The sequence below is a fragment of the Euphorbia lathyris genome, chromosome 5 (genome assembly GCF_963576675.1).
Source record: "Euphorbia lathyris chromosome 5, ddEupLath1.1, whole genome shotgun sequence".
In the NCBI taxonomy this organism is placed as follows: Eukaryota; Viridiplantae; Streptophyta; class Magnoliopsida; order Malpighiales; family Euphorbiaceae; genus Euphorbia; species Euphorbia lathyris.
Genome location: NC_088914.1, coordinates 25472004 through 25544092, shown reverse-complemented (window position 1 = coordinate 25544092; position 72089 = coordinate 25472004). Strand labels below are relative to the sequence as shown.

The window sequence follows — 72089 nt, the reverse complement described above, 5'->3', positions numbered from 1 at the left end:
TTTTGAACTAAAGAACACTTTAGATGACTACAAATCAATCTAGCATTTACACAGAGAATAGAAAAGTTGGTGTAAGATCTTTTTGTATTTGAGTGCTTTCAAGACTTTCTCTCTTTGTATTTTTCTCTTGATGCTTCAGTGATATCCAAGTTTATCGATTGTCCTTTTATAGAAGGAAATCTGTAGATTTGATCGTTTTGAAATGTCTTAGCCGTTAACACCAAAACGGCTCTTTTAGGGGACAGATTCTGGACAGCTTCAGACTGTTCCGCCATTCCCTTTCTCTGTTTTCTTCAGGCGTCAGGTTTGTCTTCTTGCGTCTGACTTGTCTTTTTGTGCCAGTTGTCTTTTACCAATAATCCAATGACCCATGTCTCTTGGAATTAGTCTTTTGTGTATCTTCGAGGTTCCAATTATTGGTGCAGAAGGTTGGCAGACTTTGTCGTTTAGTGAACGGATCCTTCATGCTGTCCTGACTGTCACTCAGCTTCGTTTGTTCTCTTCGAATGTTCAACGTTCATGTTGAGTTCCTTCTAGGTCAGCTCCGTTCTGTTTAACCGCTTCTGAAGAAATCTTCAATTTTAGTCAGCTTCGTTTTGTTTCTGAATCCTACTCCACTCAGCTTTTATTCTGTCATGCTGAGTTCCGTTCTACTCAGCTTTGCTTGTGCTGACTTTTGTCCTGTCTTTACTTTATATATATTTTTGCACTCAATATTGAACAAACATATTAGTACAATTAAATCAAAGCATCTAAATTTAATTGCCTCTTAATCATGGATGATTTTGTCAAATCAAAATCTTGTGGAAAGGTGTTTCAACAAACTCCCCCATTTTGATGTTGGCAAAATACATAATTACGGAACTCAGTTATAAGTTGCCCCATGATTGTATTATTTTTTTTAAAATTACTCCCCCGTAAGGGTTGCACATATTGTCTTAACTTAATTCTAAACCTTCCAAGATCTAATTGAATTAGACTTAAGACATTTGTGTATACTGACTCAGTTTTAGTTTTGAGCTTGTTTGGATTTAAGTCAGTTTTGGAAGTATGTTGTCTCTCAGTTTATTGCATAAGTTGTTTTTATGTTAATGCATACTGAGTGTGTTTAATCTTTTTGATTTGTTTGTTCAAATTTTATTAGTCAGATCAGGAAGAAAACTGATACTTGTTATATATTGACCTAAACAAAAAAAAACATACATTCAAAGATAGGATATAAAGCTAAGTCTTAGACATTGACTAAGCTAGTTCTACTTCTTCTTTTTCTGAGCCGAGTGATCAGCTTGAGCAATTCCTTTGCCTTTCTATTTCTCTTTGCTTCCAGAAGCATTACCTGCAGGCTTAGGCTGAGTTCCTCCTTGACTTGTCTCCCCCGTTTTGCCATCATCGGGTTTGTAGAGGAAGGTTTCATTTCGTGCTGTAGAGGAGAGATAATGGGAGTAGCGCTGAAGCCTTTTGGTGCTTTCACCCAAGCCATTAATGACTGGTACACTGTCGTCCTGGATATGCCTAGGAACCCGAAAGGAGCTGCTGGTCATGCTGAGGAGGCATTCATGGGATTTGCTTAGGCAGGTGAGTGAGCTTGTGATCTGACCAAAAGATTGATGGTACAGTTTTAGTAGAGCAGAATCATAAAACATGCGCTGGGCATTATTGATGCGCATTGCCTTCATGATAGCTTGTGAAAAGCTCATGAGTTCACTGTTGGAGACTGGATCAACATCCATTTGGGCTCTGTCGATGTTGAGTAGTCTGACTGCTTCACTTAATTGGTCAATAGTACACTGAGAAGAGGAGGATACTAAGTCACGTGTACTGGTCAGCTCAGTATGAAGCTTGGTGAAGCATTATTGAAGTTCGGCAGAGGTGGCAAACTCAGCATTGCCGGGTGGACTTGATTTGGTCAGCTCAGCATTCAGCTTGGTAAAGCAATCATGCAACTCAGCAGAGGTAGCATACCCAGTATGGGTAGTGGCACTGGATTTGGTCAGTTCCGCATTTAACTTAACAAAATATTCGTGCAGTTCAGTTGAAGTTGCATACCCTGGATTGACTGCCGACAATTTTTGAACTTGCCCTTCAAGTGAATTCATATGGGTTGCCATTGTAAGCACCAGTTCGGTCAGTTTTGCTATTTGCCCTTGATTCGGTTGCTGAGTTTGAACCACAGTAATAATACTGACCAGATCCTTAAGGCCTCGGAGTTCACTGAGAAGCTGAGTAATACCTGATAGGTGGGAGGACTCAGCTTGAGTAGATTGGTGACCATCAGCTTGAGTAGTATTGAAATCTTAAAGCAAAGACTGAGCAGAAGCAATGACACCTCGGCCAGACTCAGTAGCATTCAAGTATGCAAATCTAGCAGTGTTGGACTCAGAGGCTGGTACTGAGTTTGATGGTGGTGGAGGAGTTGGCTCTCTGCCAGATTGTGTACCTTGATTAGTACCTGGACTTTGATTGATTGGATGAGCTGAGTCATTAACATGTTGAGTTGAAGGTGGAGTTGAGGCAGGAGTTGGCTCAACTTGAGCAGTTTGGATTGGATCTGCAGGGTTTTTGGCTTGTTCCTCATCCTGAGTAACAGAGGCTTGTTTTTCTATAGGATTTTCTGGTGGTGACTCAGTCTCATTAGAGAAGTACTGGAACTGGATTGTAGAGAGGTCAGTTTCAAGCTCATCAATAGGAAAGTCGTCCATGAGATCAATTTGCTTTTGCGCTTTCTTTTTGAGTCTTCGCCGTGTCTCAGCTCGTGGCGGTGAATGGTCCGATCGAATACCTTCACAGGACTCAGTCGCAACTGTCTCTTCTATAAGTTGCTCAACATGACCCTCACCAGCATTACTTTCTCTTTCTCCCTGCTCAGCATCATCCTGAGATTTCTCAACATTGGGATGTTCTTCCTGCTCAGTATTAGCTTCTTGGTGCTCAACATGTAGCTCTGTTTCTTCTACAGCTTCCTTTTCTTGGTCAGTTCCATGACCTTCAGGTTGACTACAGTCTAGTGGGACAGCTTCCACTATCTTTAAGGAGTTACCCTTTTTCTTTTTCTTTAAAGGGGATTCTGGAGTTTCTTCTTCCTCATCCTCAGGCTCTTCTTGCCTTTTTCTTTTCTCAGCTATCTCAGCTTGCTCCTTAGCCTTGTCAGCTTTAGCTTTTTCTTTTGATAATAACCTTACTTTCTTTGGGACTGCATGAATGTCTTTTGAGCAGGTTTCTATAGCCTTCCTCTTCTTCTTCCTCTCAGGCTGAGCTGTCTTAGGAGACTCAGCATGAACCTCCACTTCTTTTTCAGGTTCATGTTCAAGCTCAATTTCTGGTTGCTCAGCTTCTTCATCTTCCTCAGCATCTCAAGCTCCTTCATATCCCTTTAAGGGTTGATTGTACAACAGTCCATCCAGTAGAACTGCAGTGATTTCACTCCCCAACGTACTTGTTTCATTCACCGTCTCTATTTGCTTGTCCTTAATAATTTTTGTAATGAGAGAGCCCAAGCGGAGTTTCTTACCACTTCTTTGAAAAGCTCCAACTAGAAAGACGGGAAGATTGAACGGAGTGTAGGTCAACATGTGCCATATGAAGCACTGTTCGAAGTTTGATGCGGATGAAGCTGAGCTGAGTTTGGGGAAGATAAAGTTGGTCAGCATGTAGTGGACCATATTTTGTTCTTTACCCATACAGGTGCTGGGTATTTCACCCTTATGATCCTTGGGTTTACAGAACCCCTTAAGCTTCTCAGTTGTGTCTTTTGGCACTTTCTCCTTTGTCGTTCTAAACTGAATTCCTGCGTCTGGTAAATCTAGTAAGGTGGCTAGATAGGCAGGGGTTACGATGATTTTCTGACCTTTAACTGTGGTCTCCAAATAGTCAGAGTCATCTGCATCAACATGTAGATTCGAGTAGAATTCTCATACTAACCTAGGATAGGTCGTTCCTGAAAGGGAGAAGAGACCTTTCCACTTGTTCTTTTCGATCCATTCACAGAATGGTTTCTCAGACGAGACAAAGCTTGGAGAAAACCATCGGCATTTCAGAACCTCCAGATTATTGACCTTTTTGTGAACTTTGATCATGGTTCTTTTCACTGGTTGTGAGGAGCCGGCGAGGTCAGCTTGATTGGGTGTGCCAGAGGTTTGTGTGGGGTTAGGGATTTGTTTCTTTTCGGAAGCCATTGTTACAGATGAAGGTTTGAGGTTTTTAGGGAGAGAGAAGGATTTGATTTCAGAGAATCGTAGGCGTAAGGATTCTTCCACTTTTTATACCTATTTTCGGCGGCTCTATTCAATTAACTAGCCGTTTTGCCTAGGGACGTTCAACCGACAAGTATTCTGTTATTTATGACATCTTCGGCGCATGGGATTTGTCATAAATGTGCGTCTTTCCAAGGTGCCAGAATTTACACGTGTAGGCATTTATTTTATGCGAGTGGGTTTTTACTTGGTTTTGCTAGAATTCGAAACATTCACGATATTGAGTGCCTAACTTTTGTGAAGATAATTTTTCTCTCTCTAATTAACTCAACATACGTTACTCACTCAGCATGTATATTTACTCAGCATAGAGTGATTACTCAATACGTTTATCTACTCAGCATAGGATGTTTACTCAGCTTTTATGCCTACTCAGTATCATCACTCAATATATATGTCAATTCAGCATAGGGTGGCTTTTCCATTTTCAAACTTAGTAAGGAGTAGATATTTTACTCAACATGGCATTTGCACAATCATTCAAATTTCCACTCACATGGCAATTATTCAATACAGATTTAGTTAGAGTGGATTTGACATACCAATTACTTCCCTTAGTGTGTTGAATGGTTCTCGTGCCAAGGGCTTTGTGAAGATATCTGCAAGCTGATCATTTGTTGGCACATAGGTCAGCTTGATCTCATCTTTTAGTACATGATCTCTGATGAAGTGATGCCTTGTGCTAACATGCTTCATCCTGTTGTGTTGGACTGGGTTCTTTGATAGATCAATGGCACTTTTGTTGTCACGTTTGATCTCTATTGTCTTTGTTTTGACTCCATAATCCTCAAGCTGTTGCTTTATCCATAGGACTTGTGCAACACAGCTTCCAGCAGCCACGTACTCAGCTTCAGTTATAGACAGAGCTACGGATGATTGCTTTTTACTGAACCAAGATACTAGACAGCTTCCGAGAAAATGACATCCTCCCAAAGTACTCTTCCGTTCTAGTTTATCTCATCCATAGTCAGCATCAGTGTATCCAATGCGTGTGAAGTCATTTGAAGTTGGATACCATAGACCTGCATCAACTGAGCTTTGCAAGTATCTAAAAATTCTTTTTACAGCAGTTAGATGAGATTCCTTGGGGTCAGCTTGATATCTAGCACAATAGCATACTGAGTACTGAATATCAGGTCTACTAGCAGTGAGATAGAGTAAAGAACCTATCATACCTCGATAGAGTTTACTATCAACTGACTTACTCTTCTCATCCTTGCATAGGACAGTATCAATACCCATGGGGGTTGATATTGGCTTACAATCTACCATGTTGAATTTCTTTAACATTTCCCTGGTATACTTAGACTGACTTATAAAGATGCCATTCTTACCTTGTCTGATTTGAAGTCCAAGGAAAAAGTTGAGTTCACCCATCATGGACATTTCGAACTCAGTTTGCATCTGTTGGCTAAATTCTTTGCACAAAGATTCGTCAGTAGCACCAAATATTATATCATCTACATATATCTGTGCAAGTAGGGTATGTTTACCCTTTTTCTTAATAAACAAGGTTGTGTCAGCTTTTCCCCTGACATAGTTCCTGGTCAGCAGGAAGTTGGTCAACCTCTCATACCAAGCTCTTGGAGCTTGCTTTAGGCCGTACAGGGCCTTTTTGAGTTTATAAACGTGGTTTGGAAACTTTGGATCTTCAAACCCAGGAGGTTGATTAACATATACCTCTTCGTTTATAAAGCCATTAAGAAACGCACTTTTTACATCCATTTGGTATAGTTTAAAATTCATGTAACTGGCATAGGCACACAATATACGTATAGCTTCTAATCTAGCAATAGGAGCAAATGTTTCTCCATAGTCTATACCCTCTTGCTGACTATAGCCTTGGGCTACAAGTCGAGCTTTGTTTCTAATCACATTTCCATGCTCATCTAGCTTATTTCTAAAGACCCACTTGGTTCCTATCGGCTTTTGATTCCTAGGTTTAGGTACTAAATCCCATACCTCATTTCTAGTGAATTGGTCAAGTTCCTCTTGCATAGCATTGATCCAATACTCGTCTTGCTCAGCATCGGCAAAGTTCTTTGGCTCATATATTGAGACAAATGCAACATTGCTGAGGTATTTTCTAAGCTGATCTCCGATCATTAATTTATTGTTGGTGGCATCAAGAATGGCATGTTCTGTATGTCCTCTTGGGATCTTTATTTCCTTTGGCAGTGTTGAGTCGTTTGGAAGAGGTGTTTCTACAATCTCTACAGGAATAGATTGGTCAGCAAATGATATTTCAATTTCTTGCTTACCTTGGGTCAGCTCCTGTATAGATGACACAGAGGCTTCTGGTTGATCAGCGGAAGCTGAGCTTGGTTCATCTTCTTCAGGCTGAGCTGACTTACCTGTAGGGTCAGTTTCATCGAACTCAACATGTACAGACTCTTCTACAACCTGAGTTCTTTTGTTAAATACTCTATATGCTTTGCTGTTTGTTGAGTACCCTAAAAAGATCGTCTCATCAGCTTTAGCATCAAATTTAGCAAGGTTGTATTTTGTGTTGAGTATGAAGCATTTACACCCAAAGGCATGAAAGTATCCAATGTTGGGCTTTCGTCCTTTCCAAGGTTCATATGGGGTTTTCTTAAGTATAGGTCTAACTAGATCCCTATTCAATATATAGCAAGAAGTACTTTGGAAGCCTATTTTCACTCAACATAGTCCTAGCTATTTCGATAATAGTTCTATTTTTCCTTTCAACAACCCCATTTTGTTGAGGTGTTCTAGGAGCGGAGAAGTTGTGGTCAATACCACTGATTTCACAAAATTCATCAAATTGTTGATTTTTGAATTCTCCACCATTGTCGCTTCTAATGTGAGCTACTCTTAGGTCTTTACCATTTTCAAGCTTTTTGATCAATGTGGTAAACATCTCAAAGGTTTCATCCTTGCTACTCAGCAAGATGATCCAAGTGTACCGAGAGAAATCATCTACAATAACCAAGGAAAATTTCTTACCTCCCAAGCTGAGTGGCTGGATAGGTCCGAAAAGATCCAAGTGTAGTAATTCCAATGGCCTTTTGGTTGAGACGATATTTTTGCTATGAAATGACTTTTTAGTTTGTTTGCCTTGCTGACAGGCTTTACATAGTTGATCTTTTTCAAACTTTAATTTGGGTAATCCCTCAACTAATTGCTTTCTAGCTAATTTGGCAAGAATGTCCATGCTGACATGCCCAAGTCTTCTATGCCATAGCCAGGAGTTGTCTTCTTTAGACACTAAGCATATGTTTTTAGAAAACTGTTTTTCTAAGTTTAACATATATACATTTTCTACACGAGGGGCAGTTAAAATCAATTCATTTGTATTTCCCTCGAGTATTTGACACTTAGTATCATCAAATACAACCTTTCTGCCGCTTTTGCAAAGCTGGGCTACACTCAGCAGATTATATTTGAGACCTTTAACTAAGGAGACTGACTCAATAGTTGGGTTACCTCCGATAGTACCTGAGCCGACTATCTTACCCTTCTTGTTGTCTCCAAAGCTTACACTTCCACCTCGTTTAAGCTCTAGTATGATGAACTGAGTTTCATCACCTGTCATATGCCTTGAGCATGCGCTGTCTATATACCATAGTTTTGACTTCTCCACACATGTCAAGCTGACCTGCAGTTTAAACTATTCATTTTAGGTACCCAATTCCTTTTGGGTCCTTTCTTGTTAGTATAAACAGGTGCAAAATCATAGCTTGTGACGGCATACTTTTATAGTGTGACCTGGCTTACCACAGAAATCACAAGAAGGTACCCTTTTTGGGTTGAACTGAGTATGGTCAGCATTATTGTGTTGGGCATGCCAACATACTTTTGTGGTATGCCATTTTCTTTCGCAGAAGTCACATTGGACAATCCGCTTGTTATGCCAACACACATCCTTTGTGTGCCCCCTTTTTTTTACAACACTCATATTGAGTGAATTGCTTATGCTGACTAGTATTTGCGTACTCAGCATGGGGTTTATTTCTGTTTGAGCCCTTCCCTTGACTCTGTAACGTTGTGATATCCTTTCTAAGTTTCTTTGACTCGGATTGGGCCTCCGTGACAAACTTATGTAAAATTTGCATGTTGGTATGCAAGTCAGAGTTGTCCTGGAGAAGATATCGGAGGTCACTCAGCTTGACCTCTTCAATCTCATCACAGCGCCTGCTGAGTGCCTTAATCTTTTTGTTACACTTTTTGGTTAGTGTATATAAGTCACTCAGGGCATTTACCATTTCGTTTCTAAGTAAGAGTAAGGATGTTACCTCATTGCTGTGATCCTCCTGGTCAGTTTCATCAGAAAGGTCAACTTGCTCAGATTGGGATCGGTCAGCTCCATCATCTGCCATAAAGGATATGTTGGCTATTTTATTTTGCTCAGCTTCAGATGATGTTGATTCATCACTGTCACTCCATGTGGCTACCATAGCCTTTTTGCTTCCCTTCTTCTCTCTCTTGAGGTTGGGACAGCTTGACTTGATGTGCCCAGTTTGATGACACTCAAAACACGTGACAGACTTCGAGCTGTCCTTCTTGTACTTGTCACTTGACTCAGCTTTATACTTAACATTTCTTCTAAATGGCGTTTTGCCGTTTCTATCATTTCTCCTGAACAGCTTTTTCATCTTTCTGGTGAACATGGCCAATTTCTCATCATCAGTTAACTCCGCTTCAGTTGAGTCAGCTTTCATGACAAGTGACTTTTGTTTCTTATCTTCTGATTTTTCTTTCTCTTTGTCTTTAAAGTTTTTCATAGAGATTTCATGGGTCAGCAGGGATCCGATCAACTCATCATATTTGTAGGTAGTTAAGTCTTGGGCTTCTTCTACAGCTGTTTTCTTTGCTTGCCAGCTCTTGGGCAGACATCTCAGAATTTTCTTCACCTGTTCTTCTTCAGTGAAGTTCTTTCCAAGCCTTTTTAGCTCATTTATAATGTTTGTGAACCTTGCGTTCATTTCTGAGATGTCTTCATTCTCTTTCATTTCAAACAGCTCATAGAGTCTCATATGTTGATTGACTTTAGACTCATTAACCTTGCTTGTGCCTTCATAGGTTACTTCAAGCTTCTTCCAAATCTCCTGTGCTGACTCACAACCTGAAATCTTATTGTATTCTGCAGCATCTAACGCACAGTGAAGCATGTTTATAGCCGAAGCATTATTTTGTAGTTTTCTAAGATCATCCTCTGTCCACTCAGCCTCACTTTTAACAATTTTCTCATTGTTAACAGTTTTGTATGGCACATGTGGACCTTGAACAATTGCAAGCCATGCACTCATGTTTGTGGCTTGTATAAAGTTCTTCATCCTATTCTTCCAAAAGGTATAGTTTGACCCAAAGAATAGGGGAGGTCTAGTGATTGATAATCCCTTAGGGAGTATCTGTGTTTTTTGGTTTCCTGGAAGGAAACGAGTGCTATTCTCATCCATTTTTAGGGATCAGCTCAAGATTGTTAGATCTTTGAGTAGTGAGCTTAGGCTCTGGTTAGGAACTAATATAACTTTTTCGCGTTTAATTAAGCTTACTGAAGGTTGTTTTGAGAGTTTATTAACTTAGCCTTTGGTCAGCTTGGTGAGATATGTTTCAGGACAGCTTTAGTCAGATGTTGACCAAAGTTGTTTTCTTGTGAGTTAAGAATTGACACTCTTGGAGGTCAGCTTCTAACTCAGCACCACTTACTTACTCAAGATAATCTTAGGCAATTTATATGCTGAGTAAATAAAGCAAACAACACATGCAATTATAAGAGAGAGTTTAGAGATTACTCAGTATTACTTATCCTGGTTCGGCCTCTCTGCCTACGTCCAGTCCCCAGAGTCCTCCGGGCTTTTTGAATCCAATATTGAGCTCTTTAAAGGTAGAGCACAAACCGATTATAAGGCAGTTGAATATGCAAGAGTACCTTCCTCTATTCGTCTACTCAACTCCTACTAAGTGCTACAACCCAGCACCTAGATTTCTCTACAACTGAAATGATTACAACCAAGCACTCAGCTTAACACTCTCAATATCCCTATTGATCACAAACTTATTCTTTTTGAACTAAAGAACACTTTAGATGACTACAAATCAATCTAGCATTTACACAGAGAATAGAAAAGTTGGTGTAAGATCTTTTTGTATTTGAGTGCTTTCAAGACTTTCTCTCTTTGTATTTTTCTCTTGATGCTTCAGTGATATCCAAGTTTATCGATTGTCCTTTTATAGAAGGAAATCTGTAGATTTGATCGTTTTGAAATGTCTTAGCCGTTAACACCAAAACGGCTCTTTTAGGGGACAGATTCTGGACAGCTTCAGACTGTTCCGCCATTCCCTTTCTCTGTTTTCTTCAGGCGTCAGGTTTGTCTTCTTGCGTCTGACTTGTCTTTTTGTGCCAGTTGTCTTTTACCAATAATCCAATGACCCATGTCTCTTGGAATTAGTCTTTTGTGTATCTTCGAGGTTCCAATTATTGGTGCAGAAGGTTGACAGACTTTGTCCTTTAGTGAACGGATCCTTCATGATGTCCTGACTGTCACTCAGCTTCGTTTGTTCTCTTCGAATGTTCAACGTTCATGCTGAGTTCCTTCTAGGTCAGCTCCGTTCTGTTTAACCGCTTCTGAAGAAATCTTCAATTTTAGTCAGCTTCGTTTTGTTTCTGAATCCTACTCCACTCAGCTTTTATTCTGTCATGCTGAGTTCCGTTCTACTCAGCTTTGCTTGTGCTGACTTTTGTCCTGTCTTTACTTTATATATATTTTTGCACTCAATATTGAACAAACATATTAGTACAATTAAATCAAAGCATCTAAATTTAATTGCCTCTTAATCATGGATGATTTTGTCAAATCAAAATCTTGTGGAAAGGTGTTTCAACACCATGGTCCAAAGGAAAAGTCTGATCCTCTCCGTGACCTTGCTTTCCCAAATAATCTTCCATTCTGCAGCAGACCAGCCCGTTCCAGCAGAATCAGTTTGGTTCGATTGGAGCTCATACGCTGTCTTCGTCGTGAATTCTCCTGTTCTACTCGGTTCCCAGATCCATCCATCCCTATTATCAACATTGTTAAACAACACAATAGCCACCATCTGATCTAATTCATCTTGAGGCAGAACCAGACGGAGTCTATCCCAATCCCATCCCTGGCCTTCAATCCAATAATCTGCGACTTTCATAGTCTTTTCCTCCTCAGTCAAGGGAGCGAGGGCCTTCTCACTTAGATTACCTGCCTGTAGCCAACTATCCAGCCAAAAGCTAGTCTCCATCTCATTTTTAACTAGGCGGCTGATGCCTTTTTTCAAAATATCCACCCCTAGGATGATACTCTTCCAAACTACGCTCTGCGGATTTCTTTTTCTAAACAGGTCCAAGCCATTCCTGTTGCCTCCATAGATACCCTTGAGCACGTTAGTCCACACACTATTATGCTCAGTAAGGAGCCGCCGGCCTAGCTTCACAATATTCGCTAAATTGGCTTTCCTTGTCTGACGGATGCCAAGGCCCCCTTGCTCCTTAGCTCTGCACACTGTCTCCCACTTCACCAGATGAGTTTTTCTCCTCCCGCTAGCATTTCCCCAAATGAAGTTTCTATTGATAGTATCCAGCCGTTTGCTAACACTTACCGGAAAAACCGCGGTCTGCATCGAGTAAATGGGGAGGGTTCAAAATTTATACTTTGATCTGTAAAACAAAATTGAATCATAGATTTGGATATTTTGATGTATACAATCAATACGAGTCAATTTTATTAAATTTGGGTTTTTGAATATTGTACCAAAAAAAATCAACTAACTAAAGAAAAAAAGAAAGAGCAAAGAGAATAACCTTAACATGGTAAAAGTTGTTGAATTTTTAGAAAAGAATAGAGAAATAAAGAAGAGTGTATGTCAGACCCGATCTAAATCAGAATCGGATATGACGGTGAGATATTACCACAGAGGTTTACGAGTCGGAAGAAACGTCTCACGATTAAATTTTTAAGTGATTTCCAATTTCTTTTGAACTATAAAAAAAGTTTTAAAACTTATTTTTATATTTCAACAACTGGTTCTCCTTAGAATAGGTCGAAAAAATACTTACAATTTCCAGTTACAATTTTTTTTTTTTTGTTTTTACTAAAAACGAGTTTAAAACATAGAAAATATGTCCAACTCACAAATTAATACCATAAATTCAACATTTCAATAAATTTTGCATACACAGCTTCATTAAATTTCAAGCTTGGCAACTCAAGTGCCTAAATATTCAGTAAGCACAAAAATATGCATATATCTATATGTACAAAATGATATGCAATATCCTAAAAATGACTTGGACAATCGTGGTCGTATCTAATCATCGTCCTAGTATTGAACATCTCCCTCAGTACCTCGTACTTCTTCGACTAAAAATATTAAAACATTTCAAAACATGTGATAGAAATCTCAGTAAGCAACTATCAACTATAGAAACTAATTTTTACTTAAAATAGCTATATGTATACATTTGTAAAATCATTTAATCAAAAGAATACCTTAAAATTATTAACTTGAATATGACATGGTTATTCAATTAACAAACTAACCATATTTATATTCAATATATTCAAATCAACGTAATAAAAACAAATATGTTTTAATCAACTTAATTAAAACATAATGATCTTTATATAAACACTTTACTAAAAACCAAAGTTCAAACCAAATTCAATAGTGTATCCATCACCGAGTATCCCCTCGTATATCAATCCATAACACGTAAACATACTCGAGACGTCTCTTCAACATTGTCTAATCTCATATGGTCTTATCCAAAACACTTTGTTGCCATACCCAATAGGTCCTTAGATTGTGTACACAAGCCAACATGGTCTTCAAATACCGAAACCACCCGTCCAGACTACTCCCAATGGATACTAAATATTTTTCTATTAAAATACCAACTAGATCAAAATTCACCAAACTTCAATTCATATAAACTTTTCCATCAAAATAAAAATGTAACCAAAATTTACTAAAATCCATCAAGAATCAAGACCCAACATCAATTTAACCAAAATAACAATCAAACCAAAATTTCACCGTACTTTCCTTAAGAATTCTCAACTTCAATTTAACCTAAAATAACAATTAAACCAAAAATTCATTACGAATACAAATCAAAGTTGAACATCAAAATAATCTAAAACAAAATTACCCATAATATACTTATTTCCTTCAGGTTCCGATCAGACCCCCTCGGGCACCTAACATCATCTCAGTAAAATAGATTCTCCCACCGTCTTATTGGCTAAAGGTTAATGTTGACGGATCTGCGATGGGCTCCCCAGGGGCTGCTAGCGCCGGTGGAGTATTCTGATCGTCTAGAGGATTTTCCAAAGGGTGTTTTGCATTCCCAATTCCTTCCTCTTATGCTTATATTGCTGAGTTGAAGGCGGTAATTTTTACAGTTGACATAGCTTGGGAGAAGAACTGGCACAGGCTTTGGATTGAATCAAACTCCTTGTTAGTGGTCAATAAATTAAAGTCACATCCTACCAATGTTCCTTGTTCCGTCTATCAAGACTGGTTGAAATGTCTACAACAGTGCTCGCAGATGTCCGTCATGATTACCCACATTTACAGAGAAGGTAATCGGGTTGCTGATGCTTTAGCCCGTTTCAGCGTCTCCTCCTCCTCCGACATTACGTGGTGGCAATCTGCTCCGCACTTCAGCCACTCACTGCTTTTTTATGATATCTGTAATGTTGGTCACTTTAGATTTCGCTGATTTATTTGTTTTTTGTTTTTTGTTTTTTTTTTGGTTATTTTATTTTGTTACTTTGTTTTTCCGTTTTCCCCCTGTGTTACATTATTTTATTTTATTTTTAATAATATCGGGTTTTGAGTGCGTGCTCTTGGGGTGCCAACCTAGTTGGGATTCCTGAATCATTGCTACTGTATCGTCTCAGCTTCTATATAAAAAAAAAAAACTAGTCATAGAAAAATCTCAATCAACCCAAATCATTTCTAAGAAACCCTTAAGAAGCAAATTTTAGGAATTTTAGAGTTCAATATATTTATATATACATGTAACCACAAAAATAGCTGATAGTTACTTATCTTAGCCTAAAATTGCAAAAAGAACGCCTTAAAACCCTAAATCTGCCCCCCAATTTGCCTAGATCATATTCTCTGTACGTAGTTCCAAATCCAAATGAAAAAACAACAAAACATAAGATAAACAACAAAACATGGTACATTTATAACACAAGACCCTTAACACAAGACCCTTCTTCTCATTTTGAATCATCAAAATTACTCGACCTAAATTTCTTACAGACCAATAAGATAAACAATACAAGTAATAAAAACCAACTAATTCGTTGAAAGGAAGCTTTTATTCAATTGGCATAAATCCATTTTGAAATCTCAAAATGTTTCAGATTTTAATAGAATATTATACTATAAAAACTAGCAAAACTTTGCAATTTGAATATATATAAACAAATTACCAGTTATATTAAAAATTAGAATTGACTAGTTTTAATCAAAAGCTCATGTGATGCACATATTATGAAATTATGTAATCAATTTTTTTTAAAATGATAAATAAGTATATAAATTTTATAATTTAATACTTCACATTTATTTTAGTTTTAATCCATAAAATTTTAAACTTTTGAATTCTGCAAAATAGATACTTTTTTAATTTCATATTAATTAGCATAGATAGATAATATATTTAATCAGCATCATTGCATAGTCATGTTTTTATAAAATATAATTATCAATATTATCAAATTTTAATATTTTTTTTTTATTATGGGAGTAAAATTTTCATGACAATTTTTGGGCTTAATACATCATTTCCCATCTGAACTTGTTTAAAAAGCTTGATTGGCCCCTGAACTTTTCAAGTGTTCCGATAGCCCCTTGAACTTGCATAAAATGTTCAATTAGCCCCCTGAACTTGCGTAAAATGTAATCAATTAATCACTCGGTTGTAAAAAAAAGTAAGTTAAATGCGGGAGATATGTTGCATGCATCTTAAAAAAGTAAAACGAAATATCAGGGTATGCAATACTAATATTAGAGAAGAAAATATTTTATAGCTGAACAAGTGAGAACTTCTTTTTAAATATGTTTTAATCTATTTTGTGAATTATGTAATAACATTCTAAGGTACGTGCGACATATCTTCCGCATTCAAGTTACTTTTTTACAACTGAATGATTAATTGATTATGTTTTATGCAAGTTTAGGAAACTATCGGGACACTTTAAAAGCTCAAGGAGCCAATCAAATTTTTTGTACAAGGTCAATGGTCAAATGATGTATTAAGCCCAATTTTTGTAATCTAATTTCAAAACAAAAATATCTTTTAACTTACCATTAATTGCACCTCCTAATGTCTAATGTAAAAACTATCATGTCTAAAACTAAGCTCTCTAAACTCATTTTGTAGTAAATGTTTCTAAACATATAACCATAATTTTAAACAAAGAACACTATAAAAGCCTTCAAAATTGAGAGCCACTTGAATGAACTATAAGGAATTAAGAAGCAACAAAATAACAATGGAATATAAAAGATAAGAAGAGCCCACTTCACTAAGAGCCCGTTTGGTTGACCTGCTGTTTGCTGTTGCTGTTTGCTGTTTGCTGTTTGCTGTTACTGTTTGCTATTTGCTGTTTGCTGTTTGATTATTAGTATTTAGTAAAACTATGATTGGCTGTTGCTGTTAATATATAAAATGACTAATATGGACATGTTTTAAATAATATAAATAACTAAATAAAAATTACAAAAAATAATAATTTATAAATAACTTCATTTTCTCCATAAAGTACTATATATTAAAAATAATATAAATAACTAAATAAAAATTACAAAAATAATACTTTATAAATAACTTCATTTTTTCCATAAAGTACTATATATTAAAAATAATATAATAAATAACTAAATAAAAATTACAAAAACAATAATTTATAAATAACTTCATTTTCTCCGTAAAGTACTATATATTAAAATGTAAATTGCTATAAAAAAATCTATAGAAATTTTTTATTTTAAAGATCAATTTTTATCTCTAAATAGGATTGAAGCAATATGATCTCTCAAAACATTCATTTGAGTTGCTCCAATTTCCTCGTGATTTTCATTTGTATCAACATCATTTAAACTACTCAATAAGTCGTACGGCACAAAATCCGGATATGCATCTAAACGGTTAAAGCCTGGATCTGCTAATGTGTTTCTTCGAATATAATTATGTAGTGCCATTGAAGCAATCACGATATCCCTTTGTGTAGTAAATGCATAGGAAGGCATTGCTCGTAATATTCTCCATCTAGCTTTCCAAACGCCAAAGGTTCGCTCAATACAACATCTAAGAGATGAGTGCCAGCGATTAAAAGTCTCTTTATACCCTTTTGGTCGACCACCACGTTGAAAATCGGGCAAATGATATCTTGTTCCCTTATATGGTGCAAGATACCCTTCAATTTGTGGATATCCAGCATCAACCACGTAATATTTTCCTGCATATATCCTTAAGTACATAAATAAAACAGTATATGATACCTATTCTAAAATATAAAATTACAAATGAAATATAATTACCAGGAGGTGGTTTAGGAAAATTTACTTCTCTTTTATTGATAGCATATTGAAAAAGCAGTGAATCATGAGCAGTACCTTCCCAACCAGCCAGTACAAATGTGAATAACATGTCAAAGCTACAGGCAGCCATAATATTTTGTGTAGGCACTCCTTTTCTACCAATAAATCGAATGATCTCTTTTTCTTTCACACAAGCCAGTACATGAGTTCCATCAATTGCTCCAATACAATCTTAAAATTTCATTATGTATATGTAGTTTATAAAATACGATGATAAAGAAAATTAAAAATATAAACACAATAATAATTACCTTAAAATATGGCATGTATCTCTCATCGTTAGCTATTTCAGAAGGGATTGTGGAAAATGTTTGGTCTTTAGGTTTTATCAAGTCCATTGATAATTGTATCATTACCTTTAGCACTTCATGAAAAATCCTACTAATTGTCTCACCCGAGTGTTGAAAACGTTCTTGCGCAGCTCGATTTGAAGCTCCTTGAGCAAGTACATGTAAAAATATACAAACTTTCTCCAAAATAGACATTCTATTTGATTGAACTAGTCCATAATGAATTTCAAGATCGCAAGAAGGATTTATCAATGTCTTCTTATCCATTCTAAACATATTAATACATCTTGTTTCATTGCCTCTCATTATTTCCAACAACCATACAATTCCTGTTTGGAATGAATCCATGCATGGTTCTTTTTTAATATATTTCAAATAATGTTGACATAGAATCTCAACACTATATATTACTGCTCTCAACATATCATCGTCTTCGTTATCATCATCAAAAATCATTTCACGAACAACATCCATATCTACATAAAGAAAAAAAAACAATTTCATAAAAAAACTTAATTATATAAATATAAAAAGTCATCAATGAATTAAGGAAAGTTTAGACAAATCCAAATTAATAGTAATATAAATAATTATAAAAATAATAATATCAAATCTCTCCTTGCTGCTACTTTTTCGAATTAAATTTATATTGAAGCCATTTAATCTTCAAATCATCATTCTTCAGTGTTTTGTATAGTTCCCTATGTGATTTATCAAGAAACAAATCCCCGCAAAAAAAATGAATATCAGAACCAATTTCTATCTGTGGCAAACTCAACACATAATCCATGATCTCTTCTAGAGAATAATCAGGAGGTCGTTCTCCTAACATTTTACCCCATGCAACAATTTTCTTTTCCGCAGTTGCTTCAATACTATTCTTTAATGCATCAATTCTATCAGTAACTTCTGTAGTACTAGACTTTTTTTTCCCTTTCACATATCTTTTTATTTGTTGCACCGTCTCCAAATGTCACTTTTCTCTTTTGTTTACCCATATTTTGCTGAGTATCAATTCTATCAGTATTTTCAAAGTTAATAGTATCATCACCAAGCTGAATAGGCAAACCTCCTAAAACAGAATCTCGATTCATCATCCTTTCTAACTGATCTTCAAAAACTTCTTCTAAGTCATTGTTTTGCACCAAATTAATCACATTATTATAAATTGGATCCTCCTCGGTATCATTAGGCAAAATTCTAGAAGATGGTGCATATGCATATTCACCAATAGCCACAGTGTCCATAAATAAGATTTCATATTTTTCATAAACATCTCGTCCAATTCCTTTCTCACGTAATGAAGCATAACTTGCATTTTCCTAGACATTAGAAGTGGAAATGAAATTATTCATAAATTAACTAATTAATTTAAAATTTATTATTCAAATAAATGTTATCAAACTCAACTTACTTGTATCTTAGCATTCCACCACTCATCTGAAGCATCTATTGTGCCTTTAATAGGATCCCATCCTAATCCAGTCTCTTTTCCCTTTAGATCTTTCCATAGTTTCCAATGTACTTTCAATGAATACCATTTATGTCTCATCTGATCTTTAGTAAACATGTGACCCGCAATCTTCATTTCATTTTCTACCCATGGCCAACCTTTCAGACCCCATCCCCCACCACTTCTTTTACCAAGAGTAGTGCCTCGGACACAGATATCAAGAAACGCATTAAATTCTACATCATTCCATTTCTTTCTTGGAACAACTTTTTTTTGACTCGTGTTAGCACCTATTAATAAAAAAAATAGATATATATATATGCAATGATCCATTCAAATTGTCACATAAATTCTTTATGCTAGTCTTTAAGAAAAACAAAAAAAAAATCAATTATATAATACCTATATTCGAAGATGATGGTGCTGCCATGAGTAAGAAGAACGTTAAATAAAATTGATCGCACGATAGTCCTGACAGAGAGATAGAGAAAATTAAGAGAAAGAAAAAAAAATCACAAAGAATATTAGCTTAATGTAAAATCAAACCCATTCATTAAGATTTTACATTGTGTATTTAATATAAAATCAAACCCATGATCATCTCCTTATTAGATTGAATTCTTTTCACATAGTTGTCCTCAAAATGATTAGATGCTACTCCAGTAAAAAACAATTGTTTGGTATGGTAGCTCGTAAGCTCATATGGTATTAGTTTAATTGTTTGGTATGGTAGCTCGTAAGCTCATATGGTATTAGTTTAGTGACTCAAATAATATCCATAAATCTGGAAGTTACATTGTGAAATATGGTGTGAAACATTGAATGAATTATTCAATTGATCATAAAAGGAAGGAAGAGTCCATAAATATACATAACTATTTCTTACAATCATAGCCTAAACTCAAAAGAGATCATAAATATTTAGAGGATATATCAGAAAAGGAAATATTCAAGTGTAGATAATCCCTCAATCTTCAACTCTTGTTATTTACCATAAAAAATACATGAAAATTGCAGGAGACATGAAAATAACATTATCCCAACTATTTTCAAGTAAGAAACTAAAATAACAGCAATAGGCAAAGTTTTCCTAAAACCACAACTAAAATAAGAGAATCAAACTCAACTCATAATCATCTAAAGACATAATCTTTAATTATCTACCTTTTTCTTTGTGTTTTGGCCTCAAAAAAAAGTTCTTATCACCATTGGGCTTATCCCGTTGTATTTGATTAGCAGCAATAAGATAAGTTGATTTTGACTCAAAGTTACCATATGCCTACCTATCAGGTTTGTGAAAGGCTAACAAGCAAAGCATATCTTATTCAAAGGCTGCTTTTCCCACTGTTCGTGTAGACTTCCTTGTGGTTCCATCAAACTGAACTGGGCCTAAGGCTATAAACTCTTCAATTCAACGGTTGAACTCAGGGCTCAATTCTCAACATTGACAGTAACATTAAACAACAAAACGTTTACCATCAAACCAAGTAACTGACCCAAAATTGTACCTATGTTTAGCCATTTTATCATTAAACTTAACCTTGAAAGGTAATTTTGATAATTTTTCTTCAAAGAAAAGTTTCTTTGGTAAAACCTTCACAAATAATCCTTTTGGGGCTTTAATTTTGGTAATATAAGTTCAATTTGGAGGTCCAACATTTGTCACTGTTCTTTTTATGGTGAAGGTTTTATCAAGTTTGGCAGTGGAAATTGATGGGTAATTTATGCTCTGTTGTTCTTCTTTGGTTATAAATCAAGGAAACATAGAAATAATATTATTATTTTCAAGCATTCTAGCTAAGCATAACATTAGCAAGCATTGTAACTTAAAAGCAATTATAATCAAATGCATCAGAATGTCTAAACAGACTGGAAATGCTTCTAACTAGAATGAGGATACATCCTACTTCTCTTCTAGTGCAATCAGTAGGGAGCCCATCAACAAACAAAACTTTTGATTCGTTTCTTCTGAATAGTACCGTATTGAATTGAAAAAAAAAATTGAAAACTAACCTGTTGAAAATTGCGGTGAGGGAAGAAAAATCCGCAGAAAAGAAAACCCAGTCCAGCGAGCGATGGAAAAAAACCAGTCCAGCGAGCGATGGAAAAAACCCAGTTCAACGTTCTCGGATTTGATTAGATTTGATTAGATTTGATGGAGGGTATTTAAGAGAGAAAAAATCGAAACGTAGAAGGAGACTAGAAAAGTAGCGGCGTGCTCCTGATGGAAAAGGCAGCGTTTTCCTTATGAAACAGCAATAGGCAGTTGTATTTCATTCCTAACCAAACAATGAGTATTCTCCTGTTTAGGACTTAAACGCAAAAGGAGGTTTAAAAGGACTTTAACAAACACCCACTAAAAGTGGACACAATCACAGACTTCATAATATTCAACTCTATAATTCTCTCTTTAAAATCAAATATGTGTATGGAACAAAATAATTTTAATATATTTATGCACAATAATCATAATAGAAATGTACACTATTTTTCACATGGACCCTGATGACCACGTAAATTTGGTCATTCACCGTTAGATGTAGGCTGATTAAATCTAAGCCTTAGGATGCCTTGAATCTCCACCTTAAGATTTTAATCAGCCAACATCTAACGATAAATGACCAAATTCATCGTGGTCATTAGGGTCCATGTGAACACTACTGTAGAAATGTGATGAAAGAACAAAAATAATTGCCATAAATGAGACCCTATGCTATTTTACCAGCAAGTGCCTTGTTGAATAACTGAAGATCCTTCACCCTAATACCCCCTTCTCGAAAAGGTCGTGTGCATAAATGCCATGGGACAGTGAAAAGCTTCCTCCCTAGAATCGGGGTTATCTAGATGAAGTTAAGAATGCTTCAGTTTAAAAATTTAAGCAAATAAGAAAGCCATTTGTAAACAATAAAAGAGTGAATCAATGAGCTAGGTATAATAGAGTTCAGAGTTAAACAATCCGCCATAGAGAGAGCATGGCCTTTCCATTTTGAAAATCTAGCTATTATTCAAATGATTGATATGAATTTCCTTTACAGTTGCTTCCACTGCGGAACGTTTTTTATAACTGCGAAATATCTTCTTACTGAAATAAGATGATTTCTAACACATTCAATCATGCAAATACATCCCAAATAAGTTTTCAATACATAAACATGCTACTAACATAACTAAACTCTATACCCTAAACATACTTAAACCCATACACCCTAACAAAACTCTATACCCTAAACATGTTGCGGTTTCATGTTATTAGATGCAAGCAGATTAAAATTTACCTTCTTTCAACCTTTCCATTGAATTTGATGCAAATACTAGCCAAAATCACAGGAAAGTTGTTCACGCAAAATATGATAAATGATAATTTACCTTTTTTGGACAACTTTGAAAGTGTCTGGCTTGTAAGATGTGTTATAATGGGCCTAAACATATAAAGGAACGTTTCAATTGGGCCAGTTTTGTAATTTACTTTGTTAGTAAGAATTTTTTTGGTTTACTTTCTTAATTAAATAAGGTTATTTTATTATTTAGTACATTATTTGTCTCATGAACTTGTTTGAAAAGGTTGATTGGTCCCTTGAACTTTCAAAGTGTTTCATAGCTTTCTTGTATAAAATATCCAGATAGCTCTCTCAACTTGCGTAAAATGTAATCAATTAATCACTTAGTTGCAAAAAAAAAAGTAATATACAGAAGATGTGTTGCATTTTTAATATTAGAAAAGATAAGTTTTATAGTTGAGCAAGTAAGAGTTTCCTTTTTAATGTGTATTAATCTATTTTGTAAATTATGTAATAACATTTTAAGACGAGTGCAACATATTATCTGCATGCAACTTACTTTTTTCCAACCAAGTGATTAATTTATTATACTTCAATCAAATTGAGGGGACTATCTGAATATTTCATGCAATTTAATATATTCTGTGAATTATGTAATACCATTTAAAGACGAGTGCAACATACCATCGTGTACATGTTACTTTTTGCAATCGAGTGATTAATTGATTACATTCTAAACAAATTGAGTAGCTATCTAGATATTTTATGCAAGTTGAGGAAGCTGTTGAATCACTTTAAAAGTTCGGAAGTCAATTAGGGGTCGTTTATTTTGAGGGTTTCAGGAAAATATAAGGGAAAGAGAAGCATTCATTCCGTTTGTTGGTGTTTATTTTATCAATTCAATCATTCCCTTTACCCGTTTTCAGTTTTGGGTTTACCCATAACTCCTCTAATCTCATTCATTCCAACCCCCTAAGGTTTTCCATTCTGGTCCTCCTCTCTTACTAACTTGAAAATTTACTCTCCCTATAAAATTCTATTTTAGTGTCTATTTTACTTTTTTATTTTTATTTTAATTGATATATTTATTTCCTTTTACTTCTTTTATCCTTAGGTTAATTTCACTTTTGATCATTTTACTTATATATTTTTAATTTTTTTCCTTAAAAATTATTTTTAACTAAATTTTACTTTTATTTATTTTTATTTTAATTATTATACTTATATTTTTATTTTTATTTTATTTTTAGACTAATTTTACTTTTGATCCTTATACTTATTTATTTTTACTTTTTTACCCTAACAAATAATTTTGACCAATTTTTTTTCATATTATTCGGTTTTAGTATTTATTTTTAATTATTTTAAAATTATTATTTTCTCTTTAAAATATAATGTTTATGCATTTTTACGATTAATTTTATTTTAGTTTCATGGGTTACATCATCTTTTTGATTTTAATAGTTCAAGTAATTGATTTTAATACACATGTATGGAAATCTTTGTTTTTTAACTTTAGTTTATTAACTCATTTGAACCAAACAGCCACAAAAGGAATCAAAAGAATATCATTCTCTTTGTGGAACTGAAACAAGAAAGAGTCATTTCATTCCTTTCTCCTTATTTTTCTTTCTTAATTCCATTCCGTTACCCCTACCTAAACCAAACACCCCCTTAAAGTTTTTGAAGGGGTTAAGGAAAAATAATATACTAAACCTTTTTTCTTGTGTTTAGGTGTATGCTTTTTTAGTCTAGATGAGCTTCACAAGGAAGAATGAAAGTTATAAGGTGTTTGACTTGCATACGCTCAATAGATTCAGGCTTGAGTCAAATTTAATTTTTTCTTTTTAGTTATTAATTTCTGGCTTCCAATTTAAAATGTGTGATTGCAATCTATTCTTGTAATGATTGAATTTTCTGCACATTTTTCAATAGATTGCAATCTATCTAAGCAACGTCCAAAACAATTGGATGATGGCCGGTTTGTAATCTAATTTAACTTTAGCTGCTTTCTGATTTAACGACTCAACCAAATGATATATGAAAGACAATTCCCTCTTTTTATGTCTTGCATTGTAATTTTCACAAAATGCAACAACATACTTTGGTGGTAATGACCAAACTAATTTACTAGCTCGATTTCAATTCAACAAACTACTGAATCAAAGATTTATCATGTGAGAAGGCAACACAAATCCCAATAATTTAATACAAGTAAAATTACCAAAACAATCTAAGTCGACAATTACAAATCAACTAACTCTTTTATCTGACAGGTTTTACTCTGACCTAACATAATGGAAAAACTACCAAAACAACTCACTCTCAAACAATAGCATTGGCAGCACTTGCTATTCTTGGCCACAGATCAGCGCACTCTTTCCCAATGGGTCCAGTAATAGCAGATCCTGCCATCACAATAACTACATATGAGGCCCCAATAAGAAAAAGCAAGGGGGGAAACACATTTATTCATCTCAAAACTAAAACAGGCCCTGTAAACAGTGGCTTCAAAATACATTTTAGCCATTGTATTTACATCTGTTTGATGAACTAGTTAATATAGAAATGCAGATTGACAACAAATATACAGTCGCTAAAAGCTCTTTAAAAATCAAACAGATATATGATACCCGAAATTGGCATATCGAGTAGTGATTGTCACCTAAAAGCTTCGGCATTAGGTCCAAAGCCATTCCATAATTGTAAGAACCGACACTCCGTTAAGGAGAATTTTAAAGAGACGACTTCAAGGAGGATTGCTGAATGGGTGTTAAAATTACGAAATTTGATGTCACCTTGCAAGGCAATCAACCCCTAAGTACTAGCAGACTTTCTGATTGGGATCCCAAATGATGAAGCTACACTCCTAGTCCCTATGGACTTATGGGAAATATATATGGAAGAAAGTTACAATAAAGACGAGGCAGGAAATGGTGTCCCAGCCAATTCACATTAAAGTATGCTTCCTCTCTTGGTTTTCCAGCATCAAAATGCAGAGGAATCGGAGGCACTACTGCAAGGAATCTGAATAAACGGGTTGACAACTAGCTTCCAATCACTTTTGAGGATAGTTTTATGACATTCCATATTCAGATTCCTTGCAATAGTGCCTGCAATTGTGCTGCATTTTTGGATGCTGGAGAACCAAGAGAGGAAGCATATTTAACGTGAATCCACCTTTGATGAAAACACCAATTACTGCTTCGTCTTCATTTGAACTTACTTCCATATGTCCTAGTGACTCAGAGTGCAGCTTCATTATTTAGGATCTCAATCAAGAAGTCTCCTAGTGCTTAGGGTTTGACTGCCTTGCAAGGTTCGAGATGACATGCAATTTCCTTAATTGTAAGGCACATTCTGCAATCCCCCTTGAAGTTTTGTCACTTTAAAATTTTACTTAGCGGAGTGTAGGTTCTCACAATTATGGAATGGCATTGAAAGCTAATGCCGAAGCTTTTAGGTGGCAATCACTACTGCATATGTCAATTTTCCAATCACGAGCATCAAGTTTCTTAGAGCGTGTATTCAATCAAGCAACAACATTGCAAGGTGCATTCCGAACAAAACTAGCAAAATTAACTTGCTTTTGTATTAAAATGCACAAAGTTGTATTCAAATAATATGATCCACAAGATAAATACAATACCTTTCATCTCTCCCTTGGGATTCACAATGACACCAGCATTATCTGCAAAAAAAAAAAAAAAAAAAAAAAATCAGCTACATTTTGGAAACCTCAAAATTTCTTTCCACAAAAATGAGAGAAAAAAAAGCAAATGACTGAGGCGATGTATCTAAAAGAGTATGTCTAGAGTTTCACAGATCAAAAAAAGATAGCTGAAGACTTGAAGAGTGACTTTACACAACTCGTTTGCACTGGCACATAGGCAGAACAAACAAAGTTCAATCTAAACATTTTCAGAAAAACCTTATATATACTACAAAATTAATAAGAATAGCAAATTAAAAATTTACCAGTAGACAGGTAGCACAATTCTATAGAAGCAAATCATGCTGTTTAAAACTGGCATCTAATTAATTTATGCTTCTTGTCAAAAGTGATTCTGACTGGAATATCAGAGAGTCACTGCATTAATGAAGAAGCAACAAATCCGAAAATATAATCACAAATCAAATAAATAGTAGTCAACAACGAATCGCAAGTACAGTTACGCATACCAAAGAGACGTCTAAAATAACACAGAAGCTGACACGAAATTAGTGCAATTAACGAACATTTGACCACAGTAATCAGAAGACTTCATCAAAATAAGAAAAGGAAGTACAATCAGAGTCGCCAAATAAACAATAAGTTGAATGTGAGAGTGAATCAAACCTTCAAAGTACATGAAAACACCATCCTTTCGGCGCCAGGGTTTGCGCTGCCTGACAATTACAGCAGGCATAACCTTCTTCCTAAGATCTGGCTTCCCCTTCTTAACTGTGGCCATCACCATGTCGCCAACGCAAGCGGACGGCAGACGGTTGAGTCGTCCCTTTATTCCTTTGACGGAAATGATGTAAAGATTCTTCGCTCCTGTGTTGTCGGCGCAGTTCACAGTTGCCGCCACTGGGAGACCCAGCGACATCCTGAACTTGTTCCCAGCAGATCCACCCCTCCCTAAATAATTATAACAAGTAAAAAGAAAAAAAAAACAGAAGGATCAGCAATGACAGCATATGATAACTTTCTTGTTTGTATAAGTGAAAATAGAAGAATCAAATTAAAGCTTCAAATCACCTCGCTTCGACATTTTCTACCGCCGCTGTGTGCCTCCTCTGTCTCTTTGGAGAAGAAGAAGAGTCTTCGTATTTATAGGTGTCTGCCTCAATATTTGCAGTAGGGTTTTGAAGTTAAAACGATAACGTATTAGCTTTCCTTCTTATTTTAGTTAAATTTACACTTTTATCCTTTTCCGGATTTCAGTTTAGTGATCAGAACTAACGGACGGAAAACCGACTCTTTGAGGGAAATTAATCGTAGGTAAATGTAAGTAATTGAAAATTAAATATCATGTTAATCTTATTTTGAAGGAGTTTTTAGAGAGAAAACAAATGTTATTTCAAATCTATCTATCTATCTATATCTATACTTAATCTGTAGACAGCTTTCACAGGTGGCAAGTTTATAATCATAGTTTGCTGATGTGTCATAAATGTAGTCATAGATGTAGTCTCTCATACTTTTAAGAACTACATACATTTGTTTTGAAAGACTTACATATGTTTTTTCAAGTTTCTATAACTCAATATGCAATTGTAACTTCTTAAAAAAAGTTTAAATATTTACAGTTGTAACTAATGTTACATTGCATTATAAACTGTTAATTCATCTCCCACGATAATCGCTCTCTCTTAATCCATTCATCTCCCACGATCACCGCCCTCTCTTAATCCATTTTCAAAAATGCTCTGATCTCTCTTCCCTAATTAACGGTCATCTCTCTCAAATCATCTGAAATTGTCGCCTTACTCTCTCTATATCTCTCTATCGTAGTCATTATGCCATTTTTTGTTCTTGCGGGATTGATTTGGAACTCTTAAAGAGATGAAGTATCTATGTCCATTTCATAATGAACCATGTTTCTGATTCCATTTTCTTTTTCGATTATTAACGATACCAAGTTGATATATTTCCTACGTAATATTGTTCACTCATTTGGTTTGCTTTAGATATGGTTTATCTCGGTTTTGATCTCTCTAGATATGGTGGAAGATTCAATTTCAGATGAGATGTGTGTTAGAGGCATATGTCAACTGTAATTTTCATAATCAACATAGCATTATCGTATACTCCGTTTTCTGCTATGTGATTTTCTTGCGTGTGAAATATCTTATACATTTTGCAGGAGTTACTGCATCCTATTATTGAAGGTGGAAACTGGCTTCTTTCTTTGGCATATTGGAAAAATCCTGTGAATTCATTGGTTTTCAATGGGGAGAGAATAGTATTGAAATTCATTTTCATGTATGTCATCAATATTTTTAATTGTTATCTATTTATTGTGTTACTTTTAATTTTTAGCAGATGTTTATGTTGTCACTGATCTATTTGTGGTTCAAATGAGGGTTGAAGCTCTTCTTAACATAAATCTTAATAATACGGACTTCAATTAAAAAATTGATGCAAATAGAATCTATTAATCACCATTTATCTTGTTTGTGTTGTTCCCTAATCCCCAACCTTGCATTCTTTACTTCTAGGTTTCTCATATTTAATCTATTTCTTTTCTTCATGTGTTTGGGATACTCTTCTACTGATGTTAGGTTTCTGTCATACCTGCCCATTTCGATGCAGGTAAGAATACTTGCAATATTTTTTCCTGCTTTCATTTTCTGCTAATCTATTATTTTAATGATTTTTAGATTTCTAATTTTCCTAATTTTTGCATCGATATGATCTACGAATCTTAAAGAGCTAATTTTCCTCTTTTCTCTTTTGATTCTAGCATGGCTGATTCACTTATATTGAGCCTTCGATCTCAGGACACGAGGTTATTCAATGTGTTTAACTAATTTTCTTTTCTAATCAGCCCGAGTTAGATTGACTTTTGAGCTCTATATATCTATACTATTGTATATAACTTTTTTTTTTTTGGTGTTTTTCTTGCCAAGATGGTTAATTTTTTTATTGTGCATTTGATTATACTAATTCATAAAAGGTCATTGATTACTCATCTGCTATTCCTGTCAATAGAAGAAAATATTAGTATAGTACAGTGCAAAGTGATGCATCAGAAAACTAGTTACTCACTAAACCATATATTGAACAATTCTTCTTCAGTGATCTTTCTCGAATAGTTCTTATTCCGCTCTTTCCAGTGACTGCTGGAGCTATCAGATTTCTATGGATGAGAACTCTAAAGCTTATGTATTTCTTAGAATCGTCCGCGCCCTTCTCCTTTCCGTTGTTTAGTTTAATTTCTATGTGTTTTCTAACTTGGCTTGGATTCGGAAAGCATGCAGTTAAGGTTGATTCAAATGCCTTTATTGCCTACAATTGTTAATAGGCAGAAATGGCATTTGATGTAGGTACACTATCACATTCGTCTCCCTAATTTTAGTTATTATACCCTAATATAAGGTTATATCATAATTATTTATTATTTGATGAATTAATTGGGTATTATGAATATAGTTTGGAGGTTAATTTCATGTTTTAAGTGTAAAATTAAAAGTTTAGGGTAAATTTTAAAAGAAGTTAAAGTTTAGAGGGACCAAAGGGATATTTTCCCTCATTGGGAACACAAATCCCACAATTTGAGACCTGCATTTCGTGTTCCATAAGACTTTAATTGGTTCCCCAAAAACAAAACTATATCCATAGCCATTCTTCTCCCATTCTTCTCATTTGTTCTTCCATTAACTCAGATTACCTAGTTTCAATCATACCTTGATATCTAGAGACTGAACCGTCGGATCGAGCTCATTTTTTTACAGTAGGTTCTAGACATCCTAATACACATTGTGACGGTGTGATTTTGATTTGGAGACTTGTAGCTTGAGTTCGTCCTAGGCAGAATCATAGGAAAGATTTGGTATTTTTAGTGATTTTCTCTCAATTAATGCTAAGGTAAGTAATTATCAACTACCCTTTTGAGTTTTTATGTATATATATGTATATATTTTCTATAAAATTGAATTTTTGTGGTGATTTTTGACATGCATTTGATTAATTGGAGTTTCTATGAATTAGTTTTTAACATGAGCTTAAAGTTAAGTTCAAAATAATTATATATGTATTTGCATGTTAATTTTAACCTATAAAATATATTAATGTATACATGATTTGGGTTTTGTTTTGATGAACTTGGTATATTTGATTAATATTTGTGTAAGATTTGATATTTTGAATAGTAGAATTTAAAGAAAAGAGTTTTGAGAAACTTTATTGAAATTGTTTTATGTACAAAAGTATATGTCTATATATTAAATGATTTTCAATAAATTTATTTCTCAAAGTAAATTTTAATTTTAATTAAAGATTATTAAAATAGTAATTTTGATGAATTTATGATTTATTGAAATAAAGTTGATATATGATGATTTATGTGTATTTTTAAGAAATTGAAGTTATTGATAAGTATATTTTTAAATTAATTATTGATGATTTTAGTTCAATAATGATTTATGGTTGAATATTTTGGAAATTGATTAAGAAAGGTACTTATGAAACTTTATGATGTTGATTTATGAGGGATATATATATGATTTTAAATTATATTCTGAAATTATAGTATTTTTAGTATCCATCAAGAGTAATCCGGATAGGTGGCTTTAATTAAAGTCCGTATTTAGTGAGAAATACGGCTTGTGTACACAGTTGAAAGACCTATCGGGTATGGCAAAGAAGTGTTGAGTAAGACCATGCGAGATAGGCAAATTATGAGATATCTCGATTCTCTTATATTGTGGGGATTGATACATACGGGGATTATCTCTCAGATGGATACGAATTATGAATGATTTATTGATATACGATTTGTGAAGTATTTTATTGATATACAGTTGATGAAATATTTATTGAGATACAGTTTATGAGGTATTTATCTAAATACGATTTGTGAAGTATTATTGATATACGGTTTATAAAGTAACTATTGATTTACGGTTGATTTGAGTAAATAGTTAATTACAAACCTATTGATTTTGTTTAGTTGAGATTTTAAACAAATAAATATATATAGCTATTTTGAATACAAGTTTTGTATTAAATATTTTAATACAGTTTTACAATGTGTGATATTTGAGAAATAATGCTTATAACAAGCTTATGATATTTTAAAGTGCATATTTGGTTAAAAGTACTATTTTGAGTATTTTATTATGGTTCAATCCTTAAAGTGTTCATTTTTAAGAATGTGAATTTATATGATGCATTTTGAAAATTAAACTATATATATATATATATATATATAGCTATTTTGAGTATAAGTACTTTATGTAGTTGATAATTGCTTACTGAGATTTTTGTCTCACTTTTTCAAATGTTTTAATGTTTTTAGGTGAAAATACAAGATATAGAGAAGATTACCGACCGATTAGGCGAGGATTGGAAGTTGTTACTTATTGTTAGAATTATCATTAGAACCTTAGTATTTCAATTGTAATGTAATGGAGTTGGTAAATATGTTGAGGTTTTTGAATGACTAATGTAGTAAGGATATTGATTTATTTGAAATATATATCTAAGAGGAATACTTGAAAAGTTTAGAATTTATGATATTTGGATATTTTGGAGATTTTTAGGTGTTGATTGTGATCTTTCTATATCACGTCCGATGTCGATTGAGGTCGTCTAGGGTCGGGTGTGACATACACGTTATCGACTTCGTTATTTCCTATCTAATATTAGGTATTTGACATAGATTTTGAAATCCTGTCTTCACTTGGGATACAAAAAATGAAAATGTACGAAAATTGAGTGTAGGATATGTGATGTATGCTATTTCTATATGCTTTCTTTAGCACTATGTTGTTTGATAAAGACAAATTTTAGTTAAGTAATTATATAAAGATGTTGAATTGGAAATGGTTCTACTATGATTTGTCATCCTCAATTAATTCTTCATATTATTTTCGTGCTTTAATGATAGCTTCACTATCATTTTTAAACACATCTTTAGAGAAATCAATATTTGATTAGATAACTATAGAACACGTAAAAAATGCAGGCAATAAAGATAAAAAAAGTATTATTTGACCCTTCTTTCATTCAATATTTGATTAGATAACTATTGAACATGTAAAAAATGCAGGCAATAAAGAAAAAAAAAAGTATTATTTGACCCTTCTTGCATCTAATCTCTCAATGACAAAATGAATTAAAGTCTACTCCTTTTTCAATGAATTATATTTTCTATTTAGAAAATAATCGAGTGAAATTATATTGTTTATCATAGAGTTAAAATTAGACTATTTAAGTACAATAGAAATGAAATTAAAATTCTTTAAATTTAGGGATTTATCCCTATAATTTAACTATAGTGGCCTGTAATTTATAAATTTGGATTATATTTTTCTGGTCGTTTAACCCCTGATCAAATATATTTAGCAGTTTCAAGAGTTACCATAGAAAAAATGATTGAAAATTTTCACTTATGGAAAAGCATGTAATTGTATTTAAAATACAAATTCTAAAGCATTTTTTAAAACGTCATAAATTAAAAAATCACTACACTAAATTTCATACTTAAACATTCATTAGAGTTTTAATATATAAATTGTCTTTTTTTTTAATTCACAATGATGGTAAAGTCAAAAATCATAAACCGTGCAGAGCACGGATCTAAAACTAGTTTAGGTTTAAAGAAAGTAACAGAAACTTTATTAAAAAATTATTAGAGTAAATTTTTTTTTTTCCATGTTAAACTTTTAACTCTCGATTTATATTGTATAAACTTTCTCAAGTTAATTTTTAATTTTCATTATTGTCTCTTACATTTCATGCCATTAAAGCATCTCTAATAGATGATGTTTAGAAGAGTGTTTAGTGATGTGGAAATGGTTTTCACAACTTTTGAAGAGGATCCTCTATTGGAGTGATATCGAGTGTTTAAAACTTTTCAAATAAAACTAGTTTTTGACCCGTGCAATGCACAGATTCATCTTAATATATAAATATTAACAAAAATATAATCTAATAATTACAATTAATGATCTAAAGGTGCTATATAAATTAAATATTATTATTTTATTTTCACATTTAATTTAAATAATCATTTTATAGATAAATATAATAATATAATTAAAATTAATATATTGTATATTATATTATATTTTTTATCAGTAAAAAATGAGGAAGTGACACCACAACTCCATCGTTACTATTTTATATTTTATATATATATATATATATATATATGCAGAGAATTAGAGAGATTTTATGGATTAATTTAAATTCTGTAGAACTCTTAGATATAGTACGGATAAAATAATGTTTTTATAGATAAATATAATAATATAATTAAAATTAATATATTCTATATTATATTATGTTTTTTATCAGTAAAAAAGGAGGAAGTGATACTTCAGCTCCATCGTTACTGTTTTATATTATATATAGAATATATAGATATGCAGAGAATTAGAGAGATTTTAGGGATTAGTTTAGATTATTTAGAACTTTTAGATATATATATATATATATATATATATATATATATATATATATATATATATATATATATATAGAGAGAGAATTAGAGAGATTTTAGGGATTAATTTAAATTCTGTAGAACTCTTAGATATAGTACGGATAAAATAATCTTTTTTATAGATAAATATTATAATATAATTAAAATCAATATATTATATATTATATTATATATTTTATCAGTAAAAAATGAGGAAGTGACACCTCAGCTCCATCGTTACTATTTTATATTATATAATATAGATAGATATGTAGAGAATTAGAGAGATTTTAAGAATTAATTTAAATTCTGTAGAACTACATAGTTCGGATAAAATAATCTTTTTATAGATAAATATAATAATATAATTAAAATTAATATATTATATTTTATATTATATATTTTATCAGTAAAAAATGAGAAAGTGACACCTCATCTCCATCGTTAATGTTTTATATTATATATATAGATAATATAGATTGGCACTTTTTTTTTTTTTTTGATAATCTTCTAGTAAGAGTGTTTAAAATTTTTTAATATAAAAAATTGATTTAATTATTATTGATATATTTTTATAACAATATTTATAATGAAAATAAATTATATATAAAATAATGGTTAATAAAAATTAAAGGCATAATACTTATTTGGTTCCCTAAACTAACGCTTTAAAGTCAATTAGGATTTCAAAGTATCAAAATCATCAATCAGGTCCCTGAACTAAACAAAAATTATCAATTGAGTTCCTGTTCTAAACAAAAATCATCAATTGAAAACTCATCGAAAACCATTCGGTGGAACAGTTTCAGATCCTTTTCCTCGAACTCATTTTGAACCAACATAGAGATGATTACAGTCTATATCAAATAGTCACAGTTTCTGATTTTATGATAGGATTAGACTCAATTGATGATTTTTACTTAGTTTAAGGAGCTGATTGATGATTAGTTTAGGATCCTAATTGACTTTAACATTTAGTTTGGGATACAAATGGATGTAATGCCAAAATTAAAATAAATATATTTTAATACAATATGTTAATTTTGGATCATATTCGAGAGATGGTCCTAGCTCCTTCAACTCGCACACGAGAGTAGTGAACCATGTACTGCAACTCCCTCCTCGGCTCCCAGTCCTCGATTTTTTCAGCCACCGGTCCTGGCTACCGGATATCCAATAGCAGACGCCGCCACTTTTCTCCGGCGATGTCTCTCAACCAAACCCCACAGACACCGAATACCAAAAACCTCCTAACTACCATCACTAACTTGCTATGGGGTCCATCTCTCCCGCCGGGTCTCCTCATCTCCACCGTCCGGACAGCCTGGAACTCCGCCTGGCTTCTCATGATGTCGCAGCTCGCTCCCTCTGATTCATCCGGCGGTTATTCCAGGCCTGCTTCCAAATTCCGCCTCAACAGCAACAAAAATCTCAATCCCCAATTTTCCTGCCAAAATCAAACGAATCTCCACCTCTACGTGGGGCTACCGTGCCCGTGGGCTCACCGGACACTTATAGTGAGAGCTCTGAAGGGTCTAGAAGATGTCATTCCAGTCTCGGTTGCAGCACCGGGGCAAGACGGTTCCTGGGAATTTCGGAACGCCATAAACGTGGACAAGGATATGAATATCCTAAGCCCGGGTAAGGATAAAGCAAATGATCGGAAGACTTTAAAGGAGGTTTATGGTCTCAGAAGAGGAGGATACAATGGGCGAGCTACGGTACCGATGGTATGGGACACGGAGAAGAAGGAGGTATTGTGCAATGAAAGCTATGATATAATTGAATTCTTCAATTCTGGGTTAAATGATTTGGCACAGAATCCCGATTTGGATCTGTCCCCGAACTCACTCAAGGGAAAGATTGAAGAATGGAATCAAGTGATTTATTCCAATGTAAACAATGGAGTTTATAGGTAATTGTTCTGCCTCCTGTTTTATCCATTCTTCCAATGGCCAAAGGGGAATAAAGGATCATGTTTACAGAAAGTTTTTGCTTGTTAATGCTGGTTTCGTCAGAAAATTAACGAGTTCAAATTGAGCTTCGAGCTAAAATTCTGTTTGAACTTATATGTTAGTGAGTTGCTATGGCCAAAAGGGAAGCTCGTTTATTCGCGAGCAACTCATTAATTGTGTTCATGAACTTTGATCGCGTGTAGTTCATTAATTCTGTTCATGAATTTTGATCGCGATCAACTCATTAATTATGTTCATAAACTTTACTGGCGAGTAGCTCATTGATTGTATTAATGAACTTTGATAGCAAACAACTCATTAATTATGTTTATCAGCAAGCTCACGAGCAAAGCTTTTGAACAAATAAGCAATCTGCTCGTGAATAGTTTGTTTATTATGTTCATGAACTCATCAATGATCTCCAAATTCTAAACTTTGATAAAATTCTAAGTTTGTCCCTCTGTCATCCAAGAAATACTATTATTAAAAAAGTTATTGAACAAAACTTGCTCACGAATCTTTTCGTGAGCATTATAATCCAATTTGTCAGTGAGTTCGTTCACGAACCTGCTCGAGAGCTTTTACAAATCTAGTCTCAAGATTGACTTGTTTATAAGTCGAACCAATACAATTGAGCTTTATCGAATTGAACTCCGAGCCGCTCATGGGCAGCTTGGCTCATCTAAGGTTACAGTCCTAATTATATTACACCTCCAAGGCTTCAATTTGGTTTATAAGTTCAATTTAGGTATAATTTGATCATTTAACTTGGCATTTGCAATCAAATTTACAAGAACATGTCTAAAAGAAGTTCAATTCAAAGTTTGAGGGGTCTTTTATGCCTCGTTATATATCAGCAATTTGCATAGTATTGTCCTGTGTAAAAAGCTGAAAAGAAGTTGAATATTTGTAGGTGTGGATTTGCTCAGAGTCAAGGAGCATATGATAAAGCAGTGAATGATCTGTTCAGTACATTAGACATGGTAGATAATCATTTGGCTACTTCACGTTACTTATGTGGAGATTCAATCACTCTGGCAGACATTTGCTTGTTTACCACTTTAATTCGGTTTGATCCTGTTTATCATGTTCTCTTCAAATGCACCAAGAAAAAGCTGCTTGAGTATCCTAATCTTCATGCCTATATGCGCGACATATATCAGGTCATTTGCACTTAATTTCATTACATATTTGTTCCAATTTGTCGTTGCTAATTTTAGTAATGAATATTTGTTCCTTGAACAGATTCCAAAGGTTGCAGAAACTTGCAATTTTCCAGGCATTATGGATGGCTACTACAAAATACTATTTCCTCTGAATCCAAGCAGCATTTGTCCTGTATTTCCTTCAGGATGTGAACATGAAGCCCTTTCTCGACCTCATAACAGGAAATCATTACCATTTGTAGATAAAACTATGCAAGTGTATGTATAATGAGCTTGGCTTGAGCTGGTTCCTATCAAAACTCTTTTTTTTTTTCAAACAAATGAGGTAATCATGGAACGTCCGCACCACCGCGGGGGTACCTTTAAGCGACGTCCATATATAGATCCACTTTCACCTTACTTATTCATTTTGTGCTATCCAAACTCATTCAGACAACCGAAGCGGCATTGGATCTTCATGGGTGTTCTATAGCTAGAGGGGCTCTAAGTGTTCCTCACTTATTCTTTGCTCATGACAATTTCTTCTTTTTCACTACATCTTTGGTCGAGAGTCGAACTATATCAGATATTCTTCATCGGTATGAGTTGGTGTCTGGTCATGCTATTAACTTTCAGAAATCTGAGATATTTTTTTAGCTCCAACATTCGTTCCGATGTCAGAATGACGATTTGTAATTTGTTGCATGTTCACAATCCTTTGGACACTACTCAGTATCTAGGTCTCTCTTTTTTGTATGAGTATGTTCCTTTTTACAAAATCTATTTGTGATGCTCTCCAGAAAATGATAAACTCCTTTTAGTGGGGTTCGAAGCAACAAGGGCAACGTCGCATTCATTGGTTTGATTGGGCGAGATTGTCACAAAACAAAGCATGGAGATCTCCATGAGTTTAACTTAGCTCTTCTTGGAAAACAAGGATGTAAATTCATCTCTCAACCGCATTCTTTGGTTAGCAAGGTTTATAAAGCAAAATATTTTCCCGTGTTGCAATAATCCTAGTTTTATTTGGCAGAGTGCATGATCGTCGATTTATGTTCTTTCTCGAGGAGTGAGATGACATGTTGCAGATGGGAAGGATATTCTAATTTGGAAGGATTACTGGATCAATAGAGATTCTAGTTTTTATATTTCCTCCCATTATGCTCCAGGAAATGAAAATGTTATTGTTTTGTAGCTTATTGATGTAAGTTTGAGGGTCTAAGACAAAGGTAAGTTGTTCTCTCTTCTTAACCACCATGAAGCTTTGGACGTGCTTAATATGATTATTTTGTTTGACCCTATTCCGGACAAACCTATTTGGCATTTTTACAAAAATGGTATATACTCTTCTAAGTCTGCTTATAGGTTATTAAAGAGCTCTAGAAATAGTTTGAATGTGTCTGTCGGGTGGAAAAAGCTTTGGGACCTCCATCTCCCTTGTAAGATGAATGTTTTTCTGCAGAAGTTTTGTACGCATTACCTCCCAACTAGAATTCGACTTAATGGAATACATGAGCAGGCTCCTATAACTTGTGCTAACTTCCCCTACACAATTTCTTGTTGGCAAAATGCTAGAATTTCTTATGATTGGCTTGCGGCTGAAGAGGTTAGTTGCTTTAACTCTTTTTCACACAACCAACTAGGTTAATGACTGGACAGCTCATCAAGGCAGACCTAAAGTTGGGGTAGCTATTATTAGATCGGGAAATGTTGTTTGGAAGAAGCCTCCAAATTGTACAATTAAGTGCAATGTTGACGATCCATTTTCCAAAATGTTGGGAAGTGTGGCTCTAGTGCTGTTTTGTGTACCAATAGAGGCAAGTTTCGAGCGTGTTTCGATTCCAAGATGCTAGGAAGTGTGGCTCTGGTATTGTTTTGCGTAGGAATGAAGGTAAGTTTCTATGGTGTTTCAATTCCAAGATATTAGAAGGATGGATATGGTGATGTTTTGCGTATCAATAAAGGTAAGTTTCTAACCTGTTTGGAATGGAATGACTCTGAATTCCCTTGTTTGTTTGGTTCAGTTCCACAAAGGGAATATATACATGTGATTCTCTTTGTAGCTATTGTTTCAAATTAGCTAATAAACCAGAATTGTATTTTTAACAACAATTTCTATACATTCATGTGTATGTATAATAAATTAACCATATATAAATATAAGAATTAAAATCAATTACTTCAACCATTTAAATTAAAAGACAATAAAACAGAGTAAATTGAAATAAAATTAATCATAGAAAATATATAACAATCTATTTTAAAAAGAAAATAATAGATGAACTAAAATAAAAAATAAAATAGAGACTAAAATAGAATTTTACAATGAGAGTAAATTTTCAAGTTAGTCGGATCCAATTTGAGTACCTCTATAGGATACCCTTACCTACCCTCAATTACTATGCATCTAAACAATTTCTAAGAAGCTATTAAAACTAAATTAACAATTTCATGTTTTAGAAACTATTTACAACTATGTCAAGTCATAATTTTGGATTATGTCAAACTAGTTAAAATCAGTACTTTTAATATATTTAAGGATTAGAATTTATAAATTAGAAGTCTAGAATATATTTTTATAGGGTTTAGAATTTATGAATTGGAGTCAAGAATTTTTAAATTATGATGTAAAATCATAATATATAAAGAATAATGACGTATTAAGAATTAAGTTTGATGATATGACTTAATTGTAATTTTGTACTTAATTATGATATTCATGTAATTGACCCGCTATTAGAACTAAACTAAGAGGCTATTAGAGATGCTCTAAGAAATTTAGCATTTGATATTTATAATAATTCTATTTCAGGAATCAAATAAGTTCGTTTCACTTCCCTTTAGAAATTAGAGGATGTTCATGTCCTTCAATAAAAGACGTTCACAAGTACAAACATACATCAACACATGAGAGCTTCTACACTACTCTCTTAGTACATATTCACCAAGCCAGTGAGAAATGTAAGCAATACATTTCTGTGTCCATTTCTCATTGTCCAGTGCATATTGTCACAGCCCGCATAATTTCATGTGTTGAGAGACTGTCCGTGACAACATACACTGGTTGTACAGAATTTCTGCCTGATAACAGGCCATGAAAATGTGCATAAGCAGGCTTCAGTAACCAACAATCGCTTCATACATACTTGTTTATAGTTTCTCAACAACAACATCCAAAATTCCTACTCCCTTAACCTGAACATCCAGAAAAGGGGCAAAAAAGAAATAGTCTAGCCACCGAGAAGCTGGATTATCTCAGATTCAGCTTCAAAATCAAAAGCATGGCATTATATACAAATTCAGACAGTTCTGTGGGTAGAGAAAATTAGAGACTGGTGACAGTTCTGTGGGGAGAGAAAATTATAGACTAGTGCATTGCTCTACAAAATTAACTTAATGTACACCGGTTGATAGGCTGTAGAACCAGTACAAGTTCAGCAGAAGCAACTGTATTTCTGCATGATAAGCAAAAAGATCATGACCTCTAAAAAGGTTGACTTCAATGACCATATGTATCCAGTTATCTTGATAGAGACCTGGACCCTGGATAGAGAAAGATGATCATCAGACACAAAGTGAACAGAGGATCCTCAAAGAGAATATACAACACAGCAATATATAGCCTAGAAGTTGAATCCATGCCGACATAGTGAAAAAGGAAGTAGTTGATCAACATATCGATAGTGTCGGGAACATTTTCCACAATAAGGTTTTCCTTTGAGAACTTCCATTGGCAGGTTCCTTAATCAATTACAAGGTAGACAAGTTCAACAATACTCTAATAAGACCAAATAGATTGCCCCCGAACTTATAATCAATAATTGCCGCTGATCAATTAGATATTGCTAAGCTACAATCTATAACTGATAACCTTAATTTTAGGACTTAAACCTAGCAATATTGCAGTATTCATCTCAGGCTTGCAGAAATTAATTGAGCATGCACATAAATTTAATTCAAATTATCATCTCAAAAGAAAGATTAAGTTGCTAGAAGAACCACTAACCCAGTAGATAGGGGAATGACTTACTATTTGAACGTTTCATGTTCCTGCAGAACTTACTTCCACATAAACACCGGAACACCTCAACAGGTTGATCGTTGTCATCAAAGTCTATACCGTAATCCTGAAGATACATCAGACATTAATTAGAAACAAGAACAAATCTTTACAGGCATAAACAGCTTAACCTCTAAATGAAAAGATACCAAGATAGAGCAATTGCATCCATGTATAACAATCAAGCACACATGCACATAGTCCTAATGAATTGAAGTACAGCAGTCAGTCTTAAGAACTGACCGGGCAAAACTGAAGGTATAGAGAGAAACAAGTTACTTATTCGATCATACTCTTTTCATAACATTAATTCATCTATAGAACATTAGCTAACTGTAGAACTTAAATAAAACTTCCTTCCTTCATCTTAGTAAATCCCAATTAGCTAAATACGCATTAACAGAATATGTACATAACAAATCAAGGATTTTTGCCAATTCCATTGCTCTTAGCAACAGTAACCGTCAGGCCTTATTGAAATCACTAGAGCAACTGGACACCTAATATTTTAACATGCTGAACACAGCAAAGCACACTTTGAGTATAGTAGTCTGAAGAAAACAGGCTACATAACAAGAAAATGCATGTATCCATTCAGATTATTACTATAATGCAAAATGCAGTTCATTACAATTTTAAAGCATGATTTCAGGTGAATATTGTCCAATCAGGCTAAAATAATTCGGCTGAAATACTCTTACACATATATTAGAAGATTTAGGTATATGATGTGTCTGATGGATGCAAAGAGGCAAGTAGAGCAAAGTCTTTCAAAATTACATTTGTTGGTACGAGAATGACTTCCAACTTCCAAGCTTCTTGAACAAACTAGAAAGTTGTATGACCTCCTCCAACAAGTTAGCTATGCTCTTGGCATAAACCAAACAAGTGGATTCCAATCTCAACTTCTTAATCATTCTATAACAAATACCATTGACAAAATGGAACACACAAAGGTTACAGCAATTGGGACCTGCTTTTTTTGTTTTAGCTGAGAGAATGATAGCATTTCAAGGCAATATAACATTGCAAAGATGGGTCAAAACTTATTTCATTCATTAACTCATTGAAGAGTGCAATTGGGTGAAGATTGTTGTTATTGCTTACCCAATTTAGCTCTTCCAAGGCATCAACTTCCCTTGTTGTGAAGAAGGCAAGCTGCATAAAATAAATCCACATATTCATTATCATTGACAAAAGAACACAATAATATAACATCAGCAAAATATAGATCCGCAAGATAAATTAAAATGAAATTACTACAGAACACATACATGATAATAATGATCATCTGGAGTCTCTATTTTGACAGGGATCTCAATCAAATTTGCATCAAGGCACCTAGCACAAGGAAAATTATTAGAAGTGCTTGATAACAACAGCAAGAAAAGCTCTCTTCTCAAGATAGTAGTTACAACTCTTCAAATTTTCACTATGAATGTGTCATGCAAAGCAGCAACAAAAAGATTCTAAATATGAGGAAACCAACTTAAAAGTTCATAAAAAGCAAACCAGAACAAGTTCTATCACAAGAAACCAAAGACTTAACAGAATCACCTATGATTGATAAACCTAGCCACATTTCCAAAGAATGTTGCATCCAAACAAAGAGCTTCTTCATCCTTCAGAACTCCTTTGAGGAACCAATATGCATCCAAAACAACAGGATAAGTATGTCGACCATTAGTACTTCTCATTCTTTGCATGTTTCTCTCGTGCAACTCTTTGTTGGTTAGTATTTCTCCAACATACTCACAAATAAATGTTCCTTTTGGCAGCTTTTCTAGGGTTCTAAGTCCCCATCCCTTTCCTTCAGGCGTAAAGAAAACCTGGTGTAAAGACAATCAGTAATTGAATAACCATATAAAAGAGACAAAGCAAACTTGAGTTCATGTTATAGATGACAAAATCATAATTACCATAACAACAAGAAATATGAAAACATTTCTCAAGTATCCACTCAATTGAAACAATGCATATGGGAATATATCCTCACCTGCAACTTGTGCCTGATGCCTCTCTGCACGACCCGATTGACACACTGCTTATGGCAGGAACATTTTCTCCAACATTCTTTAATATATCTCCTTTTCAAGTGACCTTTGCAGGGCTCCAAGATCCCATCATTTTTTGACCTTTCCAATGGGCAAGCTCTACAGTACGACAGGCATTGCTGCTGAGGATCACGAGTCATAGCGATACAGTCATCTAAGAAATCTTCCCGAAGGAGACCATCAGATGCATAAGTATTGCTAGCACAAACACATATTGTGGTTGAGGATAAACAATCACGAACACAAGTAGAACAACAACCTTCAGCCTTAATTTGAGAAAGAGTAAAGTTCACAAAAGCATTTTGAAAAATCAAATTTCCAGGCATGTAGTGGAAAGATGGAGGACACTCATTGTTTATCTCATTTAGCCAGGAAATCTGAACCGTTTCCTCTCCCTTAGTCAAGTCATTAAAGTCATAAAGGGATCTTAGGTCTTCAGAAGTGAGCTGATGCTGTGGAACAACCACCAAACTACGTGATTCTGGTTCACTCAGTTCCATTACTCCGTCAGTTTCAACAGTACCATTCACTACAGGATGCATGTCCTCAACGAAGTACTGCAGTTGCCTTGGAATTTGAAGTGCAGATGCCTCAAGAGAACCGTTTGAAATATTTCCTGGTAAACAATCTTTTCCTCCAATGCCCCCACCACCTAGAGCACTACAAGCAGCTGGTTTCTTCAGTACATCAATCAATGGTGTTACATTCACTAGCCTTTCCTGCGATTCATGAGACGAATCAGTTGCCAATTCCAAGAAGCACTCACACATATCGTTCAGCATTTGCATGATAGAAAAGTTAGGATCAAAATTTTTATATGATCGAAGACATTTCTCCTGCATTGATTTCAGAAGTTCATCTTGACCAGGCATATGAAAATTTGGTCTTCCAAGCAAAGAGTTGCAGCTCAAATAAATCTTCACCTCTCCCAGTGATGAGGAGGCAATCTCCATGTTAGCTGGAGAATCCTCTGGAACAGCTGTAAGTTGAGAGTTGACTCCTGATTTAACAGGAACATTGTCATCTTCATTTTCTTCTGCACCAATATGGGATGCTGGAGGCTCCTGGTCATCTGAATTTCCAAATGGAACACTCCTAACAGAATTGTTTTCTTTACTTGATGAATCTGCAAATATTAAAAAAAAATATAGGAAAAATACAAGAGCATTTTCATAATTCAAGAGTTCTACAGATTGTAACAAGCCGCTGATAAAATTCATTTTTACCTGGCATGATCATTCTAATAGGAGCTTCATAATGAGGCGTGTCATCAGTAAACGGCTCATCCTTTGGTATGATGAATGAAAGAGTATCAGGCAACTTTTTTTTGGGCACTTGAACTACATTGGTATTAACTGCATTTTCTTTTATACGCAGTACATGAGATGGTCTCTCATGCATAGGTCTCTTCTCTCGAGGGGAAACCTGAGGCAGCATAGGTTGTTTTCCCTTATATGCACGTCGATCTTGGGATGACATAGGGCGCGATACATTTTCTTCCACTTTAGGCTTTTTTAATGGCATTCCATCAGTCGTAGGATTGGAGTTATCAGAATATGAAGAATGCTGCCCGTCCTGACTCCTTGAGCGTGACCGTTTCAAAGGTTGCTCAGGTTCATCATGCACCTCAGCTTCTTCAAAATTTTCACCCTGCTGGTACAGTCACATCAGATGACATTGGCAGAAGGTTGGGAACAAAAAAAAAACATAAAATACATATGACTTGCATTAGCATCTTGTTTTTCTACAAAAACCTAATTGATCATATTAACATCAAAGGGAAACAAACAACTTCCAAAATAAGTAGATGGAGAGAGAGAGGAAGGGAGGAAGGGAAAGGAGTCACCTTGGGGTCATCATCCTCAAAAATAGCATCTGCAAGCACTCTATAATTTTCCTCTTCAATGAGTTCCCATTTTTTATCATATAGCTTTAGCAGTCTTTTTAAGACAGGCTTAACTTGAATTTCACTTATTCCAATAGCCTTCATTGCACGAAAAGCCTCCCTAACTCTGGGGTTTGGTGCCATTATTGAGTAGTGACAAGGCCTTCAAGAAGCTCCAACACGTCAAAAACACTTGTCAATTTTTCATCATTTGCAACAGTAGAGAATATTAACAAGAGCATGCCAGAAAAAACATGCAAGTACAAAGCATAAAAGATATAGCTAAATCTCCAATAAAACATGCTAACATACTTCCCGGTGGAAAATATTTTTCTTTAGAAATATTATTTTATTGGTCCACTGCAATAACACTCTTGAAGATCCTTACCTTTTTACATGATTCTACCAAACCATTACCAACAAGGAAATATTAAACTAAAAAAAAACTTGAGATTCTTGAGTCAAAAACTATGTTGCACGGACAATGGAAAACATAATTTCTAAAAAACATAGGAAAGGGAAAAGTGTAAATGTTAAAAATATAGGGACATGCTTATAAATATTTAAAATATAATAATATATTTAAAAAAACAAGGAAGAACAAGACAAAGAAATCCCAAGCACAGCCAATATTCAAGAGAAAGAAATTATAGGAGAAAGAAATGTAAGTTCTTTAAATTGAAGGATACAAGGAAAGATTCTAATTATCCTAATCTTAGATGAATAGGAATTACAAAATAGAAAGTTTAAATTTCCCAGATTTTAGTAGAGCCGTTTCATATATTGGGTAATTAAGTTTGCATTTCCCACATCAGCCCCAAAGGTTGAAAAGCTTTTCGGTGCATCATAGGTCAAAAACAATGCTCGATGTTAGATGTCTTTCTTGCACATTGTAAAGGCCTAAGACAAAGAAAATGCTTTCTGGGAAAATCATTAACCCAAACAAAGGGATCTTAAAATTGAAAATTAACAGCAGAGTTACACCCTAAGAAGCAAAGAAATAAAGAACATTATGATCAAATTACAGCCAGAAAAACATCCGAGTAATTTCTCAATAGACCCAGCCAAAACCAAGCCACTGCTTCACCAAAACTCACGTTTAGTAAAATTAAAAGAAGACTTCGCTTGACTGCCGGCATGCAGGGCCATTTTTAATTTCCTAAAGCCAAAATGGGAAACAAACAAAACCTAAAAAGATCGCCCCAGAAAGACCGAAATGAGCCACCAAACAGAGTGCAGTTGAACATTGAAGAAAAAAGAAAAAAACCCTAAACCCTAAAATAATGAAAAAGAATGCGAATGCATGTAAAGGAACGAGGAGCTTACGAAGGATCAAAGGAGTTGAGAGTAAAATGATCGGAGAGAGGTTTCTGGGAAATACGCTTACCAGCAAACAGAGGGAGAGTGCCTCAGTGAGTGACTGACTACTTGGAGCGTCTGTGCGGAAATGAAAAGACACAACGTATGATAGAGACTTTGAAATGTTTAAATACATCCAAAATCAAAGTAAAAAGGGTTATTACAGATATGCCCCTATATTTATTTGGGATAATTACAACAAACAGATACAAAATTGACTGTTAAAATTCAAAGAAAAAAGAGTTAATTTAATCTTTATATTTATTTATTTTATAAATTAATCTTTCTAATTATCTAATTATCATAAATAAACCCCAAAATCAAAAATAAAAATAAAAAATATCACATTTTCCATCTCTTTTTCATTTTTTTATTCTCCTTCTTCTTTTTCTCTCTTCTCCTCCTCCTCCTCCTCTTCTTCTCCTTCTCCTTCTTCTTCTTCTTTTCTTCTATTTTTTTTTCAAAATTTTGATTTCAAAATTTATGGGAATTTCCAGAAATTCTGAACGTCTGAAATTCAGACGTTCATCACAGCCTCCAATCCCATCTTCTGCCTAAATTCGGAAAATTCCCCTTCCGCCTCCGCTGAAGCAAAATTCAACGACGTTGCCCTCATTCCCTGGCTTAACCATTTCACCACTGTCTTACCAAGATCTCTTCGTCCTAATGGATCTCCGTTCTAATGCAAAGCTTTTACATTTATCTTCTTCTCCTTGTTCTTCGCTTCGTCAATTACAACCTTTCCGCTCTCTGAACTTTCAGTAGTAGTAGTACTAGTAGTAGAAGAATCGGTAGATTTAGTGGTGTTTGTTTTGGCGATGCTAATAGTGTTCTTGCGACGGATTTTTCTCTTCTTGAAAGTGATGGTTCTGGGCTTGGTGGCGCTATTGCTGCTATTCCAAACAGATTGATGATTTTGGCGAGATAAAGAAGGAAAAGAGTATTTGGGATTGATAAAGAGAGAGTGAGATTTATTAATGAAGGAAGAGAAAGATAAGAAATGGGAATTGGGTAGTTGATGGGGAAGCCTAAAGTTGAAGCAGCTTCAAGCCAATAAATAAAAGCCCACTAACCTCCTCTCGATTTTGAATTTTGAACTCGGCTTTGTTTTTCTTTTAGAAAAAACTATGAAAATTTTGAAAAAAAAATCATGAAGCAAATTTCATTAATGAGTCTCAAAATACAAGTAGTTAATAAAACAAATAAAATAAAAAAGCAAAATGGAATTAACAAATATAAATAATTAGAAAAAAAGAGAATACGGGCAAAAGCATGAGTCAATCCAGTGGCAGAAATTGAAATATAATTTGAGGGAACATACAAGTATATATATATATGTAAAGTTCAAATAAAACTCTCGTGGTTTCACTAATTTTCAGATAAAGGACTGTGGTTTACTTTTTGTCAAAACAATGATTGAGGTTTCAAACTTGGATTAATGCTATTAAAACCATATTTAACGACCTGAAAATGAAAATTTTCAAGAATTAAAGTTGTTCAATGTCATATTTTCTATGGAACTACATTTTCGATTTTCGAAAATCATCTTTTTTAGAACTTTCTCTCTCTAAACATTAATTTTCTCTCTCTTTACCAAACATCATCTAAACAATCTCAAAATAAAAAAGTTGAAGAATTAAAGTTGCTTAGAATATTAGTAGTTCTTAAAATATGTCATTTTTTAAGTCGTCAAAGGTGATTTTAATAGTATCAATCGAAAAAGTCCTTATTTTGTTAAAGTTAAAAACCTTAATCCTCGTTTTGACAAAAAGTAAACCACGGTCCTTTATCTGAAAATTAGTGAAACCACAGGGGTTTTATTTGAACTTTACCATATATATATATATATATATATATATATATGGGTTCACTCTTAATGGGTATTACTCATTTATCACCATCCATGGGTATTATTTAATAGCCATTGGATCAAAATCCAATGGTCAAGATTTAAGTTTGTTCATTAATATTAAATTTGACTTTTTCAAATTTATAAATTGGTTACCTAGTGACATGGCAGTCATTTAATAATTTAATTAAATAATTAAAAAACTAAAATTATTTATACCGGCAAACAATGGCATTACTTCATGCGAAAACCAAGCATTAACTCCAACTCCAATTTCGAATTACTATGTATTAAATTTCCAAGGAAATACAAAGAATTAATACCGAAGTACTGGTGCCTTCTATAGTTACTTTGTTTTTTTACAAAGTATCATTACTTGGTGTGTTTTCACCATTGGATGATGAAGCATAAAATTAATCCAATGGTGAAAACACACAAAGTAAGGCTTACTTTGTAAAAAATAAAGTAAGCATAGCCTTTACCCTGAAGTACTTTATTTAAATTTCATAGATAATTAATGTTTCTATAATTTATTTTTTATTCAAATTTTACCTATTATCATTAAATTTAGATATGCTAATAAATATAACCTGACTTATAGGACAACACTGGTACATCTCACCATAGAGATGCAAAATTTAGCTATGAGGCTTAAATGTGTTATTATTTTATTAAAATTACACATAACCCCTGGATTCATTATTTCTTTTAGTGGGTTAAGGTGTAAAAATATCATTAACGTTTATAGCAAGGAGCAATTTTACTCATAATATCTAAAAAATGATGCAATTTTACCCCTAAAGTTGACAGTTCATAGCAAATTTACTCCTAATATTGACAAGTTATGTCCATTTAAGAAATAATTTATCAAATTGTCTTTTCACTTATGAATTTTGTCATCTAAACTTCACATCTACATCATTTTATCACGAATAAGTAACAAATGACAAACACATAATTGAACGTAAAAATAAAATAAAAAAGATATATTATATTTTGTACAAATTATACAAAAAAAAAACATTCAAATATTTCATGGAATTTAAAATTATTAATCTTCAATTCTATTATTAGCTCACAAAAAATATGAAATCTTTTTTAATAACCAACGGATATGCAATTAGTGTAGAATAAGAAACAAAATATTTGTGTTTTATAATGATGTCTGAAATTGACCCAACTTGTTAACATTATGGGTAAAATTGCTCTTTGCTAAAAACGTTAGAGATAAAATTGCACTATTTTAGATGTTACGGGTAAAATTGCTCATAGATGTAAATGTTAGGGGATATTTTTGCATCTTATCCATTTTTTTAGTTAACTCAAAGTTGACATATAAATTTGGGTTAATTTCATATAAATGCCTTGTGGTTTCACTTTTTTGCAGATAGATTCTTGTGCTTTGTTTTTTAGCAAATAAAGGATTGTACTTTTCTCTGTTTGCGGAATTGAGGAAGAGACACAAACGGAGTCAGAATCGATGATGTGTCCAAGATTTTAAAAAATTGGTATATATTAACCTTTCAAATTTATATACCGATTTTTTAAAATGGCAAAATTGCCCTTGGACACGTCATCGATTCTGACTCCGTTTGTGTCTCTTCCTCAATTCCGCAAACGGAGAAAAGTACAATCCTTTATTTGCTCAAAAAACAAAACACAAAAACCTATCTGTAATAAAGTGAAACCACAGGACACTTATATGAAATTAACCCTATAAATTTTTGAGAGCTAAGAAGGCATTTTATAAGTTTAGATGGTCAATCAACTTTTTCAACAAAGCTCAGGAGGCTAATGATGTATTAGGCCATTTTTTAATTTTATGAAATTTACGTAGTTTAGACATAATTTACATGAATTGATACTAAATTTTCGTCAAATTATTACTTTAAAAATTCACAAACTTTGCGAAAAAAATGAATTTTCACGTAAAACTTTTGAATTTTATGAAAATACTCTATTATTAGACATAATTTATGTAAAGTGATATTTCATTTACGTAAAATTGTTATTTTACAAAAAAAAAACTAACTCCGAGAAAATGGAGGTTCACGTAAAACCTTTTAATTTTAAGAAAAGTCTTTATTATTAGGCATAATTTATGTAAAGTAAGACTTAATTTGTGTAAAGTTATTACTTTACATATAAAAAAATCACTAGCTCCGTAAAAAATCGAATTTCATGTAAACTCTTTGAATTTTATGAAAATATTTTTATTATTAGGCATAATTTACGTGAATATATACTTAATTTATGTAAAGTTGTTACTTTACAGAAAAATCACAACTTGTGAATTCACGTAAAATCTTTGAATTTTACTTAAATTCTTTATTTGTAGACATAATTTATGCATTGTGATACTTAATTTAGCTAATGTTATTAGCTTAAAAAACTATTAACTTCACGAAAGACCGAGTTTCATGTAAAAATTAATTTTTATGAAAATTACTTATTGTTAGACATAAATACGTTAAATGAGACTCAATTTACATAAAGTTATTACTTTATAAAAAAACAACTTCGTTAAAAATAGAGTGTCACGTGAGACCTTTGAATTTTACAAAACTCATTTATTGTTAGACATAATTTACATGAATTGATACTTAATTTACATAAAGTTGTTATTTTATAAAAATAATAATAATAAACTTTGCAAAAAAATCGTGTTTCACGTAAAACCTTGAAATTTTACATAAATCCTCTATTGTTAGTAACATAACATAGCGTAATATAATGTAATGAAACTAGCGTAACATAACGTAATGTCATTTCACGTAACGTAAAATAACATCATGTAACGTAACATAACGTCACGTCATCTCATGCTACATAACATAACGTAACGTAACGTGACGTAATGTAACGTGACGTGACGTAACGTAACGTAACGCGACGTGACGTAACGTAACGCGACGTGAGGTAACATAACGTAACGAAACATAATGTAGCTTATTGTAATGTAAAAATAACGTAGTAGAACTAAACATAACATAACTTAACAGAAATTAAGGTAACATAACGGAACTTAGCATAAAGTAATGTAACTTAAAACTAGATCTTTACCTAAATTAAGTCCAATTTTATGTAAAACTCGATTTTTTTTTTTTGCAAAATTAATGATTTTTTTTTTTTTGTAAAATTACAACTTTATCTAAATTAAGTCCAAGATTTACGTAATGTTCAAATGTTTTACGTGACACTCGATTTTTCGTAAAGTTGATAATTGTTTTTTGTAAAAATATAATTTTACGTTAATTAAGTCAAACTTTACGTAATTATATCTAAAAATAGATGATTTACATAAAGTTCAAAGGTTTTACATGAAAGTAACATAGTTTTGCAAAAGTTAGTGATTTTATTTTTATAAAATGACAACTTTATATAAATTAATTCAAAATTTACGTAAATTATGGTTAAAATAGAAGATTTTCGTAAACTTGAATTAGGTATAAAAATTTAATCAATTCAAATTAGGAATATTAAGATGTTTTTTTCTTTAATTACTTATATCTTAAAGGAATGGTAATTAAAATAAACAATTTTTTTATTGATTATTAATTTATGGTTTTATGGTATAATTTATAAAGGAGATTACAAAATTACATAAGTTATATAAGTTGATCAATTTTATTTTATTTTATTGAAAAAAAGAGAGTTGATTAATTAATAAGTACACAATTATTGTATTTTTGTTGTTGTAATAAATTTGTAATTTTTTTGTTGTAATTTTTTGATGTTTATCAAAACTAGCCACAGATGTCAACGAAAAAATCACAAAAAAATAATATGATGACATTTGAGAATATTAGTAGTATGTACTTAGTTTTTCTTTTTGGAACATGTACTAGTTAATAGGAAATGATGAAAAATTAGTAAGTTTGTGAAAAAACGTATACATGTATACATGTATTTATTATAGAAAGATATCATGACTTGTTAACTTGACGTGTGACTTGCTATTATAGGTCATTTAATCATGGGTATTACCCATTGAGAACTCTTCCATATATATATATATATAGGGGTGAGATCCAGGGTGACAAGGGCTTAAGTTGTGACAAAGAGTTTATTGTGTGACATAACAAAACTACGTAGTTTTGATGATAATTAAAAAGGGCAATGTGGCAAATTGGTAAATAAAATGAAAAAGAGGATAGAGAAAATTGTTTTATTTCTTTTTTTAAAAATACATTTTCCCAACATCTCTAACATCGTTTTTCGAAAATTTTTATACTATTAGACTCGTTTAAATTAGACGGTCATTTTAAGATCCCTGAAGCTCAAGTAAAAAAAATTTCGGTGAACGGAATCCAGGTGGGCGTTTTTCGGTGAGAAAAAAGTGCCCAGAAAATGTAAAACATTATTCTAAGAAACTTTAATTATTGGATCGAAATAGGATTTCTTACGGTTTAGTCCCAATAAAACTTTTTCCTTAATTTTATCCATTTTACATGCTTCAATAATTTGTTGGGACTATACCGTAAGAAATCTCGCTTTGACCCAAAAATTAAAGTTTCTTAGAATAATTTTTTACATTTTCTGAAATTTTTTGAGAATTTTCTGAGCACTTTATTTCTCGCCAGAAAACGCCCACCCGGATTCCGTTCACCGGAATTTTTTTTACTTGAGCTTTAGGGATCTTAAAATGACCGTCTAATTTAGACGAGTCTAATAGTATAAAAATTTTCGAAAAACAAGGTTAGAAATGTCAGGAAAATGTATTTTAAAGAAAAGAAATAAAACATTTTTCTGTTAGAACAATACAAGTATTATGTTGGAACAAATGATACACTGATTTGGAACAATGTAAGTAGGACAAAAAATGTACCCATAAAATTATCAAAAAACTCAAAAACATGTAAAACATCATTTTAAGAAACTTTAATTCTTGGTTCAAAGCGAAATTTCTTACAGTTTTGACCCAATAAATTGTTGAAGCATGTAAAATGGATAAAATTAAGGAACAAGTTTTATTGGGACTTAACCGTAAGAAATCCCGCTTCGATCCAAGAATTAAAGTTTCTTAGAATAATGTTTTACATTTTTTGAAATTTTTTTAGAATTTTCTGGACACTTTTTTTCTTGCCAAAAAACGTCCACTCGGATTCCGTTCACCGGAATTTTTTTTACTTGAGCTTCAGGGATCTTAAAATGACTATCTAATTTAGACGAGTCTAATTGTATAAAAAATTTCAAAAAACAAGGTTAGAAATGTCAGAAAAATGTATTTTAAAGAAAAAAAATAAAACAATTTTCTGTTGGAACAATATAAGGGGTCGTTTGGTTCAAAGTTCGGAATCGGAATAGGAATCGGAATCGGAATAGTATGTAATCGGAATAGGAATGACTAGTTATTTCTTTTGTTTGGTTGAATTTGGAATCGGAATCCAATTATTAAAAATGTTTGGTTCAAATTTTGGAATCGGAATCGGAATCGAAAAATAATGAAATAAAGAATTATTAGATAATAACAATATATTATATAATATCTTTATAAAATCATAAAAATTTCTTCAACTTTATATAATATAATTTTAGTTTATATTTTTCAGTGATATACATGTGTACAAAAATATACAGTAATATACCATAGGAAAAATATACAATGCTTTAAATAATTTAAGGATATATTTTGTTAGTGCTTTAAATAATAATAGATAATTATTTTCATTTCTTAAAAGAAAAAACGGACAAGGTAGTGGAAAAGTGGGAGAGAAATGCAGGAGATATGAAGTAGGGAATCAAATTTGATTCCTTGCTATTAAGGAAGGAATGGGTGATTCCCCTGTTATACGGAATCAGCTCCCATTCCCTCTTAAATATTATTTAATCAAACATGAAGAAAGGGAATTGGTTATTCCGATTCCCATTCCATGGCATAATTTTAGTTAACCAAACACTTCCTAAGTATTATGTTGGAACAAATGGTACATTGATTTGGAACAACGTAAGTAGGACAAAAAAAACGTGTCTAGAAAATTATCAAAAAATTCTAAAACATGTACAACATTATTTTAAGAAACTTTAATTCTTGGCTCAAAGCGAGATTCCTTACAGTTTTTACCCAACAAATTGTTGAAGCATGTAAAATGGATAAAAATAAGGAAAATGTTTTATTGGGACTAAACCGTAAGAAATATCGCTTCAACCTAATAATTAAAGTTTCTTAGAATAATGTTTTACATGTTCTGGAATTTTTTGAGAATTTTCTGGACACTTTTGTTCTTACCGGAAAACGCCCACCCGGATTCCGCTCACCGGAATTTTTTTTACTTGAGCTTCATGGATCTTAAAATGACCGTTTAATTAAGACGAGTCCAACGGTATAAATTTTTTTGAAAAACGAGATTGGAAAAGTTGGGAAAATGCATTTTAAAGAAAAAAATAAACAATTTTCTCTTTCCTTTTATTTACAAATTTGCCACTTCCTTTTGGTTAATTACAAAATTGGTCATTGTCACACAATAAGACTTGTCACACCATAAGCAATATGTCACACATGATCTCTCCTATATATATATATATATATATATATATTCTTCAGACACCTTTTAGGTAGATCATGTTTCTAGTAAAAAAAGTTACGATAAGCGATTATCCGAATAAATAAGCAAATTTTACAAAATAATAAAATAATTACAAACTATCCCTAAATATTCATGTATCTTATAAATACTATCCTTAAATATATTCTTTAACTTTCTAAAAAAGGAGATGTGGTATTTATTATATTTCCTTATTATGCAGATTCAAGCCAATAAATAAGAGCCCAATTAACCTCCTCTCGATTTGAATTTTGAACTTGATTTTTCTTTTCCTTTTAAAAAAAACTATGAGAGCTTACTTATGACTAGGGAGGTCATGGGTTCGAATCATATCCGGGTCTGGTGGAGATTTTTCTTTCTTCTTTAATGTAAGCGTATTGTGCGCAATTTTTTTTTTTAAAAATCTCCTCTCGATTTGAATTTTGAACTCGATTTTTCTTTTCCTTTTAAAAAAAACTATGAATTTTTTTTTTAAAAAAAAATATCACGAAACAAATTTCATTAATGAGTCTCAAAATATAAATTTCAATTAAGAAAGAGAAAGACGTATTTATTTATTATATTTCCTTATTATGCAGATTCAGGCCCAATAAATAAAAGTTCAATTAACTTTTTCTCGATTTTGAATTTTGAACTCGACTTCCTTTTTCTTTTAAAAAAACTATGAAAATTTTGACAAAAAAATACCATGAAGCAATTTTTCATTAACGAGTCTCAAAATACAAGTAGTTACTGAAACAAATAAAAATAAAAAGTGAAATAGAATTAACAAATATAGATAATTAGAAAAAAAAGAGAATACAAGGCAAAAGCATGAGTCAATCCAGTGGCAGAATTTGGTATATAACTAGATATGTACTCGCGCATTGCGCGGATTATATATTATAGTAAAATATTTTGGTTATTTTATTTAAAAATTAAGATACCATTACAAAAATAATTTCACATGTATAATCTCATTTTTATAAATTAATTCTTATTTGGACGTACCCTTTAAAAAAAATTCTTATTTGGACATATAAAAGTATTAGGAAAAATATTTCAAAACTTTAATTTCTTTTCTATATATTAAATATCAACCGGTTAAGTTACATGTAAGAGATTCATGAATTCATTCATTAATTAATTAATGAAGATATATCATATAGTTTTATTGAATTTTAATTAATCATATTATTCATTAAGAAAATTTGAAGAGTTATAAAAATTTATAAAATACATAGTTAGTTTTAACAAAAAAAAAAAGACAGTTAATTAAGTTATATATAACTAAACAATTAAAATAGTTAGAACAAATAATTTTTAAAATTAAAATAATAAGAAAATTAATAGTTGAAATGTCTATTTATTTAGTTTATCTCGTTTCTTAATTAATGGAGTTTCAAATTTGATTCATTCATATCTTGGATGTGTGTTTAAAAAAAATATTCTGAATTTATAAATTTAATATCTCTGCATTTAGATAATTGATTAATAAATTAGAACTAAATAGACTCGTTGAACTTACCTTTTTAAACATATTTTTGGTGAAATGACATTTGAAAAAAGTACATAGTTAAAATAAAATCATATGAATGAACATAAAATAACATGACAAAATGTTGTTGTATTCACAAAATGAAACTTGACTTTAAATTGCATAAAAAAAAAAAAAACTTGATTTTAAATTAATTAAGATAGTAGTAATAAAAAAATTAAATAATCACCGGTAACAATTGTTTTTCTAATTTGCAAAGGTAAATCTTTGTTCCATATTTAAAAAAAAATTATATAGAAAAAAATTATGTTTTATTAGTGTGATGAGACAAACAAAACAAAGAAAATACAAAACTCGTAGCATTTGTTAAAAACTTGATGCCTCACTATATAAAAAAAACTTGACTGTAAAATAATATTCCTTTTCTTAAATATATGAAAATAATAATAATAATATTTTACTTTAATTTTTTTTAGCTCTCTCTATCTCTTTTTGGGTAGAAAAAACTAAAAAGTTTCCTTGTGCTCAAATTTACATTTATTGTTTAGTTTTACCATTTGTTGAAAATTACAAATACAGAAAAGTACAAATATACCTTTATCATAAAAAGTAAAATTTTAGGCTTAATGTTTCAAACCAGGAGCAGAATCCATAAATGAAAGTTTTACCTGAGCCCAAAGTTATTTCATGTTAGTATATTTGGACTTGAACCAAAAAGACGTCAGGGTTAAAAATTAAATATTTATATCAGCAGACTTTTACAAAATGACTCCTAAAAAACAACTCGGAAAATATTCATTAGAATTTATACATATCTAGACAAAACATAATATAATTTTAGTAAATTTTTTAAAAAATGAAACAAAATAGTAAAATTGTAGAATTAATTATGCAACATTCTGAATCAATTGGATGCATTCTAAAATGGTACCCTTGTTTAACATAGGCGGCCAAAGCCCGGGTACGAGAGTTGGGCTTTGAGCCTTTTATCCTGGCGCTGCCTCGCGCCAACGGGGTATGCGACCGATTCGGCCTGCGCGCCTTGTGCGAGAGATGGGTGGACTCGACCCATACTTTTCATTTTTCATTCGGGGAGATGACGATCTCGCCCCGCGACTTCTCCTTGTTGACTGGGTTGTGAGGTAGCGGTATCCCGGTCCCCTTCTTCTTTGACATGGTGCGTCCCCGGGTTGATCGCGACGAGTTAGCTGCTCTGATTGGACCAGGAGTCTATACGGGTGTCAAGTCCACTCCGGTGAGGTTTATCACTACCCACGGATTACTGAGTCGCAGGGACTTCTGCGATCGAGACGACACAGATCGGGGCCGTTCGCACCTTTCTTCTATACGCCTTGGACGAGACGATCTTCCGCACCCAGAGTGGGACGGTACACGCGGGTCTTATCCAGGCCTTCCGTGACTTGGATGCAGCATCATCTTATGATTGGACATGAGCCGGCTTAACTTTTCTGTACAAGTTTTTGGATTTGACTTGCCGGAAGCACAAGGATTTTGGTGGTTACACCTTTTCTCTCATGGTACGTCGTTCATCCTTGGCTTGTTTCTTTATTCTTTTCGTGATTTCTGCTTTTAACCTTCGTTCCTACGAGCAGGTTTGGGCCTACGACAGGCGGATTCTTCCGTGCACGCACCGGAGCAGGCCTCGGGTGGTTAGGCTTCCACTTATGGCTCGGTGGGGTGATTTTGATTTAGGCGCCGAGGAGAGGCGGACAGTGGCGCGATTCCTGGCGTGGATTGACTCGCAGACCTTGGGGCAGGTGAACATCTTCTAACTATGCTGGATTTTCGCTTGATCAGACCTGACTTTTCTCTTCTTTTTTTTCAGATTCGATTCAGATGGGACGACCTGGACTTTGGTCCCGATTACGCTTATGTTACCCGCATCCAGGGGCAGCAGTGCGTACTTATAGGCCCCTGCGTGTGGGCATGGTACTTGGGCGATCGGGGCATCACCGGGGTTAGCGCCTCGCATTGGACACCCGGCGAGATCCCAGTGTCCATGTTTGCAGTGAGGACCATGCTTCTATCGGATATTCGTCGCGACTTGACCCACCAATTTGCCCCTCGAGATGTGTGGGACCATGCAGGGGCCGTGCTCGCTATTATCGACGCTGTTGACTCCGGTGGACGCTCCCGAGGTTGCGATGGACGTGGATCCCAGGACGGACGTGTTTTCAGTGGAGGCTGTTGATGCGGTTTTTGGTCGAGAGGAGATCCCGGTGAGTGCTTGACCCCTTTTTATTCTTTATTCACGAGGTGGTTAGGGATGTTTATTGTATCTTTATATGCAGGAGGGTTCCTTGAGGAGCGCTTGGATGTCCGACTTTTTCGACGGTGCTCGGGCCCGGACGCCTGCGAGCGAGCCTTCCTATTATGGGGGTGAGTCCTCAGGCACTGCCCGGCCAGAGCGGCCCCCCTTAGGCATACCTATCCCTGACTTTGGGAGGGATTTCTCGGTAGTTCATTACGACGAGACAGGAGTGGCCTATGCCGGCGTTGAGATAGCTCCTCCCGTTTTCACATCGAGGGTGCCGTTTGATCCCCCGGATGCCCTCCATACTTTGAGGGAGACCTGCACTGATTACGTGAGGTTGTCTGGTTATCTCAGAGAGCGGCTCAGCCTGCGTTGCACCAGCCACCTGGTGAGTATTCTTATTTTATTTCAGTGTAGTGGAATGTATGCACATATGTATGTATGACTTCTGTTGTTGTCTGTTCTTTTTTTTTTTTTTATATATATATTTTTTTACAGAGCGATCTCCATGCAAATGAGCAGAGGCGGAGCGAGTCACAGCGGGATGCCGATGTCAGGGTCGGCCAGGTCTATCGGGAGAGGAATGCCCATTGGTCGGGGATGATGCGAGCAGAGACCGAGGGGCGTCTTGCTGCCGAGGAGAGGACGCGAGTGGAGACCGCGGGGCGCCTTGCCACCGAGGAGGGTCGTCGGGTTGCTGAGGAGGCCTTATCTGTGGAGCGGGCTTCTCGTCTGAGGGACTTTGAGGACTTCTGGGATCTTCCTCCTTATTAGGCTTATTATTTGTAGTTTTCTCATTAGTATTACCCCGATGTATAACTTGTATATAGGGAGAGGGGTGGATAGGATGTAGGCTTTTTACGTGAGAGAGGTAGGAAATGTATAACTCATGATTTATAATACAATGCATTCAGTAGATTGTAATGATTCCAATTATCCTCTTCGAATATATTCGTGCCTTTATTTATTTACAAACAATAGAAATACTTAGCCGCTTATACATTATTCTCATAATTGCTCAAAATATAACTACTGTTACCAGGATCCGCCTTTTTCGGTTTTCAGATCCCAGCGATTTTTCATCTCTCCTTTTACTATCCCGGAATTTTCAAATGAGCGCCCTTTCGGGGTTTCACCCATTGGGATGTCCCTTATTGTTGCATAGGTCGCCCTTTGCGGGTTTTCAACCTATCGGGAATTTTCATTTCTTTTTTTTTTTACGAAAAGTATTTCTTAAGCCTATCCAGATTGGTAGGTTCGGAGAACTCCATGCCGTCCATAGTAGTAAGCTTAACCGCCCCTTTGCTTAGGATTTTCTTCACGAGGAATTGCCCTTCCCAGTTTGGCCTGAACTTGCCCCTAGGGTCGGTGTGCGTCACTCGGATCTGTTTCAGCACCAGGTCCCCTTCTTTGATAGGGCTGGCCTTGACCTTTTTATTGAAGGCTCGGCCATCCTTCTCTGATATAACTTCACATGGTAAAGGGCCTCCATTCTTTTCTCGTCCACCAATGTCAACTGCTCACATCGCTTCTTCACCCATTCCGTCTCAGGAATCTCTGCTTCTACTGCGATTCTCAACGATCGCTTTTCAATCTCAATTGGGAGAACGGCTTCCGCACCATACACTAAGGAGAACGGCGTTGCCCCGGTAGATGTTCTAATGGTGGTGCGATAGGCCCACAAAGCAAGTGGAAGGTGCTCGTGCCAATTCCGATGCGACTCCACTGTCTTTACAAGGATCCTCTTAAGGTTCTTATTTGCCGCTTCTACTGCCCCGTTAGCTTGCGGGCGATATGGAGAAGACCTATGATGCTCAATACCATATTCTTGGAATAGACTTTTCACTTCTCCTTGAAACTGGACCCCATTATCCGTGATCATGTGATGAGGCACTCCGAACCTGGTGATCAAGTGCTTTTCAATGAACTTCCTCATCTGTTTAGACCCCAACTTGCTAAATGATTCTGCCTCTACCCACTTGGTGAAGTAATCAATGGCGGCTGCAATGAATTTGTGTCCGTTTGACGCATTAGGCCTCACCTCCCTGATGATATCAATGCCCCAAGCCGCAAACGGCCAAATGGGCGCTAACACGTGCAATTCCATAGCTGGTAAGTGATTATAATCTCCGTGGATTTGACAATCATGGCATTTCTTCGCATACTCGTGACAATCTCTTTCCATGGTGAGCCAATAGAAGCCTTGCCTTATGATTTTCTTTGCCAATACTGCTCCTCCCATATGAGCCCCACAAATTCCCGAGTGTACTGACTCCATTGCCTCACGGGCTTCTCCCGTATCCAAGCACCTCAGTTGTAAACCATCGGTGTGCCTTTTGTAAAGCAAGTCGTTGTGAATGACGAACTGCTGAGCTAACCTTCTAATCACAGCCTGATCCCTAAGTTCTGATTCTGCCGGGTATGTTCCACTCTTCATGAAGTTTACGATATCGAAATACCAAAGCTTTTCATCTGCCCCCAACAGCATTACATCTTCGTAGCATGGTTTGTGAGACCTCTTCAATACCAAAGGCTTCGAGGCAAGGTTCCGAGGGTTATCCCATACTGATACCAAAGTGGCCAAAGCATCCGCTGCCTGGTTCTACGCTCGAGGAATGTGGTAAAAACGACACTCACTGAATCTCTGCGCCAATCCCTCCAACTGGTCTAGGTATGGACGCAACCTTTCCTCCCTTACTTTCCAGTTTCCCTACGCTTGTTCGATAATCAGTTTTGAGTCGCCCCAAATTTCAACATATGATGCTCCTAGTGCTGCTAATGACTCCAACCCATAGATGCACGCTTCATATTCGGCCATATTATTGGTGAGAGGGAAGGATAACTTCTTTGCCATTGGGACCCTTTCTCCTTCTGGTGAGATAAGTAGCACTCCTACTCCGGTTCCATTTGAGTTAACCGCTCCATCGAAGAACATTTTCCATGGTATAACTTCTATCGCGTTCAAGTGCTCATCGGGGAAATCATAGTTTATCTCTTCCTCTTCCGCATTTAGAGGCTGATTGGCCAGAAATTCTGCTACGGCTCTCCCCTTAATAACCTTCTTCGTTACATATTCGATATCAAATTCGGACAAGAGCAACAACCATCGGGCTAGCTTCCCTGTTAGAGACGGAGTTCGGTATAGATACTTCACGGGATCCATCCGAGAAATAATGATCACTTTGTAAGATTGAAAATAGTGCCATAGTTTCTTTGTTAGCCATACTACTGCCACACATGTCTTTTCGATCATGTTATACTTAAGCTCGTATTCCAGGAATTTCTTACTCAGATAATACACCGCGTGCTCCACCCCGGTGTCCCCTTCTTGGGCCAGCATCGCCCCAATAGATCGCTCCTCGATTGCTACATAGAGGAGAAGCGGTTTTCCAAGTTTAGGCGGTCTTAAAACCGGTGGATTAGACAGATAGTTCCGGACACTTTCCAATGCTTGCTGGCACTTATCATTCATCATTCCAAATCGTTGGTTGATCTTTCCGTAACAGCTTAAAGATCGGCTCGCAGATCGCAGTGAGTCGTGCTATGAACCGACTGATATACTGAACCTGCCCCAGAAATCTTCTCACTTCTTTCTCATTCTTTGGTGCCGGCATTTCCCGTATGGCCTTCACCTTGTTGGGATCCACCTCAATCCCCTTGTTACTGATCACATAGCCTAAGATCTTTCCCGATGAAACGCCAAAGAAGCACTTCTTCGGGTTCAACCTTAGCTTGAATTCTGCAATTCGGGCCAAAAACTTCTCAAGTGCAGCGAAATGCCCCTCTCTCGTGTCTGACTTGACCATCATATCGTCCACATAAACTTCCACCTCTTTGTGTATCATATCATGGAACAGTGCCGTAGCCATCCATTGATAAGTTGCCCCAGTATTTTTCAAACCAAACGGCATTACCCTATAGCAGTACGTTCCCCACTCAGTTGTGAACGAGGTCTTTGCCTTGTGCTTTTCTGCCATCTGAACTTGCATGTAGCCCATGAAGCCATCCACATTTGTGTGCAAGATGCTCGATGCTGCACTGTCGATTAATACGTCGATGTGAGGCAATGCGAATTCATCTTTGGGGCACGCCTTGTTAAGATCTCTATAATCGACGCACATTCTCACTTTGTCGTCATTCTTCGCGATGGGCACTACATTTGCGACCCAAGGGGGATAGTCGATTACTTCGATGAATCCTGCTTCTAACTGTTTCTTCACTTCCTCTCTGATCTTATCTGCCCATTCCGGCCTCATGCGTCGGAGTTTCTGTTTCACGGGCTTAGCATCGGGGTATGTTGGAATACGGTGAGTTACGATTGATTGATCGATTCCTGGCATGTCTTCATATGTCTAAGCAAACACTATTTCGTATTTTTTAATTATTCTCTCAAATTCTTTCCTCTCTTCAGTAGTTAATTCTTGAGCAATTTGTATAAGTTTAGGATTTTCATCTGTGCCAAGATTGAAAGTTGACATTTCTATTATATTGATTTCAAATGTAGGCATGTTATATGAATGAGAATGCATGGAATGATCAGAATCAACATCAAGCAAGTAAGCAAAATCAGAATTCATTTCATTGATAGTGTTGGCGAGTACATCATCGGATTCAAATAAAGCAGTAATACAATTTTCATCATCGGGGTTCTCATAAGGCTCGGAGGTGTTGGGCTCATCCACCGCTCCCACAGTTGCTTCCATTGTGATCACCTGCTCCTCGGCATTGAGATCTAACATCATGATCTCCTCGACGAAGCAGCTCGCCTCTCATTTGCCCCAGCTGGTAACATCATTGAAGATCTCAAAACCTGGCAGGATCTTTCCTTCGGTGCTAGTCCATGACTCGGGAGTCCCCGAATAAACCTTTTCGTGCCCCTCATTCACAAAATACTTCTTTAGGCCCATCTTTCCTTCACCACCTGTGTTGGACGGACCTCCCAGCTCATATCCCAAACCCCTCCGGGTTTTTTGACTCTTGAAGTTCGGAAACTCTGGCAACCCTTGATGGTGTACTCCCAAGCCCATACCAGGGATAAAACCTCCTTTCATCATCTTCACCACATCGGCGGTCATGCTAGACCCGTAGATTCCAGAAACTTGGAATCCTGAGAAAAGCTAAGGCTCAATTCCCAATGCCGCCACTGAACTCAATTTCTCAGCTCTGATCGTCACTATCTCCTCCCCGAAGGGGAATTTAATCATTTGATGGAGCATGGAGGGCACACCTCCCAACTTGTGGAACCATGAACGTCCCAACAACACGGCAAACGTCACCGGTATATCCAGCATAGTGAATTCATCTTCTTCCTCATGCGGCCCTACTTTCAGCTTGGGCTCAAAAACTCCTTCGATGTGCCTACGGCTATCATCATAAGCCCTGATCACGGTTTCCGAGGCCGTCAGATCTCCTCTTTCTACTCCCAATTTGGACAATAGTTTCAGCGGGCAAACATTAATGGCCGATCCATCATCAACCATCACACAGCTAGTCTTCTTCCCGTTAATTTCAGCTCGGATGTATAAGGGCTTGTTGTGAGCCTTACCCTCCTCCGGGAGGTCTTTGTCGGTAAAAGTGATTTCAGTCTTCTTCCGGGCCATAATTGCCCCTACTAACGCTGCCGGCTCAGTGTCGGTAGAAATGACCAAATTTTGCAGCTCCTTCATCAGATTCTCACGGTGGTACCTAGAATGGCATAGGACTTCCCACACCGTAGACTTAGCTTGTGTTTTCTTCAACTGCTCGAGGACTTGGTCATCTGGCTTGGGAGCCGATCCTTCCCCTATTTCTGTCTCAACCATAGGCGCCTTCCCTTCGGCCACTCGACCTGATCTTGTCATAACGACAATTTCCGGCTCATCATCAGATTCATCCCAAATATTGATAGGAATTCTCCGATCAGCATCCTCCTCGTCCGAGGAACTTTCCCAAATGTCCACAACCATTAGGTCCATCACGTGAGGGACGTTTGGATTTAAATACAAGGGATCTGCCGATCCATACATAGCCCATCCTATCAATTCATCATAGTTCCGGAGAAACACATTGTTCATTCTTCTTGCTGCTAACGGAATAGCACCTCTCTGTATGCACATGAGCTGCACCTTATCGCTCATCGTTTCATGACATAACTCGTAGCGGTACCTCCACCTCCTAACATAATCCATGAATGGTTCCTCGGGGAATTGCCTGATCCTATCCAGATCTTCCAGGGATCCCGTCCATGGAACATACATCTCATATCTCGACACAAAAGCATCCCTAAGAGGTACCCAATGACCCATTTCTTCCTCTGATAGGCCTTGGTGCCACAACAAGGCTTCTTCTATGAGAGTTTCCGGGAAAATGTTCATGTAATTCACATTGAGGGAACCCAGCGTCATACATATGGTTGCGGAACAACCTTGCATGTTCAACGGGATCCCGATATCCGCCATATCTGGGCATTGCCAACACCGCTTCAGGTGTTTCATAAGAGGGTGAGTCCGGTGTTTGCTCCGTAAGCATCCATACTGTATATTCCTTAATGAACCTCTTGGTCATCGCGGCCCAATCGCACTTAATACGCATCGGGAGAGACATATACCACATCAGCGACTCCCCCATCAGTGAATTACAAAACAGACTGGTGATCTCTTCCTCCTTAAAACCCAAAGGCCCCATGGCCGATAAGTAGAAGTGAAGGTGCTCCATTGGATCCTTGTTGCCATTATACTTACTGACCATCGACAACGGGCGTTTGATAGGCCCAATCTGCAGCGCGAAGCACTCTGCCATCCTGTTCTTAGTGTTCTTGTACTTTTCAAGGAATAGATTGGACAACTGTTCCTAATCATGCTTGCAAGAGTCGGGTAATGAGTGGAACCACCCCAAAGGCTCGCCTATTAGCGAATGGTGGAACCACTGAGCAATCTCGTCCACCCCGAAGGATTCAACAAACATATCATGCATATACTCGCGTAAGTGCACATCGGGATTTGCTCCTCCACTAAATAGGCTCAATTCTGGCACAATAGTTCGCGACGACCCTTCCCCGGTCTCTTCAGCACTATCTTCATCATACGGTGCTCCACCGTCTAACCCTTCATCCATCGGTTCACCCTCATGCTCCTTGCCAAAGAAGGACACATATAAACCATTTCCCACATTGCTCTTCTCATCGGAGTCCAACAACTCCTCTTTATTTTCCTCGAAGGATTCCATAACCACGCTTTTTTTCAGCCCAAATCCGATCATGCTCACCCTATGATTAGGCAGTGGATTACGCCTAGTGGAAGGGTTCGCTGATGAAGGATCAGCTATCTTCTTCTCCTCGATCAAATCTTGGATCTCGTGCTTCAACCTCTCACAGTTTTCAATAGTATGCCCGTAATTACTGTGGAACTCGCAGTATCCCCTAGCTTGTATCTGCGGAGCTGGCGGCACCTTGTTATAATGAGTGAGGGCTTTCAATAATCCCTTTTTCTGCAATCGTTCGAAAACTTTTACGTAGGTCTGATCAAACTTAGCAAACTGCCTTTTCTCGATAGCATTAAGATCAAGCACTTTCACTGCGGCCGATTCTGTACTCGCGCTTGGCCCTCCGGCACCATATCCAGACTTTGTCCACTTGGTATAAGCTTTCTTCGACTCTCCGTCCCCCTCGACTGTCAAGGCGCAGCTATACATCTAACTGAAATCGGTAAAAGGCATATACCACAGCTCATTCTTAATATACGGCAACGTGTTGCCAATTACCATTCGGATCTGATCCTGCTCGAGCGGCTTTTGCTTCATAACCGCCGCCTTGGCTCTCCACCTCCTCACAAAATCGGAAAAAGACTCACCAGTTTGTTGCTTAGTGCTTTCCAGTTCCTTTAGAGTAACCTCAAGCATAGTGTTGAAACTATACTGAGCGATGAATGATTTTGCCAACTCCTTCCAATCCCTCTTCGTCACCATCGGCAATGCGTGAAACCACACGAGGGCAGCTCCCTCCAGATAGGTATTAAACAGTCCCAGGACTTGATCCTCAGTCAGGATCGTGTGCTTCATTACCGCAACGTACTGATTCATGTGGGCAGTAGGATCCCCAGTTCCATCAAACTTCTTCATGTCAGGAAGCCGAAACCTGAAAGGCAAAGCAGTTGCCGACAAGCAGTTCTTCAAATTATAAAAGTCCTGACTTCCGGAGCTTCCCCCATGCAAATCCTGCACCTCCTGAGTGATGTGATGCTTCCACTCCTCTTCCTTAGCCTTCTCTTTCTCAAGCTGTTTCTGGATATAATACTGATAGTCATCCTCGTTCCCGAAGTGGGGACCAGTGTTTACCTCATTCTCAGCGCGCTTACTACCACTCTTGTTATCCTTCAATGCCAGCTCAGCTAGCTGGGTCAAAATTGCGGCCAACTGATCGTTAATGTTGTTCACAGAGTTTTCCAATTCGGCCACCTTTTCGTCGGTTGCAGACATACTGACAGAAGACTGAGTATACTCGGACGAAGATGATTCAGAAGCCACAACTACCGATTCGGAATTGTCAATTCGTAGCTGATCAAACTGCCTGACTAGCCGGCTACTCTCGTGAAACCACAACCGCTTAATGATGAAGTCTGCGCGAACAGTCATCCATTAGTATGTATGCATGGTTTTATATGCATGATTCATGGTGTGTGCATTTATTTATTTACGGATATATAAGATAAGAAGAACAAACGTCAGTCTAATTACATGTATCACAGCATCTCTCTTCCACCCTTATTCCTCCACACACTCGATGGTCCAAGTCTCTTTCTTAGGATTTTGGTTTGGGGCTCACATTGCGGTCAAGGGGACGCGTGATGCCGATGATTATTGCGGAAAAATTAAATCATCCATCAGACAATACAGTTCGTTTTTGACGTATCAACATCTAGTGACTAAGATATCGACCAAATGGATTGTCCTTTCGAATAACTCGTCTTTTATCATTTCGCGAGATGCATTAGTTCGGGTTTTGATTCCCTTTTGAGCGTATCTCGGATTTAGACGTGGTATGAGTTATTTTTCTGGTTCAATCGTTCGTTATTGATAATGACTCGTTCCCTTTTATTCGCGTGGGTTCGTGTCTCGATTACAACGGGATCTTTTTGGATCTATCGAGAGATGTAACCACGTGTTCATTTAGTGATGAAAGCACTTTTTATTTTAAGGAACGGACTCATCGCGTAACGTGTTTGTTTTTAGCGTTAAGAATCCGTTTGCTCGTTTTGGCTACGTAAAAAGACGGCGAGTCTTATTTGAGCGCACGGTAATCCTTCGACTATTAACAAATTTTTATTCCTTCCAATTTACGGGATATATCATCCTAGCGTGGTTATAGAAAGTCAACGTTTCGTTGAATCGCATGCTTATTCGAAGCAGGGATATTACCGTTCTTTTTCATTTAGGCACGAGTTAAGCAAACACGCAGATCGGGCCATATTTCTTGTAGTTTTGGTAACGGTCGAAATGATCGAGCCATTAGTCAAGCCCACAGTCTCGTCCATATGGCACAATTATGCAGTTTAGCTTAATTCGGCTTTATGATTTTAAACGGCGTATATACCGGCTTGAGGCACGTATTTAACGGCATTGGTTCATTTTCTTTAACTACCCTCGGGATGGATATACATCGTAGATACAGAATGACTTTGGTCGTTTGTTTATTTTCTTTTATTTTCTTTAGTCACTTTTGCGGATACATCCATTTCTCTTAAGAACAACACAAGGCGTAACGTAAGAGTTTGTCTTTTATTCGGAAGGGACGGGCCATGTTTGCAAAACTCTTTACGTTACAACGGGGTCGTTCAAAACAGAAATGTTCTTTGTTTTCGTTTCGTCATAATCTCGTTTTATCCCAACCTATTTAAAGAATGTGAATAACGGCTACTGTTAATATAGTCTTTTGAATCGAGATATAACTATCCTTAATACCAAACCAATTCATACTAATACGTGCTTACGTCATAGCGCATTTCCTGAACATGTGCCTTCTTCGGGACACAGAAAGGGACCAGGCGGGTCGCACAAGTTCATTCATACGAGATGACTAAGTCGTCTTTAGTTCGAATCGTTTCGATGTTTTGGGGTAGTTTGTATATCGGTTTAAGAGTATATATTAACGTATCGTTTCATTTTCTTTACATATTTTAGGATTAGACATGTATCATGGCAATTTGAAAACACGAACTGATTCATTTATCACATCAAAAATGGTAACGGGTAATCCTATGGCAACTTCTAAGGCTACTATATGCTGACACGGCTGATCGCGGGACCTCACAGGACCGCACAAATTCGCCCCTAACGAATGGATGGGGACCCTTTGGCGCCTTACTGTAAGGGGGAACTTACGCTAGCCTCTTTCGAGCGACGAATGGACTCTCGATAGAGGTTTCGCGGAAATTACCCAAAAGGTTTGCAATAATGCTTATGAATGCATACGAAAAGAAATAATACGATCCGTCCCCGTTAAGGGCTTAATACACGCCTTCCGGAATCAAATTTCTCGCTTCCCCAGCAGAGTCGCCACTTGTTAGACAAGGTGCTGAACGGCCTCGCCCGGGCGGACCGGGGGGTGGACACCTCATGGAGACATAAGCGGCGATTGGCGCCGAAAGCAACCAATCGTGGAATCAAGCTGCTCGGCAGGATCGGAGCTCAGAGTATGGAAGAGTCGCCACCCACGAATGGGAAAATGAACACCGATCCCTTATGAGAGACTGGTGAGGGTTCGGGAAACTTAGGTACGAGCCGAAAAGGCTAGATCCTTTCCGAAGAAAGGCTACTAGGCACCCCGACATCGCCCGGTTATGAACTACCGGCCTCCTACTCAGCGTGTTAGGCGATAACGGACTAATTGCATATTTCTTTAAGTTTAAAATTCATTTGAAACCTTTTCTTTCTCGCTTTGAAAACCGTTTTGAGCATGTCATTAAAAGCCACTTTAGTAAAGAATCACCCATTTTGCATAAATTTAAAATACATAGGAGAGAGAGGGGGAGAAGAAAGAATTGATTTATTCACGGTGTGATTTTATGCCTTAGTTTGTACACTAGTTCTAAGCTAATCTCATTCACCAAAACGAGTTTATTTACATGGTTCGTGCCTTAATCGCCGTTGGAACGATTTAGATACGCTTCAAAACCCCGTTAATGACGTTCACTCGAATCGCCGTTGGAACGACTCGAGCGTTTGAAAACGTTGAGCAAACATTTTTAATCTAAAAAAACGTGATTAAGCATACAAGTCAATTTATTTTGTACAAAACCATTTAGTTAGGAAAACAATTCAAAACTTCATTATTTATAATGAAAACGATTTTTAATTACAAGGTTCGCTTAATCCGTCGTTGGAACGAATTAAGGTTTCAACACATGATATTTTAGAAACGATTTAAAAACAACAAGAAAACATTATTTACACTTTGGGAATATCTAGAAAAACTTTTAGTTTAAATAAGCAAATTAAACTCTCTTTTTGTGGTTTGTTTTCCCTTTTTCACTCAATTAACCTCTAATCACAACAATTAAGAAATTTAGTCTAAATCAACCCAAATATATTTATAGAATATATACATACTTTTTTTTTTTTGGTAGAAAAGGAAAAGAAAAACGAATAACAACAAACTACCCAGGAATTAGCCTAGGGAAGCTAACCCCAATCCTATCTTCTAAGAGAAGATGAGAGATGAAACTAGGGGAAACAGGAAGGGTAGTAACGCCTAACGTCCCTTCATGGCCCGCCGCCGCCAAGCGATCAGCAACACGATTCTGCTCTCTAAAAATGTGTCTGAACTCTACGAACTCAAAGGAGGAGCAAAGCCTTATAATAGCTTTGATGAGGTTGCGACTGTTAAGACCCATAGAATGATTCTCAGAAATCATTTTGATTGCTTCCAAATTATCAGACTCCACAGAGAGCCTCTTAACACCCAGCCTTTTAGCAAGATTGATTCCAGTAAGAATAGCCCAGAGCTCCGCAGAAAAGGAAGAACCCAACCCTAAATTCTGGGAGAACCCAGAAAGCTAGACGCCCCCTACATCTCTAAGCACACCTCCAGCCGCAATCTTACCATTACTGAGGCAGGAACCATCAGTATTCAGCTTCACAACCCCCTCTCTTGACCTGCTCCATCCCACGAGATGGACATCACAACACTGAGAGGCTCTGGCAAGGGACTCTCCTTTGAAACTATCGATAATAGAGAAAAGTTTTTTCGAGAAGAAATCAGCTAAGTTTGTCATAAAAACAGTTTTATCTCCAAAAATCTCATCGTTTCTCCATTTCCAAACTTGGTGACAGATAATAGCAAAGAAAATGTCACCATGCTCCATGTATGGAAGCAACTTTCCTCTAACACCATCAGAGAACCAGTCGACCTCAGAATGTGCCATGAAGGAAGAGAAAATATGGTGTGGGAGAATTTTCCTCCAAACCTCTTTACTATTAGAGCAATCTCTAAGAGCATGGCACAAAGTCTCAATATGGCCTCTGCATCTACTGCAAGCTCCAGAATCAGCCAAGTGCCTTCTGTGCCTATCCGAATTAGTAAGAAGCCTGTCCTTAACGCCCAGCCACAGGAAACTCCTAATACGGAAAGGAACTTTAAGGGTCCAAATCGACTTCCACACATCCGAGGGAGGATCAGATCTAAAGAGAGAGAAAGCTTCAAAGGCCGATTTGCAAGAATAAACTCCATTGTTAGTCAGCGCCCAACAGTGCCTATCCAAGTCTTCCTCTTGATTACTCACCTTCACTCCCCGCATTCTAAGGAGAGTCTCAAGGCTAAAGAAAGTATTAAACTTTGACCAGATCCAGTCCCCTTCCGAGTCAACCACATCGGCAATCCTCCAGTTGCGTATATCACTAGGCGGGGGGGAAGAACACACCTCAATTAACGGTTTATCCCCAATCCAGTTATCAAACCAGAAACTAATGGACTTACCATTCCCCACCTCCAGGCCAACTCCCAAGCAGAACTCATCAAACACAGCACTAAGTCCTTTCCAGAGGAAGGAACAATTAGCAACTCTCTCTTTCGGGCCCCCGAAGAATATATACATATAAGAAACCTAAAAGGAGAATAAATATACATATTTATACATATATACAAGAATGGTAAAAATAGTAATAATATATGTAGGTTAAATATATGGTAAGAAAAAATAATAGTACATATATATAAGTGAAAATAGAGATAATACTAATTAAAATACACTTTGATTTTGATTTAAGAAACAATGTAAAAATAGAGAATAAAATCCATAAATAAGAAAGTTAAATTCATCCCAAAATAGTTTTACATAATAAATATATAGAAAATAACCCACACCCTAAATAATGGCTAATATAACTCAAATAAACCAAAAACTATATATATGTACAAGTATGTTACTTTACAAAACTAAATTGATGTAAATTAAGTTTAAAATATAAAGTAGATAGATAAATAATATGTAATTAATAGTTATATAACCCAAAATAATTTCATAAATACATTACATAATTATACACATATATATACAATGACCAAAAGTCTAAAAGTTGAGAAAGAGGGATCAAAACAGCATTTTTTACATTTCAGCAGCTTTACCGACGGAAAAAAGAGGGATCAAAACAGCATTTTTTACATTTCAGCAGCTTTACCGACGGAAAATCCGTCGGTAAACAGCCTTTAGTGACAGAAAACGGAAAATTACAGAACTGCTCCAACAGTTTCCAGATTTGTTCAAACACTTTAAATTAGATCTATTCTATCGTTTTGGATTTCCGAACTACCCAAATAGGATCATAGTCTATAACGGAGAATCCTAAAACGATATTTTATTTTAAAACGTTATTTCGAAATATTTTCAAAACTTATAATTACAACGTTTTTTAATCCCGAACTACCTTTGAATCGGATCACGGTTCGTATTGGGATATTGAAACAAGGTTTTTTATTTCAAAACAAAAACGAACGTTTATTTAATACGAGACAAAAATAAATAAATACGGGAAATTAAATAAGACGTGATAAATAAATAACTAAATAAATAAAAACTATATTCTAAAAAATAAAATAAGAAAATAAATTAGACGAATAAATAAATGAAATAAATAAAACGAGTCTAGTCCTCGGATAATACCTCAAGATCGGTATTTGACGGCTGATGTCGGTTGATTCCACGAGTTGCCTTTTTGTGTTTTTCGGTTTTTTAGTAAAAATTTAACTTTTAGGAAATTCGGACTTTTTGAGAAAAAAAATATTTTCCTCAAAAAAATTCACTTTCTCTCTCTAAAAATGTCTAGAGTGAGAAAGCTCTCCAAAATCCCCTCCTTTCTCAAATGCATGGGGATCCGTGCCTTTTATAGGCACGGATCTCCGGAAACTTTGGGCGACGCCCGATTAAAATTGGACGTCGCCCAAAGTAGGTTGGGCGTCCGCCCAACGGACGTCGGGCGCTCGCCCCACCTACGT

The 72089-nt window shown here is 35.4% G+C and overlaps 4 protein-coding genes and 1 non-coding gene across 11 annotated transcripts; 1 reads left to right on the top strand and 4 right to left on the bottom strand.

Annotated features, from left to right (window-relative positions):
- Window positions 1-17462: 17462 nt before the first annotated feature.
- LOC136230893 (L10-interacting MYB domain-containing protein-like) lies at window positions 17463-21438 on the bottom strand. Its single transcript, XM_066020088.1, has 5 exons — window positions 21331-21438; window positions 20622-20887; window positions 19011-19079; window positions 18570-18898; window positions 17463-18477 (listed from the first exon to the last, which is right to left on the bottom strand). Exons 3-5 carry the CDS (start codon window positions 19036-19038, stop codon window positions 18073-18075), a joined length of 762 nt encoding a protein of 253 aa, XP_065876160.1. The 5' UTR covers window positions 19039-19079; window positions 20622-20887; window positions 21331-21438; the 3' UTR covers window positions 17463-18072.
- Window positions 21439-24031: 2593 nt separating this feature from the next.
- LOC136230854 (large ribosomal subunit protein uL14-like) lies at window positions 24032-26766 on the bottom strand. The gene is made up of 4 exons (XM_066020053.1): window positions 26631-26766; window positions 26226-26510; window positions 25536-25577; window positions 24032-24294 (listed from the first exon to the last, which is right to left on the bottom strand). Exons 1-4 carry the CDS (start codon window positions 26641-26643, stop codon window positions 24212-24214), a joined length of 423 nt encoding a protein of 140 aa, XP_065876125.1. The 5' UTR covers window positions 26644-26766; the 3' UTR covers window positions 24032-24211.
- On the bottom strand, window positions 25857-25997 carry LOC136231732 (small nucleolar RNA snoR137). Its single transcript, XR_010690099.1, has one exon. It is a non-coding gene; the product is annotated as a small nucleolar RNA snoR137 (small nucleolar RNA).
- Window positions 26767-34069: 7303 nt separating the features above from the next.
- On the top strand, window positions 34070-36903 carry LOC136230179 (uncharacterized). Its single transcript, XM_066019154.1, has 3 exons — window positions 34070-34939; window positions 35893-36142; window positions 36225-36903. Exons 1-3 carry the CDS (start codon window positions 34128-34130, stop codon window positions 36411-36413), a joined length of 1251 nt encoding a protein of 416 aa, XP_065875226.1. The 5' UTR covers window positions 34070-34127; the 3' UTR covers window positions 36414-36903.
- Window positions 36904-39245: 2342 nt separating this feature from the next.
- LOC136229432 (probable inactive histone-lysine N-methyltransferase SUVR2) lies at window positions 39246-45582 on the bottom strand. Of its 7 annotated transcripts, XM_066018212.1 has the most exons (10): window positions 45511-45582; window positions 44085-44296; window positions 43465-43891; window positions 43162-43364; window positions 42181-42957; window positions 41742-42013; window positions 41459-41525; window positions 41292-41342; window positions 40155-40251; window positions 39246-39667 (listed from the first exon to the last, which is right to left on the bottom strand). In XM_066018212.1, the coding sequence occupies exons 2-10, from the start codon at window positions 44265-44267 to the stop codon at window positions 39645-39647; spliced, it is 2100 nt and encodes a 699-aa protein (XP_065874284.1). In that variant the 5' UTR covers window positions 44268-44296; window positions 45511-45582; the 3' UTR covers window positions 39246-39644. The 7 variants fall into 7 exon arrangements, with proteins under 7 accessions (XP_065874284.1, XP_065874277.1, XP_065874282.1 ...); XM_066018205.1 differs by having other exon boundaries at window positions 42181-43364; XM_066018210.1 differs by having other exon boundaries at window positions 42181-43364; window positions 43465-43888.
- Between the last annotated feature and the right edge of the window lie 26507 nt (window positions 45583-72089).

Coding starts and splice junctions, on each gene's coding strand:
- LOC136230893 (XM_066020088.1), bottom strand. CDS start 19,038: ATGGCAGCACCATCATCTTCGAATATAG. Junction 18,899..19,010: donor ACCATCATCTTCGAATATAG/GTATTATATAAT, acceptor TTTTATTAATAG/GTGCTAACACGAGTCAAAAA. Junction 18,478..18,569: donor GGTGGAATGCTAAGATACAA/GTAAGTTGAGTT, acceptor TCTAATGTCTAG/GAAAATGCAAGTTATGCTTC.
- LOC136230854 (XM_066020053.1), bottom strand. Junction 25,578..26,225: donor TGTTTTCATGTACTTTGAAG/GTTTGATTCACT, acceptor TTTTTTTTGCAG/ATAATGCTGGTGTCATTGTG. Junction 24,295..25,535: donor TCCCAAGGGAGAGATGAAAG/GTATTGTATTTA, acceptor TTGTGATGGCAG/GATCTGCTATTACTGGACCC.
- LOC136229432 (XM_066018205.1), bottom strand. CDS start 44,267: ATGGCACCAAACCCCAGAGTTAGGGAGGCTTTTCGTGCAATGAAGGCT. Junction 42,014..42,180: donor GCATCAGGCACAAGTTGCAG/GTGAGGATATAT, acceptor TCTTTACACCAG/GTTTTCTTTACGCCTGAAGG. Junction 41,343..41,458: donor CAGATGATCATTATTATCAT/GTATGTGTTCTG, acceptor TATTTTATGCAG/CTTGCCTTCTTCACAACAAG.
- LOC136230179 (XM_066019154.1), top strand. CDS start 34,128: ATGTACTGCAACTCCCTCCTCGGCTCCCAGTCCTCGATTTTTTCAGCC. Junction 34,940..35,892: donor GTAAACAATGGAGTTTATAG/GTAATTGTTCTG, acceptor GAATATTTGTAG/GTGTGGATTTGCTCAGAGTC. Junction 36,143..36,224: donor ATATGCGCGACATATATCAG/GTCATTTGCACT, acceptor TTCCTTGAACAG/ATTCCAAAGGTTGCAGAAAC.